Source organism: Pseudophryne corroboree, chromosome 4 (assembly GCF_028390025.1).
Source record: "Pseudophryne corroboree isolate aPseCor3 chromosome 4, aPseCor3.hap2, whole genome shotgun sequence".
Taxonomy (NCBI): Eukaryota; Metazoa; Chordata; class Amphibia; order Anura; family Myobatrachidae; genus Pseudophryne; species Pseudophryne corroboree.
In genome coordinates, this window is record NC_086447.1 from 820601934 (window position 1) to 820674022 (window position 72089).

The following is a 72089-nucleotide window of genomic DNA, read 5'->3' on the forward strand; positions in this document are numbered from 1 at the left end:
GCCGTGTGCCGCCTGTCAGACAGTACAGGAGCACACAGCCGATCAGGAGGGTGCCACAACGTGGCGCTCCCTGATTGGCTGAAGAAACCCACTTAGACATCAGTCAGAGTGGGTTTCTGGCATTCGGGGAAAGGGGTCCCATGTGAAAACATGGGTCCCCTTTCAGTTCGTAGTCGGGTGTCCGTGTTTTTTTTTTTTTTCAAGTACGTGGATTACAAAAGGATTACAAGCAGAGGAGCCTTCAACCATGGATTATGTGAGTATAATTTTTTCTACAGGTACACCATGGATACTACTGGAGAAGAGGACCGACCTGCGTGGGAACATAAGGTAAGTATGTGTATATGGAGGTGTGGATGGATGTATTAAAGTTATACTTTCAAGGTGTGTGTGTGTTGTCTTTATTGGGGTATTTTTTTAGTAGTAGTACTACAGGTACCAGCGGGCCCATTTTTCCGCCGCATGCTGGTACTTGTGGTTCTCCAAGTACCAGCTTGCGGGGGAGGCTTGCTGGGCCTTGTAGTACTGCTACTAAAAACAATATCAATCACTTTGAACAAAGGCTATCAGCCCCCCATCCGCTGCCCATTGGATGGGGGGGACAGCCTCGGGCTTCACCCCTGGCCCTTGGGAGGCTGGGGGGGGGACCCCTTGATTGAAGGGGTCCCCACTCCCCCAGGGTACCCCGGCCAGGGGTGACTAGTTGGATATTTGATGCCACGGCCGCAAGGCACTGTATAAAAGTGACCCCCGGCTGTGGCATTATCTGTCCAGCTAGTGGAGCCCGGTGCTGGTTTCAAAAATACGGGGGACCCCTACTCTTTTTGTTCCCCATATTTTTGGAACCAGGACCAGGCGCAGAGCCCGGTGCTGGTTGCTTAAATATGGGGGAACCCCTGTCAATTTTTTCCCCATATTTTTGCAACCAGGGCCGGCTCAAAGAGCCCGAGGCTGGTTTGGTTTAGGAGGGGGGACCCCACGCATTTTTTTTTTTGAAAATTTATAACATTCCCCCCCCCTTCCCACTGAAAAACATGCACGGATCTCATGGATCTGTGCATGCCTATACAAACACGGGATAAAAAAGCAGGTCTGTTTTTTTTTAGCACTTTTTCATGATTTGTATTTTAGCACGGCAGTGTTTGGCTATTGTCGGCAGTGTTTGTGTTTTGCACTCTTTAGTAAATTCCCGATTTCTACCAAATTGCAGGCGTATTTGACCGATGGTGTATTGATTCGTGATTTTTTCCTAGGACTTCCAAAATATTACGAATGCCCTCATCACTGCCGTGATTTTTGCTTAGTAAATTACCGAGATGACACTTTGAAGAAAAAACGGCATCTCGGTCAAAATCGGGACCTTAGTAAATATACCCCCAGGTGTCAGAGTTGCAGAAAACCTTGGCAAAGGCTAAACCCAGATCTGAAAACTTTGTAGTACATAGCCAAGGACTATTAGAGGAAATCTCCTGTGACCAGACACGGTATGGGAGTCTGGTGCTGGCCAATAAGGCTCGGTCGCAAGACTTGGTGGAGCTTCAGGAGGAGGTTTCTAAGCTAAAACAGTTGGCTATGCCTAGCTTCAATTCAGAGACAGGTGTAGCTACACCAATTGCTGAAGACGTTTTGCCGAATGTTGGGTCAGAGATGTTATCAGCCGAAATGGAAATACCATCTTCGGGGGAAATGCTGCCAATGGTGGTGCAGGCTGCGGAAGAATGGTACCATACTGTAGTGGATCCCGGCTATACTGGATTCCCTGTTCCAGCCAGAAGGAACAGGAAAGTTGAGCCAGAGCTGCCAGTGCCTAAGGTCCGGAAGGCTCCCTGCTATGCCACTAGTAAGGCCATCTGCCTGGAAAGTGGAAATAAGGGCCCTTCCTCAGAGGTAGAGCATTTACAGGCACTAATGTCCATTCAGTTGGTATTGCCATTCCAGAGCATGGAGGAAGCTGCAGCCATTATTGCGCGGCGCACAGAAAATCCACGGGAATTTTTAAAGCAGCAAGAGAGAGCCACATCAGATGGCAGTGTTTTGTTGTTAACCCCTAGGACGGCTGTGAGAAGTTCCTCCGAAGCAGGACCACCTCATTCTCTGGAAAAAGAACATTGTAGTAGCTTGGGTAAAGAGTGGAACAAAGCCCTGAGTTCAGTGGAACCTGTTCTAGATGGAGCATGGCAGCCACAGGGGCTCACAGAAGATGTGTTTATGGAGACCCGAGATGAGGATGTGGAATTCCGGCTGCTCCTCAGTTGACAGAGAGTGAGGAGGAGGCTGTAATTGAGCTTGGAGAGGTTGACTTGATGTCAAGTGATCATCCACCTCCAAAACAAGAATCCTCTAATCAGCTGGATCTGTGGCAGATTAATGAACCCCAGGATTCTACCTGGACAGATGGCAATTTGATGACTACTCAAGAGCCCGTCCTAGAACAGGAAGTCTTATCTGAGCTGGAGATTGCTTCTGTTGAGGTCTTGGAAACCCAGGATCCTTCTCCTGTTGACGCGATGTACGTTCAGAAGCAAATCCCTGATGGGAGATCACAGGTTCAGAAGCCCCCGGTTCTGGACATCCAGTGCACATGTGAGACTTTCTCTGATGAATCGCAGACAAAGACCGTACCTTTGATGGTGTTTCACCTACGTGAGCTAAGCATGGCTAAGCTAGTTGCAATACAAGAGTCCACTTCCAAAGTCATCCAGGAACCTGCTTCTGAAGGGGTTCCACTTGTGTATGTGGAGGATAAGGTGCAAGATTTCGGTCTTGAGGTTGTTGCACCCCGGCATGATTCACCACGAGAGGCTCAAGATCCAATTGCTGAACTGGGACAGTTCATAAAGGACACTCTAAGTAAGGAGCAAGAGCCCGTCTCAGAGGAATCGGTGCAGAGTCCCATTTCTGAGGTTGCTCTACCCAGGGAGAGTTCTCTATATGAGACACGAGAGCTGGAAAATTTGAGGGGAGAGTTCCAAAAGCTGGCCCTAAGTAACAGCCAGCTAAAAGAAACAGTGAAGGAGATTCCTAAACTACGAAGCCGCATAAGAGACCTGAACAAGACACTCAAAAATAGGTTATGTGCCAGTCATAGAACAGCAGGAGACAGTGACTAGGGTCAAAGATGGGAGATCGGAGGATGAAGCAGTCACGGTAATAAAGAAAATGTTACCAAAGCTGGAAAGACTGAAGGAAGCACTAAAAGTTCAACAAATGAAAGGACTTTCTGAGACTCAGGACCAATGCCTCACTCTGAGCGAAAGGGTGGGGGCAAAGTTGGACCATGTCCTCAGAACAATTAAAGTCAGGGCAGAGACTAGGTGTTACCGGTGCCAAGAGCTTGGCCATAAAAGTTGGAATTGTCCATATAGGCCAAGACAAGTGAGGGCCGGGGTGACTACTAAGCCCAGAGTGAACTTAAAAACCTTTCCCAGTCCAGAGTTGGTTAAGGTCAGGTGTCACAAACACTCAGACAAGAATGAAGCGACTTCCTCAGTAGCCAGTAACTCTGAGCCAGATAAGGGAAACATCCCTAAAGCTGGAAATGTAAAGAGAACGGGAAGTTGTCCATTAAAACGACCACTTTGGCCACTATTCCAAAGTGGAGGGAAAGGGAAGGTGACACAGTGGAGTCGGTGCAATCCAACCTTTAATGGAAATAGATTCCAAGGCCAGTTAAAAGGGCCTCGGACATGTACTTGGGAGAGAAACTTGGGACCCAGGTGTATGGGCCCAAGTTATGTCCCAAAGATTTGTCAGCCCAAAATAATTGGCGAAGGTGAAACCTTGCCAATGTCACAAGCCGCTTTTCTGAGCCACGAAAAGCTGAAGGAAAGAGTATGTGGCAGGAGAGGTACTTTGACACCTGGAAGCTACTCACAGGGTCCTGGGGGTAGGTGGGAAGTGTGGATGGACCGGGTTCCTATCCATTTGGCCCAGACCAGGTCTTATAGGCTTCTTAGCCCAAGAAGCTGCTTCATCAGGCAGCACCTGGCTGCTGGGTATTAAACAGTGTCTCTCCCATTAGTCAGGGCTCCTGAAGGCAGTTAGTGTCCAGGTGATAGGCCTGCTAGGGACAGTAGGGTACGGAAGAATGGGGCACTAGTGTCAGGATGCCGGGACCTGAAGGGTTCCTTATTTAGTAAGAGGGAGTGAGGCAGGGCCTAACCTCCCTGGTTGTTTATACTAAAGACAGTGATCTTTGTTTTATGTGTTTCTCTGTATTTGAGCAACCTGAATAAAAGGTATTTGTTGTTTTTGCACAAGCCTGGAGTCGGTCGCTGGTGGAATTTTTGTAGCAGAGCACATTCTAGCAAGACTCCTGTTACATATATATATATATATATATATATATATATATATATATATATACAGTATATATATATATATGCTTTTTATAGAAGTAGATTTTACATGTTTACTATATATCTTTTTGCATCTATACAAATGATATTGTAGTTATTTGATTTTTGTATAATATTTTTTGCATAATAGTTTATTATTCCATTTTAGGAGCTTTTGTTTTTAAGTGGTACCTATTTAATCTCAGCTACAAACTGAGCTGCTGTGAGATACCTTTAAGATGAATCGATAAGAGCATAATTGTGATTGTTTTTTTCCTGTACAAATTGTACACATTTGCAAATATTAATTGAATTTACAATATTTTAATACAAATTGATTAATAAAGGTTTGTCTGATAAATTTAAATATGACTTGAATGCAATAAATAGAATGTCAAACTTGTGTAGAGCACTAGGTAATCATATTCTCTGCAATGATGCTTAATGTGTTTCAAGAGAAAATATTCGTTATGGTAAGAACTTACCGTTGATGACAGTATTTTTCCTAAGTCCACAGGATAACATTGGGATATGATGACACGACAGCGGATTTGCGCCAATCGGTCATAGCTTTTGGCCTCCCAGCATGCAACGGGCCCGTCCATATATCCCCGCCTCCTGGCTCAGGAAAAGCAGTTGTCTTTCCCAAAGCTCAAGGTAGGGGCATCATAGAGAGCCCTAATCAGGCGAGAAGAACACACATGCACACCCTTCCGTACAAGAAGGAAGAGGTTAGTGAGTGAAAGGGTCCTCAAATCAGGTGCATCAGGGTGGGATCCCTGTGGATCCTGTGGATTTAGGAGAAATACCTTTATCAACAGTAAGTTCTTACCATAACAGATATTTCTCCAGCAGGGTCCACAGGTTATCCACAGCTTAACATTGGGATGACCCAAAGCAATTTAGTGGTGGGGATGCTCCTGATTGGACAGGAGATCCTTTGTCCGAATTCAGCATCCTGAGAGGCAAAAGTATCAAAGGCAAAATGTCTAATGAATGTGGTACTGGAGATCATATGGCTACCTAACATATCTATTCTGCTGAAGCACCACATTTTGCTGCCCATAATGAACCTACCTTACAAGTAGAATGAGCAGAGACATTAGCTGGAACAGGGAGATCAGCTTGAGCGTCTGCTTCTGAAATTTTCATGCAAAGCCACTTTGCGAGTATTTGCTTATGAGCAGGTCATCCTCTCTTGTGAAATCCGTAGAGAATGAAGAGAGTGTCTGTTTTTCTGATGGCACTGGTACGTCCAACGATGCATCTTCCGCAGAAAGGTCCAGCCCCTGGTTGACTGAGACCACAATTTCTTTGTTAAGGTGGAATTTAGACACCACCTTAGGAAGATACCTAGATTTGGTTCTAAGAACCGCTCTATCTGGATTAAAAAATAAGATTTTACTCACCGGTAAATCTATTTCTCGTAGTCCGTAGTGGATGCTGGGGACTCCGTAAGGACTATGGGGAATAGACGGGCTCCGCAGCAGACTGGGCACTCTAAGAAAGATTTAGTACTACTGGTGTGCACTGGCTCCTCCCTCTATGCCCCTCCTCCAGACCTCAGTTACTGTGCCCGGAAGAGCTGACATTACAAGGAAAGGATTTTGGAATCCAGGGTAAGACTCATACCAGCCACACCAATCATACCGTATAACTTGTGATAACTTACCCAGTCAACAGTATGAACAACAATAGAGCATCAACAATGGATGCCAACATAACGCAACCCTTTATTAAGCAATAACTATATACACGTATTGCAGAAAGTCCGCACTTGGGACGGGCGCCCAGCATCCACTACGGACTACGAGAAATAGATTTACCGGTGAGTAAAATCTTATTTTCTCTAACGTCCTAGTGGATACTGGGGACTCCGTAAGGACCATGGGGATTATACCAAAGCTCCCAAACGGGCTGGAGAGTGCGGATGACTCTGCAGCACCGAATGGGCAAACACAAGGTCCTCCTCAGCCAGGGTATCAAACTTGTAGAACTTAGCAAATGTGTTTGAACCCGACCAAGTAGCTGCTCGGCAAAGCTGTAATGCCGAGACCCCTCGGGCAGCCGCCCAAGAAGAGCCCACTTTCCTTGTGGAATGGGCTTTCACTGATTTTGGATGCTGCAATCCAGCCGCAGAATGAGCCTGCTGAATCGTGCTACAGATCCAGCGAGCAATAGTTTGCTTTGAAGCAGGAGCACCCAGCTTGTTGGATGCATACAGGACAAACAGCGAGTCAGTCTTCCTGACTCCAGCCGTCCTGGCTACATAGATCTTCAAAGCCCTGACTACATCAAGCAACTTGGAATCCTCCAAGTCACGAGTAGCCGCAGGCACCACAATAGGTTGGTTCAAATGAAAAGATGACACCACTTTCGGCAGAAATTGCGGACGAGTCCGTAATTCTGCCCTGTCCATATGGAAAACCAGATAGGGGCTTTTACATGACAAAGACGCCAATTCTGACACACGCCTAGTCGAAGCTAAGGCCAATAACATGACCACCTTCCACGTGAGATACTTTAGCTCCACGGTCTTAAGTGGCTCAAGCCAGTGGGATTTCAGGAAACCCTACACCACTTTGAGATCCCAAAGTGCCACTGGTGGCACAAAAGGGGGCTGAATATGCAGCACTACCTTAACAAACGTCTGAACTTCAGGAAGAGAAGCCAGTTCCTTTTGAAAGAAAATGGATAGGGCCGAAATCTGGACCTTTATGGACCCCAACTTCAGGCCCATAGTCACTCCAGACTGTAGGAAGTGCAGGAACCGGCCCAGCTGGAATTCCTCTGTAGGGGCCTTCCTGGCCTCACACCAGGCAACATATTTTCGCCATATACGGTGATAGTGTTTTGCTGTCACGTCCTTCCTAGCCTTTATCAGCGTAGGAATAACATCATCCGGAATGCCTTTTTCCGCTAGGATCCTGCGTTCAACCGCCATGCCGTCAAACGCAGCCGCGGTAAGTCTTGGAACAGACAGGGCCCCTGTTGCAACAGGTCCTGTCTGAGAGGCAGAGGCCATGGGTCCTCTGTGAGCATTTCTTGCAGTTCCGGGTACCAAGTCCTTCTTGGCCAATCTGGAACAATGAGTATTGTTCTCACTCCTCTTTTTCTTACGATTCTCAGCACCTTGGGTATGAGAGGAAGAGGAGGAAACACATTGACCGACTGGAACACCTACGGTGTTACCAGGGCGTCCACAGCTATCGCCTGAGGGTCTCTTGACCTGGCGCAATACCTTTGTAGCTTTTTGTTGAGACGGGACGCCATCATGCCCACCTGTGGCAGTTCCCATCGATTTGTAATCTGAGTGAAGACTTCTTGATGAAGTCCCCACTCTCCCAGGTGGAGGTCGTGCCTGCTGAGGAAGTCTGCTTCCCAGTTGTCCACTCCCGGAATGAACACTGCTGACAGTGCTTGCACGTGACTCTCCGCCCAACAAAGAATCCTGGTGGCTTCTGCCATCGCCACTCTGCTTCTTGTGCCGCCCTGGCGGTTTACATGAGCCACTGCGGTGATGTTGTCTGACTGAATCAGCACCGATTGGTTGCGAAGCAGAGGCTCCGCTTGACTCAGGGCGTTGTATATGGCCCTTAGTTCCAGGATATTTATGTGCAGACAAGCCTCCTGACTTGTCCACAACCCTTGGAAGTTTCTTCCCTGAGTGACTGCCCCCCATCCTCGGAGGCTCGCATCCGTGGTCACCAGGACCCAGTCCTGTATGCCGAACCTGCGGCCCTCGAGAAGGTGAGCACTCTGCAGCCACCACAGAAGAGACACCCTGGCCCTCGGGGACAGGGTAATCAGCCGATGCATCTGAAGATGCGATCCGGACCACTTGTCCAACAGATCCCACTGAAAGATCCTCGCATGGAACCTGCCGAAGGGAATGGCTTCATATGATGCCACCATCTTTCCCAGGACTCGCGTGCAGCGATGCACCGACACCTGTTTCGGTTTTAAGAGGTCTCTGACTAGAGTCACGAGCTCTTGAGCCTTCTCCGCCGGGAGAAACACCTTCTTCTGGTCCGTGTCCAGAATCATGCCCAGAAAAGGCAGACGCATAGTAGGAATCAGCTGCGACTTTGAAATATTCAGAATACAGCCGTGCTGTTGCAACACTTCCTGAGAGTGTGCTACACTGATTAGCAACTGCTCTCTGGACTTCGCCTTTATGAGGAGATCGTCCAAGTATGGGATAATTGTGACTCCTTGCTTTCGAAGGAGCACCATCATTTCTGCCATTACCTTGGTAAATATTCTCGGTGCCGTGGAAAGCCCAAACTGCAACGTCTGGAATTGGTAATGACAGTCCTGTACCACAAATCTGAGGTACTCCTGATGAGGTGGATAAATGGGGACATGCAAGTAAGCATCCTTGATGTCCAGAGACACCATAAAATTCCCTCTCTTCCAGGCTTGCAATGACCGCTCTGAGCGATTCCATTTTGAACTTGAATCTTTTCAGATAAATGTTCAGGAATTTTAAATTCAATATGGGTCTGACCGAACCGTCCGGTTTCGGTACCACAAACATTGTGGAACAGTATCCTCTTCCTTGTTGAAGGAGGGGAAACTTCACCACCACCTGCTGGAGATATAACTTGTGAATTGCCGCTAACACTACTTCCCTTTCTATGGGGGAAGCTGGCATGGCCGATTTGAGGTAACGGCGAGGGGGCATCACTTCGAATTCCAGCTTGTATCCCTGAGACACAATCTGTATAGCCCAGGGATCCACCTGTGAGCGAACCCACTGGTGGCTGAAATTTCGGAGACGCGCCCCCACCGCTCCAGGCTCCTGTGGAGCCCCAGCGTCATGCGGTGGATTTAGTGGAAGCCGGGGAGGACTTCTGTTCCTGGGAACTAGCTGTATGGTGCAGCTTCTTTCCTCTACCCCTGCCTCTGGCAAGAAAGGACGCACCTCTGACCTTCTTGCTTCTCTGTGATCGAAAGGACTGCATTTGGTAATACGGTGCTTTCTTAGGCTGTGAGGGAATATATGGCAAAAAGTTTGACTTCCCAGCCGTAGCTGTGGAAACTAGGTCCGAGAGACCGTCCCCAAACAATTCCTCACCCTTGTAAGGTAACACCTCCATGTGCTTTTTGGAGTCGGCATCACCTGTCCATTGCCGAGTCCACAGGACCCTTCTGGCAGAAATTGACATTGCATTTATTCTAGAGCCCAGTAGGCAAATGTCCCTCTGGGCATCCCTCATATATAGGACAGCGTCTTTTATATGCCCCAGGGTCAGTAAAATGGTATCCTTGTCTAAGGTATCCATTTCCTCAGACAGATTATCTGTCCATGCTGCTACAGCACTACACATCCAGGCCGACGCAATTGCCGGCCTCAGTATAGTACCTGAGTGTGTATAAACAGACTTCAGGATACTTTCCTGCTTCCTATCTGCAGGATCCTTTAGGGCGGCCGTATCCTGTGACGGCAGGGCCACCTTTTTAGATAAGCGTGTCAGAGCTTTATCTACCCTAGGGGAGGATTCCCAGCGCATCCTGTCCGTTGGCGGGAAAGGGTACGCCATAAGTAACCTTTTGGAAATCAGCACTTTCTTATCGGGGAATCCCACGCTTTTTCACATAATTCATTTAATTCATGTGAAGGGGGAAAAGTCACCTCTTGCTTTTTCTCCCCATACATATACACCCTTTTGTCAGGGACAGGGTTTACCTCTGATATGTGCAATACATCCTTCATTGCTATAATCATGTAGCGGATGGCTTTAGCCATTTTAGGCTGCAATTTTGCATCATCGTCATCGACACTGGAGTCAGAATCCGTGTCGATATCTGTGTCAACCATTTTGGATAGTGGGCGCTTCTGAGACCCTAACGGCCTCTGCACTGTAGGATCAGGCATGGGCTGAGACCCCGACTGTCCCAAGGCATCAGCTTTATCCAACCTTTTATGTAAGGAGTTTACATTATCATTTAACACCTTCCACATATCCATCCAATCAGGTGTCGGCGCCGTCGGCGGAGACACGTCATTCATCTGTACTTGCTCTGCCTCCACATAGCCCTCTTCGTCAAACATGTCGACACATTTGGAGAGACAGAGAGAGAGTATGCCAGCACACACCCCAGCGCTATATGACCCAGAAATCACACAGTAACTTAGTGTTTACCCAGTAGCTGCTGTATTTATATTAAATGCGCTAAATTTATGTGCCCCCCCTCTCTTTTTACCCTTTCTACCGTGAGTCTGCAGGGGAGAGCCTGGGGAGCTTCCTCTCAGCGGAGCTGTGGAGAGAAAATGGCGCTGGTGAGTGCTGAGGAAGAAGGCCCCGCCCCCTCAGCGGCGTGCTTCTGTCCCGCGATTTTGTGTAAAATGAATGGCGGGGGCTCATGCATATAACAGTGTCCAACTGAATATATGCTGCTTTCGCCAGGAGGTATCTAATTGCTGCCCAGGGCGCCCCCCCTGCGCCCTGCACCCTACAGTGACCGGAGTGTGTGGGTTAGTGTGAGCGCAATGGCGCACAGCTGCAGTGCTGTGCGCTACCTCATATGAAGACAGGAGTCTTCTGACGCCGATTTCGACGTCTTCTTTCTTCAACCCGCCGGCTTCTGACTTCTGGCTCTGCGAGGGGGATGGCGGCGCGGCTCCGGGAACGGACGACAAGGTCAGGTACTGTGTTCGATCCCTCTGGAGCTAATGGTGTCCAGTAGCCTAGGAAGCGCAACCTAGCCGCAGTTAGTAGGTTTGCTTCTCTCCCCTCAGTCCCACGTAGCAGAGTCTGTTGCCAGCAGAAGCTCTCTGAAAATAAAAAACCTAACTAAAATACTTTCTTATTAGCAAGCTCAGGAGAGCTCACTAAAAGCATCCAGCTCTGGCCGGGCACAGATTCTAACTGAGGTCTGGAGGAGGGGCATAGAGGGAGGAGCCAGTGCACACCAGTAGTACTAAATCTTTCTTAGAGTGCCCAGTCTCCTGCGGAGCCCGTCTATTCCCCATGGTCCTTACGGAGTCCCCAGCATCCACTAGGACGTTAGAGAAATCAGAAATGGAGGGTGACATAACAATTCCCCTAAATTTGAAACTCTTCTAACTGAAACAATAGCCAGTAGAAAGAGAACTTTAGCTGTCAACCATTTAAGATCCACTCTTTTTAGTGGATCAAATTAGTGATGAGCGGGTTCGGTTCCTTGGAATCCGAACCCCCCCCGAACTTCACCCATTTTACACGTGCCCGAGGCTTACTTGGATACTCCAGTATTGCTCGGTTAACCCGATCGCGCCCGAACGTCATCATCCCTCTGTCGGATTCTCGCAAGATTCGGATTCTATATAAGGAGCCGCGCGTCGCCGCCATTTTTCACTCGTGCATTGGAAATGATAGTGAGAGGACGTGGCTGGCGTCCTCTCACTTTGTTTCAGAACTTTCAGGGGGCTGCAAAAATCTTTATTCTGGGGAGCAGCAGTATTATAGGAGGAGTACAGTGTAGAGTTTTGCTGACCAGTGACCACCAGTATTATACGTTCTCTGCCTGAAAAACGCTCCATATCTGTGCTCAGTGTGCTGCATATATCAGTGCTCACACTGCTTTATTGTGGGGACTGGGGAGCAGCAGTATTATATAGGAGGAGTACAGTGCAGAGTTTTGCTGACCAGTGACCACCAGTATTATACGTTCTCTGCCTGAAAAACGCTCCATATCTATGCTCAGTGTGCTGCATATATCTGTGCTCACACTGCTTTATTGTGGGGACTGGGGACCAGCAGTATTATATAGGAGGAGTACAGTGCAGAGTTTTGCTGACCAGTGACCACCAGTATTATACGTTCTCTGCCTGAAAAACGCTCCATATCTGCGCTCAGTGTGCTGCATATATCTGTGCTCACACTGCTTTATTGTGGGTACTGGGGACCAGCAGTATTATATAGGAGGAGTACAGTGCAGAGTTTTGCTGACCAGTGACCACCAGTATTATACGTTCTCTGCCTGAAAAACGCTCCATATCTGTGCTCAGTGTGCTGCATATATCTGTGCTCACACTGCTTTATTGTGGGGACTGGGGACCAGCAGTATTATATGGGAGGAGTATGGTGCAGAGTTTTGCTGACCAGTGACCACCAGTATTATACGTTCTCTGCCTGAAAAACGCTCCATATCTGTGCTGCATTGTAGTATATAGTAGGAGTTCAGTGCAGAGTTTTGCTGACCACCAGTATATAATATATAGGAGTACGGTACAGAAGGCCACTGATCTACCTACCTCTGTGTCGTCAAGTATACTATCCATCCATACCTGTGGTGCATTTCAGTTTTTCACAGTTTGCTGACCACCAGTATATAATATATAGCAGTACGGTACAGTAGGCCACTGCTCTACCTACCTCTGTGTCGTCAAGTATACTATCCATCCATACCTGTGGTGCATTTCAGTTTTGCACAGTTTGCTGACCACCAGTATATAATATATAGCAGTACGGTACAGTAGGCCACTGCTCTACCTACCTCTGTGTCGTCAAGTATACTATCCATCCATACCTGTGGTGCATTTCAGTTGTGCGCAGTATATATAGTAGTAGGCCTTTGCTATTGATACTGGCATATAATTCCACACATTAAAAAATGGAGAACAAAAATGTGGAGGGTAAAATAGGGAAAGATCAAGATCCACTTCCACCTCGTGCTGAAGCTGCTGCCACTAGTCATGGCCGAGACGATGAAATGCCATCAACGTCGTCTGCCAAGGCCGATGCCCAATGTCATAGTAGAGAGCATGTAAAATCCAAAACACAAAAGTTCAGTAAAATGACCCAAAAATCAAAAATAAAAGCGTCTGAGGAGAAGCATAAACTTGCCAATATGCCATTTACGACACGGAGTGGCAAGGAACGGCTGAGGCCCTGGCCTATGTTCATGGCTAGTGGTTCAGCTTCACATGAGGATGGAAGCACTCATCCTCTCGCTAGAAAAATGAAAAGACTTAAGCTGGCAAAAGCACAGCAAAGAACTGTGCGTTCTTCTAAATCACAAATCCCCAAGGAGAGTCCAATTGTGTCGGCTGTGGTGCCTGACCTTCCCAACATTGGACGGGAAGAGGTGGCGCCTTCCACCATTTGCACGCCCCCTGCAAGTGCTGGGAGGAGCACCCGCAGTCCAGTTCCTGATAGTCAAATTGAAGATGTCACTGTTGAAGTACACCAGGATGAGGATATGGGTGTTGCTGGCGCTGAGGAGGAAATTGACAAGGAGGATTCTGATGGTGAGGTGGTTTGTTTAAGTCAGGCACCCGGGGAGACACCTGTTGTCCGTGGGATGAATATGGCCATTGACATGCCTGGTCAAATTACAAAAAAAATCACCTCTTCGGTGTGGAATTATTTTAACACAAATGCGGACAACAGGTGTCAAGCCGTGTGTTGCCTTTGTCAACAGGGCCGTCTTAACAGCAGTGTAGGCCCCTGGGCACAGCAATGCACAGGGCCCCCAAACCATCCTCCAGTGGTAGGGCTGGGGGGGGGGGCGGGGGGCGGGGGGCGGGGGCTATCAGTTGCAGCATTGATGTCCCATGGGCGGTAGGGGGTGTTCTATCTTCCGCTCAGCATGTAGGAGCTGGAGCAGTCATTTCTGCTAATTACTCCTTTACTGCACAGATGGTGTAAGATGGGGTGGGAGGGAGAACACTAAACTGTAGAAGAGGCATTGGGCTGAATCAAGGGGCCCTGGTACATGACTTCCATGACTTCCAGGGTGGTAGGGGGTGTGTAATACGCAGTGGAGGAGTGGATAGTGGAGTGGACTTAATATTAATCATTTTCCGTTGGGAGGGAAGCTTGGTTGACTGCAGATATCTCCAGTTCCTGGAAATAGATTTCTTAGCTTTGAATGCGATAAAAACTAGAGAGTCCCACCTTTCAGGAGGTTCTGGGGACTTGGGGATCAGATTTCAGGAGCCAGAGCAATCCACTTGCAAAAATATAAAACTGCAAACCAGATGTGTGGAGATGGAGCAGGGACTAGCTGCTTGAAGGCTGATATCTCCAGTTCTGGGCATAGTAGAGACAAGCTGCCAGTATCCACTGAAAGGGGAGAGTCCCATCTTTTTGAGAATACCCTCAAATAAACTCTAAGTCAGACACAACCTGAGATTTCTGGCTGGGAAGAGCAATGAACAGTCTTGGATGGGGACCACTGCTTCGAAGTCAGATATCTCCGGTTCCCCAGGGCCAATTTTTTTAAAATCTGGTATCCCTGGAAAGAGGGGACCCTCAGCTATCAGCCTATGGCCCTTAGACTCCTGGGGCCCTTGGGCAAGAGCCCATTGAGCCCATACGAAAAGACGGCCCTGTTTGTCAAGCTGTAATAAGTAGGGGTAAGGACGTTAACCACCTCGGAACATCCTCCCTTATACGTCACCTGCAGAGCATTCATCATAAGTCAGTGACAAGTTCAAAAACTTTGGATGACAGCGGAAGCAGTCCACTGACCACTAAATCCCTTCCTCTTGTAACCAAGCTCCTGCAAACCACACCACCAACTCCCTCAGTGTCAATTTCCTCCTTACACAGGAAAGCCAATAGTCCTGCAGGCCATGTCACTGTCAAGTCTGACGAGTCCTCTCCTGCCTGGGATTCCTCCAATGCATCCTTGAGTGTAACACCTACTGCTGCTGGCGCTGCTGTTGTTGCTGCTGGGAATCGATCGTCATCCCAGAGGGGAAGTCGGAAGACCACTTGTACTACTTCCAGTAAGCAATTGACTGTCCAACAGTCCTTTGCGAAGAAGATGAAATATCACAGCAGTCATCCTGCTGCAAAGCGGATAACTCAGGCCTTGGCAGCCTGGGCGGTGAGAAACGTGTTTCCGTTATCCACCGTTAATTCACAGGCAACTACAGACTTGATTGAGGTACTGTGTCCCCGGTATCAAATAAAAATCTAGGTTCCATTTCTCTAGGCAGGCGATACCGAAAATGTACACAGACCTCAGAAAAAGAGTCACCAGTGTCCTAAAAAATGCAGTTGTACCCAATGTCCACTTAACCACGGAAATGTGGACAAGTGGAGCAGGGCAGACTCAGGACTATATGACTGTGACAGCCCACTGGGTAGATGTATTGCCTCCCGCAGCAAGAACAGCAGCGGCGGCACCAGTAGCAGCATCTCGCAAACGCCAACTCATTCCTAGGCAGGCTACGCTTTGTATCACCGCTTTCCAGAAGAGGCACACAGCTGACAACCTCTTATGGAAACTGAGGAACATCATCGCAGAATGGCTTACCCCAAATAGACTCTTCTGGGGATTTGTGACATCGGACAACGCCAGCAATATTGTGCGTGCATTACACCTTGGCAAATTTCAGCACGTCCCATGTTTTGCACATACATTGAATTTGGTGGTGCAGAATTATTTAAAAAATGACAGGGGCGTGCAAGAGATGCTGTCGGTGGCCCGAAGAATTGTGGGCCACTTTCGGCATTCAGCCACCGCGTGCCGAAGACTGGAGCACCAGCAAACAGTCCTGAACCTGCCCTGCCATCATCTGAACCAAGAGGTGGTAACGAGGTGGAATTCAACCCTCTATATGCTTCAGAGGATGGAGGAGCAGCAAAAGGCCACTCAAGCCTATACATCTGCCTACGATATAGGCAAAGGAGGGGGAATGTACCTGACTCAAGCGCAGTGGAGAATGATTTCAACGTTGTGCAAGGTTCTGCAATCCTTTGAACTTGCCACACGTGAAGTCAGTTCAGACACTGCCAGCCTGAGTCAGGTCATTCCCCTCATCAGGCTTTTGCAGAAGAAGCTGGAGACATTGAAGGAGGAGCTAAAACAGAGCGATTCCGCTAGGCATGTGGGACTTGTGGATGGAGCCCTTAATTCGCTTAACCAGGATTCACGGGTGGTCAATCTGTTGAAATCAGAGCACTACATTTTGGCCACCGTGCTCGATCCTAGATTTAAAACCTACGTTAGATCTCTCTTTCCGGCAGACACAAGTCTGCAGAGGTTCAAAGACCTGCTGGTGAGAAAATTGTCAAGTCAAGAGGAACGTGACCCGTCAACAGCTCCTCTTTCACATTCTCCCGCAACTGGGGGTGCGAAGAAAAGGCTAAGAATTCCGAGCCCACCCGCTGGCGGTGATGCAGGGCAGTCTGGAGCGAGTGCTGACATCTGGTCCGGACTGAAGGACCTGCCAACGATTACTGACATGTCGTCTACTGTCACTGCATATGATTCACTCACCATTGAAAGAATGGTGGAGGATTATATAAGTGACCGCATCCAAGTAGGCACGTCAGACAGTCCGTACGTATACTGGCAGAAAAAGAGGCAATTTGGAGGCCCTTGCAGAAACTGGCTTTATTTTACCTAAGTTGCCCACCCTCCAGTGTGTACTCCGAAAGAGTGTTTAGTGCAGCCGCTCACCTTGTCAGCAATCGGCGTACGAGGTTACTTCCAGAAAATGTGGAGAAGATGAAGTTCATCAAAATGAATTATAATCAATTCCTCCGTGGAGACATTCACCAGCAATTGCCTCCAGAAAGTACACAGGGACCTAAGATGGTGGATTCCAGTGGGGATGAATTAATAATCTGTGAGGAGGGGGATGTACACAGTGAAAGGGGTGAGGACGATGAGGAGGAGGTGGACATCTTGCCTCTGTAGAGCCAGTTTGTGCAAGGAGAGATTGATTGCTTCTTTTTTGGTGGGGGCACAAACCAACCAGTCATTTCAGTCAAAGTTGTGTGGCAGACCCTGTCGCTGAAATGATGGGTTTGTTAAAGTGTGCATGTCCTGTTTATACAACATAAGGGTGGGTGGGAGGTCCCAAGGACAATTCCATCTTGCACCTCTTTTTTTCTTTCATTTTTCTTTGCATCATGTGCTGTTTGGGAACTATTTTTTTGAAGTGCCATCCTGTCTGACACTGCAGTGCCACTCCTAGATGGGCCAGGTGTTTGTGTCGGCCACTTGTGTCGCTTAGCTTAGCCATCCAGCGACCTTGGTGCACCTCTTTTTTTCTTTGCATCATGTGCTGTTTGGGGACTATTTTTTTGAAGTGCCATCCTGTCTGACACTGCAGTGCCACTCCTAGATGAGCCTGGTGTTTGTGTCGGCCACTTGGGTCGTTTAGCTTAGTCATCCAGCGACCTCGGTGCAAATTTTAGGACTAAAAATAATATTGTGAGGTGTGAGGTGTTCATAATAGACTGAAAATTAATGTAAATTATGGTTATTGAGGGGCGTGGCTTGGACAGGCATGGAGTAGCAGTGGGAAGATCTAGCTCTCCATAGAAATCCTGTTTAAACACCCGTTTTTCCCTAACCCGTGGCTCCTGTGACCTGCCAGCTGGCATAAGAAGGTGTACTGCCCCTGTACATACCCGCACTGGTCCGGTGTGCAGCGCGGCTCCCTGTATCCGACACCTCCGGCGTGACGCCCCGGCTCCCTGCCTCTCTATCCGGGAAGACACGTGACGGCGCTTGTAGCGGCGGACTTGCCGTGATCCTCCGGCCGGGGGACCGAGACTGGAAGGGCTCTGACTAACTGGCATATCGCGGCAGCACTTGCCTGGAACCCCGCGGAGGTGCTGGGGACGGGTGAGTGCGGGCAGGAAAGCCCGCGAAAAACCGCCATCTTGCAGCCTCGCACATTTCTCCCTGCACCTGACATCCTCTCCGTCCTGCGGTGCTGTACGGCCGAGTGAGCTGCGGCTGGGGCTGCCCCTCCCTCTCCTTCCTGGGCTTGATAGACAATTACAGAGGGGTTCCCTGTACGCGGTTCCCCACATATATTAAGAAATATATATATAGCTGCTGAGAGGGGAGGGGTGAAGAAGGAGAAAAGAAAGGGAGAATACACCCTGTGAACGATTCCTGCATCTCTGCAATAGCCACACATGTGCCCGTAAATCAGCTTCCGTGCAGAAATACTCCCTGTACACAGAATATTCTGCAGGGTGCCTATAAGCCTGCTCTGCTCTGCTATATTATTGTTTATCATATCTGCCTGACCCAGGTGGCCCCCTGTGCTGATCCCATACTGATTGGAGACTTTTTTGCTGTAATATCCTCGGGGCCCTGACTACGCGCCCAGTGCTGCAATGGTTAAAGGAGGCCAGAATGCGGCTAACGCCGCTGCGAAACTGGAGAAATATGCTAGGTCGCAGCAGCCGTCTCATTCGGCAAAGCAGGGTGACACTGACCCATCCTCGTCTGCGACAGAGGTTGCTACCTCTGATCCCGCTGAGCAAATTCACTCTACCCAGCAAATACTACAGGCCATTTCAGCGTCTGAACAGAGGGTCACAGACAAGATTGGGCAGGTACAGGCGGACGTCTCTCTGCTTAGACAAGATCTACAGAAAATCCGGGAAAGAGTGGGTGAAACTGAACATCGGATATCGACTCTGGAAGATAATACGTCACCCCTACAGACGAAAGTGGCCGACTTGTCTGCCCAGATGGTGTCTATGCAGGCTAAAATTTCCGATATAGAGGGGAGACTTCGGCGCAACAACATTCGTTTTGTTGGACTCCCTGAAAGAGCGGAGGGCACCACCCCGGAATTATTTCTGGAAACCTGGCTTATTAGTTTATTGGGCAGAGAAGCATTTACCTCTCAATTTGCAGTGGAAAGAGCACACAGACTCCCGCCTAGAATGCCGCCACCCGGGGCTCCGTCTAGAACATTTATTGCCCGTTTCCTACATTTTAAGGACCGCGACGCTATACTCCGTCTGGCCCGGACACAGGGCCCTTTCCAACTGGATGGACATAATATATCTGTTTTCCCTGATTTTGCCCTGGAGGTGCAAAAGAGTAGATCGCAGTTTCTGCATATTAAACGTCAACTCCGTGACCGTAATATACAATACTCTATGCTGTTTCCGGCCAGGCTGCGAGTGGTGTTCGATAACACCACTCACTTTTTTTCAACTCCTCAAGATGCTGCTACATGGCTGGAACGACAGCCTCACCCTCCTCGATGACGTGTTACTGCACAATTGTTGGTTTATTGCTCTCTTAATGTTAAGCCTCACTGTCTCATATTCTTATTATGCTAGTCACACTGTGGGTACATATGCAATGCTTTGATGGGGCAATGTCGGGCAGCCTAATATCGATGTTGGTATTACTGTTGAGGTACGCTGCTAGATATGTTTTTTCAGGGTTAGGGCACTACTTCTATAGGTATACTATGGAGAGCCTGTGCCGAAGATAGTGTAGGGGCTTTTCTTTGGGTTCTTGGTTAGGCCCCTATCCCTTAGTTTAGTTAATTTGGTGGGAGTTATGGGATCCAGGTATACCTTAAGTTCCCAAGGTGATACAGGGTGGGAGTGGGGGGGTTAGTTTGTTTTTTTTCATGCCATCAATTTTTGCTTATGTGTGTGCTCTGTTGTGTAGCGATGTTTGCGAACGATATTGCTTTGATTTCCTCGGCTTCCAGGGACATGGGGGGACTGGGTGTCCCTGTTCACAGCCTACACTGCTCTGCGACTCGGAACGGCCGGGCTCTGATAATTGTCTCTCTTATATATCCTGCCACCCTTTTCTCGCCTACTTTCTATGTCTGCTGTTTCTAGGGGGCTTCGCCTGCTCAGCTGGAACGTCGGGGGTTTGAACGAAAAGATTAAGAGATCGTTGATCTTGACTCAGGTTAAAAAATACCAGGCAGACATGATTTGTCTTTCTGAAACCCATTTGTTTGGAAGTAAGGTGCTGGCACTCAAGAAACCCTGGATTAGTCATGTTTACCACTCCACTTTCTCAGGTAGCGCTAGGGGTGTCTCTGTACTAATTAGAAAATCTATACAATTTCACCTAGACTCCTGTGAAACAGATCAATATGGCAGATATGTCTTTCTGCGCGCACATATTAATCGTAGACTATTCCACATATTAGCTGTCTATGTCCCCCCGCCATATAACAATGAGGTTCTGCGTCATGCAGCCCGATTTCTAGCCCAATCCCCTGCTGCCCCAGTGATATGCTTGGGGGATTTTAACAATGTGATGGATCATGCCCTGGACAGATGGAGAGAGTCGGTTGCTTCTCCCTCCCCTTCTGTATCCCCTACTCCATTTGCACGACTGGTGGGGGAACTGGGGTTAGTGGATGTATGGAGGAGTCGCAATCCCACGGCTAATCAGTTCTCCTGCCACTCCGCTACCTATCATGCCTTCTCTCGCATTGATTTGATCTTGATTTCTCCTGACTTGTCCCCTGATGTGTTGGAGGTGGACTATCTTCCTAGGGGTATATCGGATCACTCTCCTGTATCACTTACAGTTAATGTTGGTTGGGAGCGCGGTGCAAAAACGTGGAAACTTAATCCCTTCTGGTTAACCTTATTAGGGGAGGGTGCGGATTTGGTTAATGCCTGGGAGGGGTTCCAGGTTTGTAATCTGTCTTGCACCGAACTGGCGGTCAAACATGATGCTTTCAAAGCGTTCCAGCGGGGCTCCTTCATAAAACGAATATCTGAGGTTAAATTATCTAGTAAAAGAAGGAAATAAGACTGGAGGCCCTATGTCAGCAATTAGAATCCCAATATATAGCTACCCATTTACGTTCTGACGAACTGTTGTGGCGAGACGCGCAGGAAGAGTGGTCCGATTGCTTATTTGAGAAGTCCAGGCGTAGACTCCTTTTTACGGGACATGCACACTATTTTCAGGCGGAGATGAATGGCAGTTATTTAGCTTTTTTGGCTCGGTCTGAATCTACTAGAACAATGATTCAATGTGTGAGGAACTCTGACGACCAAATGTGTTACTCTGGCTCGGCGGTGTCTGAGACATTTCGTAGTTACTATTCCTCGCTATATACATCCCGAGCCACTTACTCCACTGATCAATTGAGGGAATATTTGGCTCGGCTGGATTTGCCCTGTCTGTCCCAGGAAGACTCTGGGGCTCTAGATGCACCAATTACTCTGGAGGAGGTGAACGCTGCGATCCTGTCCCTTCCAGCGTCTAAGGCACCGGGTTGTGATGGACTTCCGGGTGAAGTTTATAAGAAATTTAGCAGCTTTTTTGCCCCCTATCTTCTACAATTATTTGACCTATTGTTGGAGGGCGGGACTCTCCCTCGCTCTATGGCCGAGGCAAATATAATTGTCTTGCTGAAACCGGGAAAAGACCCCCTACGCCCCGAATCTTACAGACCTATTTCCCTCCTCAATACAGATGTCAAGATACTGGCAAAGATCTTGGCATCTAGATTGAACTTAGTTATCACAACAATCATTCACCCGGATCAGACGGGATTTATGCCAGGTAAGTCAACTGCCCAAAATTTACGTAGACTGTTTTGTCACCTACAGAGGCGTGATCTGGGGGAGTTGGATGCGGTGGTGGTGTCCCTAGATGCAGCCAAAGCATTCGACTCAGTGGAGTGGACATATTTGTGGGGGGTACTGGAGAAGTTTGCTTTTGGCCCTCGTTTTATTAAATTTCTCCAGTTATTGTATTTTTTGCCTATGGCCCGTGTGACGGCCAATGGTTTCACGTCGGAGATGTTTGCGTTGGAGAGGGGCACTCGACAGGGTTGCCCCCTATCCCCTGCGCTGTTCGCAATTGCCGTGGAGCCGTTGGCCGCCTTGCTACGATCTAATGACGAGATTAGGGGTATTAAGGTTGGGGGTCATGTGGATGTTGTGGCCCTGTATGCAGACGATATGCTCCTTTTCTTACAGGACTCCGAGGGCTCCTTGCAGGCTATGCTGCGGGTAGTGGAGGAATTTGGAGTTTTTTCTGGTTTACTAATTAACTGGGATAAATCGCATATTTTTCCCTTGTCTGGTCTTCTCCCTGAAAATACCCGGGGAGTGTACCCCTTGCAGTGGACGCTGCGGTTTAAATACTTGGGTATCTGGATCACCCCTATGGCACGTAGTTATGTGGCCCAAAATATTGACCCCATTACGATGTCATTTAAAGAGAGGGCTCATAGCTGGAAAAAACTACCACTGTCTATCCTAGGTCGGGTTAATTTATTCAAAATGATAATGCAACCAAAGTTCCTATATGCCCTACATAACTCTCCGGTCTACCTCCCGAAAAAAGTCTTCACTATAATTGAGGGCGTTATGTCCTCATTTATATGGGGTAATAAACCAGCAAGAGTCTCTATTAAAACGCTGAGCAGGTCACAACTCTCGGGGGGTGCGAGTCTTCCCAATCTGAGACTATATTACGTAGCAGCGCAAATGTCCCATCTTGGTGAGTGGACTGGAGATTCCTTGGATCCAACAATGGGGGGTCTTCTGGCTGAGCGGGCGAGGTGCTCTCCTGCTTTCTCCTTTTCTCCTCTCCAACTCCTTCTTTCTGGCCGTGCGGCTTCTGGTTTGCCTCCCTTGTTACGCCAAGCCTTGCTAATCTGGCGCTATGCACATACTATATATGATTGGGAAGGGCAGGATACCAGTACTCCGCTATGGTTTAATAGTACGTATTCAGAGTTGTACAAGATATCTCCAGATAATATTTGGATAACTAAGGGTGTAATCTCTCTAAAACAACTCTACCAAGATGGAGTGCTCAAGTCTTTTCAGCAATTGAAACTCGAATTTGATATACCTAACACTGCCTTGTTTCGGTACTTCCAACTTAGACATGCTGTGCAGACCCAGTTTCCTCATGGCCCACCTCCAATTGCAGATTCACCCGTTAAGGCGTTGCTCACTTCTCTTAATCGAAGGGGAAAAATATCTGTCATATATACTGCTTTGAATAATAAATATGGTCACGACCATTTGAATACACTTCGCATCAAATGGGAGACTGATTTGGGACCTTTATCCCAGGAGCAGTGGATCCAGATCCTGGGCTCCACTAAATATACTACGCCATGTATATGATATAAACAAGTCTTTTTTTACATTCTGCACAGGGTGTATCGAACTCCTGTCACTATGCAGAGGGCTGGTATTAGAGATAACTCTTGCTGCCCCAGATGCCGGGAGACCGATGCCGGATTCTGGCATTTGTTATAATAATAATAATAATAATACTTTTATTGTCATCAATAGTTCAATGAACAATCAACGAAACTAAAAAGCAAGCATATACAGAGACCATAAGAACAGAACGAAGAGAGCACTCCTAAACCCAAGACATTCCCAATTGTCAATTTATCTCGGTCCTATCTGGTTTAACATGTTTATTGCTTTTGGGAAAAAACTACCCCTTAACCGGTTTGTCCGACAAAGAATAGAACGGTAACGCCTATTAGATGGCAACACAGAAAACATCCCCCCATTTGGATGAGATAAATCTCCCAGAATACTTTTCACCTTAGTGAGGAGCCTTTTTTCATATATATCCTGAATACAGGGCAGGCTGACTCCAATTACTCTACTTGCAGTTTTAACCACTCTCTGAAGGGACTTACGTTCTATAGCAGTACAGTTTCCAAACCATACTATAATTCCGTATGTGAGGACACTCTCTAAAATTGCTGAATAAAAGTTTACTAAAATCTCCTTACGTATCCCTGCCATGCGCATTTTCCTCAATAAAAACAGGCGTTGTTGAGATTTTTTATGGGACTGCCCTGCAATTTCCCTTTTCTGGCGTAAGGTATGGGGTGATATAACCATGACTGCCCCATCCCTCCCCGTACTAGACCCCGGCCTATGCCTGTTTGGATTAGATCTTGAGGAAACACACTCTGTGGTACTGTACAAATATGTCCTGTGTCTCACTACGCTGGCGAGGGTTGTCATTGCCAGGGTTTGGTTCTCAGCTGACATGCCTAGGGTGGAGCAGTGGAGGGCGTTGGTAAATTCAGTAATACGACACGAGAGATATATGTATAAGATAAGGGGTTCCTCCTCTCAATTTACAGAGAAGTGGGACCGTTGGTGCAGCACAAGGTTGGGCAGACCGATACTGGACACCTAGTCCTTCTTTACACAGATATCGTTTGATAAGAAACTTTAAGTGAATATAATTGACGCACACACAGAATGTTGAATTTTAACATATATAATTTTATTGATGGCAATTGTTACAGTTAATAGAATGCTAATGTTTGTTTTGAGTTATGTATAAATGTCAAAAAAACAAATAAAAAAAGTACTTGATTTAAAATTATGGTTATTGAGGTTAATAATACTATGGGATCAAAATGACCCCCAAATTCTATGATTTAAGTTGTTTTTGAGGGGTTTTTGTAAAAAAACACCCGAATCCAAAACACACCCGAATCTGACAAAAAAATTTCAGGGAGGTTTTGCCAAAACGCGTCCGAATCCAAAACACGGCCGCGGAACCGAATCCAAAACCAAAACACAAAACCCGAAAAATATCCGGTGCACATCTCTAGTTCAAATGAGAAAACTTCAAGGGCCTTTAGGACTAAACTTAAGTCCTAAGGCACTGAAGGAGGAAAAAAAAAGGAGGTTGAATGTGCAACATTTCTTGGAAAAAAGTTTGCACATCCTGTAGGTTTAGTAATTTTCTTTTGGAACCATAAAGTCAATGCTGACATTTGTACTCTCAAGGAAGGAATTCTAAGACTTTGGAAACTCTGAAAATCCATGGGTCACATTTTTGATTACTGCACCATTGAATATAGGTTTGCTATATTTGGTGATAAATGTGAGCTGACGAAAGTTTCCTTGCTCTGAGCATAGGGGGTAATTCCAAGTTGATCGCAGCAGTATTTTTGATAGCAATTGGGCAAAACCATGTGCACTGCAGGGGAGGCAGATATAACATGTGCAGAGAGAGTTAGATTTGGGTGGGTTATTTTATTTCTGTGCAGGGCAAATACTGGCTGCTTTATTTTTACTCTGCAAATTAGATTGCAGATTGAACACACCCCACCCAAATCTAACTCTCTCTGCACATGTTATATATGCCTCCCCTGCAGTGCACATGGTTTTGCCCAATTGCTAACAAAAATCCTGATGCGATCAACTTGGAATTTACCCCCTAGTTTGAATTACCTGTTGTGAGAATAATCTTGCCTTCAGGATGGAAGTCTCAAGAGCCATGCCGTCAAATACAGTCGATCCAGCTTTTTGTTATACCCAGGACCCTGAGACAGTAGATCTGGATGTTTAAGGAGTAGGAATGGAGCATCAATTGACATCCTCTGCAGATCTGTATACCAATGTCTTCTGGACCAAGCCGGAGCGATTAGTATCACGGCACCCTTACCTTGTTTTACCTTTCGCATCACCCTGGATCACAAGGCGATTGGTGGAAACACATGAGCCAGACGAAAGTTAACAAGTCATCCACAAAGGTCACTCTGGGATCCTTTGTTCTTGACCCATATGTAGAAACTTTGTTGTTCTGATGGGACATCATGAGATCTATCTCCAGCAGGGACGTGCGGTGAGCTAAATGGCTTAGAAGTCACTGGCTAGCACCAGAGCTAGATTTACATGCAATATATGAGCCAAAGGGTACATCTGGGCATTATACACAGGTGCAGCAGTATAAACTCCTGGAAATTTGGTTAGTGTTAATCAGAGATGTGCGGAGAAGATAAGCAGGTGGGGCACTGCCTCGCCTGCCATATACTTTTCACTCCAGAGTTTTGGCTATAAAAATTATTAGAATAATGCAAAGAAGATATTTCAAACAAATTCTTTGTATTTTCCATATACTTTATACAGTCAAAACATTGGCACAAACGTTAGTAAGGCAGGAAAGGCTCTGCCTCACCTCACCGCATGTCACTGATCTCCAGTAACCCCCATTATCTACCAGAGTTTGTAAGACCTTGGGGTGTAAAGCTCATTATTTTGCATGAATGGTGTGTCAACTGAGAAAATTTGCTTCCCAGTTTAGGACTCCTGGAATGAATACTGCGGACAATGAAGGTCTGCCCACCTTAAGGTGTGACATACCTTCTTTGTGTTTTGGCTGCAAGTTCTTCCCTGATGGTTGAGGTTGCTACTGCCATTGCAATGTCCGAGTGGATTCGAACTGTTTTCATCAGAAAGATATTCTTTGCCTTAATAAATGCCATATATATGGCCCGAAGTTCCAATATATTTATTGTCAGGCAACTTTCTTCCTTGGTCCACTGCCCCTGGAAACAACTCCTTCCTGATACTCCTCCCCAGCCCTGCAGGCTGGCATCCATTGTCAGAGTTTCCAACTGTGAAATCCAAAGGAACCTCCTTTGTCCAGATAGGATATCTGTAGCCACCAGGCTATTGACCTCCTAACTTCCAGAGGAAAGACCATAATCTGTGCTTTTATTGTCTGATGAAAAAACCTTTCCACTTGGAAAGGATCAGACATTGCAGATATATCGAGTGGAACTGAGTATACTCCATCATGTTGAATGTCTACGCTATCAAACCCCTCACACGCATTACCGCGTAAATGGATACTGTTTGACTGTGTAGCAACTCCTGAATCTTTAAGTGAATTTTGGATATTTTGTTCAGAAGTAAAATTACTCTCTGAATACACAATTCCATCACATCCCCCAAGTGAGTCATCCATTGTGACGGAACCAGAGACTACATTGCCCAATTTATGAGCCACCCGTATCTCTGTAACAAGCTGTCGTCTGTTGTAGATGACAGTGAACATTTACTGAGACTGTGTCAGGATTAATAACTCGTCGAGGTATGGATTTTTTATGGATTTTTGGCAAACGGAGATAAGATGCCATCACCACCATGGTCAGTCCAAATGGTAAGGCCTGAAACTGAAAATTATGCTGGAGGATAGCAAACCCGACATAGCGCTGATGGAACAGTGCCATAGCAACATGTAGATAAGCATCCTGGATATACAGGGATACCATAAAATCCTGCTCCATGGCCAAATAATGGAACATAAAGTCTCCATATGAAACCGGAGGCACCCACGTGTACTTGTTCAACGCTTTGAGATTAAGTGTGGACCGTAACGACCCATTTGGCCTCTGGACTAAAAATCGGTTGGGATAAAAACCTTGTCCTCGTTGTGCAGGAGGAACTGGAATTATCATTCCTGACTGAAGCAACTCCTGAACTGCCTCTTGCAAAGCCCTGGTCTTCGTTTCCACTGAAGACGGGCTAGTACAAATTTTTAATTAGGGTGTTTCTTGAAAACACCTAGAGCACATGGTATTCCCAGGTGGTTTACCATCCAAGTACTAACCAGGACCAACACTGCTTAGCTTCCAAGAGCAGATAAGATTGGGCATGTCCAGTGTGAAGATTGGGCATGTCCAGTGTGGTGTGGCTGTAGATCATAACCGTGAGATACCGCTTCTTGTACCCAAACATCTGTAGTAGACTGCTGCCAGATCTTTGCAAACTGAAGAAGTCAGCCTCCCCCCCTGGGTTTCCCCAGGTGGAGGCCAGCACCTTCAGGCTAATAGCTTGTATTCAGATTTGAAACCCGGTTATCTGGTAGCCCCAATACCTTTTAGTCTTACCAAACTTGTTGGATTGGGACTGTTTGCCATTACCCTTTCCTTTTGCTTTTCCTTGATTCTGAAAGGAACAAAAAGCTGGAAACTAGGCTAGAATTTATGTGTGAAATCATACCTCACTTTCTTGGAGTCTGCTTCTGACTCCAAAATACTGTTTAATTCTTTACCAAAGATAATATCTCTAGCAAACAAGGATAAGACTCCAGAACCTTCCTGGATTCTGAGTCAGCTTACCATGTACATAGCCAACCCACTCTGCAAGCTACTACTGCTGAAGCTGATGCCTAAGAGGCAATTGTACCCATATCCGGGGCCGCTTATCGCTGCCTGTTTGATATGTGCAATATGTAATTTTTGCTCTCTAGATGCCATTGAAAGATCCTCCTTCTATGCATCAGCACAGGCTGCCACTGCTTACGCCATCCAGGCTGAAGCCATGGCTGGTCTAATGATTGCCCAAGACAAGGAAAAAAAGTTTTTTTAGAAAACCATCGACTCTCCTATCCGTGACATCATTTATTTATGTTGAAAGCAGAAATAATGTAGATTTTTGCACCAATCTATCTACTTTGAGAGCTACCTCCCTTTTTTAAACAGTCCCCAGCTGGACGAGGATAATTGGAATTCTTACTGGCCGTAACCCAAACCTCTTGCATAATTTCCATCAGCTGTTTTGGGATGTTTTAACACAGTTGCTGTAGTTTTTAACACAGGCTCTGCTGCCTCCTCTAATGATAGAATGGCTTACATAGCACTAATTAGCTCAGGTATGTCCACTGAGCTGAGACCTTCCTCCGAAGTGCAATGAGTCCTCATCCTCCAACAAATCCTCATCTAAAACATGTGTAGACTGTGAAGATGTCTATGTGATTTACTTACCACCAGCCTTTCAGCCTGCTTTTGTTGAGAGGCTGCCAATTCCAGAGGTGGATAAACCTGAGAATGAATGTTGCATGCAAGGGTAAATAGGGTAACCCTGGTATAGGAGCTGGCATAATCTGCTCAGCTATACTGGAAAATGTCTGTGCAAAGTAGCCCATTAAGGTTCAACTAGAACCTGTCCTTGCCCCAGTTAGGCTTCGGTGACAACTAAAACATTTTGCACATAATCCCTTTAATCCCTTTGAACTAGATCCTGATAGGTAAATCCAGCTTCGCAAAACAAACATGAAATGAGTGTTGCTGCTGCTATGGAAAGTGTATTTTCTCATACGTCCTAGAGGATGCTGGGGTCGACATCAAGACCATGGGGTATAGACGGGATCCGCAGGAGACATGGGCACTCTAAAGACTTTTCATTGGGTGTGAACTGGCTCCTCCCTCTATGCCCCTCCTCCAGACCTCAGTTTTAGAAATGTGCCCAGGTCGACTGGATGCACTCTGAGGAGCTCTACTGAGTTTCTCTGAAAAGACTTATGTTAGGTTTTTTATTTTACTGAGATCTGCTGGCATCAGACTCCCTGCTTCGTGGCACTGACGGGGCAGATGCAGAACCAACTTCTTCTATCAAGTAAGTGACGGCTGAGGTGCGGTGCGGCTGGCGGGAGCACAGCATGCCATTGCTGCTCACACACACAGGCACTACAGGGTGCAGGGCGCGGGTGCCCTGGGCAGCAAGAAAAATACCTCAAAACTGGCTAAAAGGGGGCATAAGTTGCCGCTGGCACAGCCCTACCCCCGCCAGTATAAATATTACAGTGTTTGTATGAGTGTAAGGACGCGCCACTGCGGGGGCGGAGCTTCTTCCTCAGGCAGCCAGCACACTACTCAGCGCCATTTTCTCTCTCTCCTCAGGCTGCAGAGAACACGCTGGTCCTCTCCTCCACTTCTGACAAGTACAGGGTGCTATTAAGGGGGGGCACAAAGCGATTGTGGTGCATTTGATAGTGCATATTACTATAAAAAAAGCGCTGTTAGGCTGTGGACATACTGTGTTCACAGGAAATACTGGCGCTGGGATTGTGAACTGGCTGCTCCTATCCTGTGTCCCTCTGACAGATTTTACTGTGGGTCTGTCCCCAAAATAAGTCCCAGTGTGTCGGTTGGTGTGATGTACACGTGTGAGGCATGTCTGAGGCAGGGAGTTCCTCCCCAGAGGAAGCCATTTTAGGGACACGGAGTTGTAATGTGGTGGCGCTACCGGCACACCAAGAGCCTGCATGGGTGAAAGAGATACGTGACAGTATGCATCTGATTAACCGTAGATTAGATAAGTCTGAATCTAAGGCTGCATGCTGGAGAAAATCTGTGGAAGATGTGATTTTTCAGGATGCTGTTATTCCTTATGCGGGCGGCCCCTCTGGGTCACATAAGAGACTATTTGCAAATGTTGTAAACACTGATACCGACACGGATTCTGACTCTTGTGTCGACGATTGTGAATCCAGAGAGATAGATCATAAATTGGCAAAACATATACAATATATGATTGTGGCTATAAGGGACGTGTTGGAGGTTACAGAAACCACTCCTGTACCTCAGGAGAAGGCGTATTTATGTAAGGAAAAGAAGTCCAAAGTCACATTCCCCCCTTCACACGAACTAAATGCTCTGTTTGAAGGGATGTGGGTGAATCCTGATAAAAGATTTCGTATTCCCAAAAGGATTCACATAGCATACCCTTTCCCGGCTGAGGACAGGAAAAAGTGGGAGTCACCCCCTGTGTTAGACAGTGCACTTTCCAGGTTGACAAAGAAGGTAATTCTCCCTGCTCCTGGCACAGCTTCTCTTAAAGAGCCGGCAGACCGCAAAATGGAAACGACATTGAAATCCATTTATGTTACCAATGGTACACTGATTAGGCCCACTATTGCCTGCGCATGGCTGAGTCGCGCTATTGAAAAATGATCAGAAAGCGTGTCATCAGAAATTGACACGATTGATAAAGATGAGATATTCCTTAAGTTAGGGAATATCAAGGACGCTGCCGCCTACATGCTGGAAGCAATGAAGGATATTGGACTCTTGAATTCACAGGCCGCTACCATGGCAGTATCGGCTAGGCGGGCGTTGTGGATTCGCCAGTAGAACGCAGATGCAGATTCCAAAAGAAACATGGAGGCTCTCCCATATAAAGGTGAGGCCTTATTTGGCGATGGCCTGGATGCGTTAGTCTCGGCGGCTACCGCAGGTAAGTCAACATTTTTGCCCTCTTCACCTGCACCGGCAAAAGAGACCTATCACCCGCAAATGCAGTCCTTTTGGCCCAATAAATACAAAAAGACGAGAGGTTCCCCCTTCTTTGCAGGTAGGGGAAGGGGAAAGAAGCCCACAGCGGCTCCAGGTTCCCAAGAGAAGAAGTCTACCCCTACTTCTGCCAAATCCCCAGCATGACGCTGGAGCTCCCTCGCGGGAGGCCGCTCGGGTGGGGGCACGTCTCAGACTCATCAGCCAGGTTTGGATTCTGTCTGGCCTGGATCCCTGGGTGTTGCAAATAGTATCCCAGGGGTACAAGCTGGAGTTTCAAGACGTTCCCCCATGCCGATTTTTCAAATCTACCTTGCCAGTTTCTCCGTCAGAAAGAGAAGCAGTAACAGCGGCAATCCAAAAATTATGTCAAGACCAGGTCATAGTCCTGGTACTGTTGTCACAACAAGGGAGGGGTTTTTATTCAAGCCTCTTTGTGGTTCCGAAGCCGGACTGCTCGATCAGACAGATCCTAAATCTAAAGGATCTGAATGTTTACCTAAAAAGGTTCAAGTTCAAGATGGAATCACTTCGGGGAGTGATTGCCAGTCTGGAGGAGAGGGACTACTTGGTGTCGGTAGACATAAAGGATGCTTACCTGCATGTTCCCATTTATCCTCCTCACCAGGTTTATCTGAGATTCGCGGTTCAGGATTGCCATTACCAATTCCAGACGTTACCTTTCGGGATCTCCACGGCGCTGAGGGTATTCACCAAGGTGATGGCGGAGCTGATGGTTCTCCTTAGAAAGAAAGGAGTCAATATAATTCCTTATCTGGACGAACTCCTGATAAAGGCGAGATCCAGGGAGCAGTTGTTACAAAACATATCACTCTCTCTGTCAATACTCCAACAACACTGGTGGATCATAAATTATCCAAAGTCACAGTTGGAACCGACGACAAGGTTGTCTTTCCTCGGGATGATTCTGGACACAGAAGTTCGGAGAGTATTTTTTCTGCTGGAAAAAGCTCTGGAAATCCAGAAAATGGTAAAACAGATATTGAAACCATCAAGTGTCGATCCATCAGTGCATTCGGTTGTTGGGGAAGATGGTGGCGGCCTACGAGGCCATACAGTTTTGCAAGTTCCATGCCCGAGTATTCCAGTGGGACCTGTTGGACAAGTGGTCGGGGTCACACCTACACATGCACAGAAAGATAATCCTGTCGTCAAAAACCAGGATTTCGCTCCTGTGGTGGTTACACAGCTCTCACCTACTAGAGGAACGCAGGTTCGGGATTCAGGACTTGGTCCTGGTAACCATGGATGCAAGTCTCCGAGTCTGGGGAGCAGTCTCTCAGGGAGAAAACTTCCAGGGACTTTGGTCACAACAGGAAGCCTGCCTTCACATAAACGTTCTGGAGCTAAGAGCCATTTACAACGGCCTTCAACAAGCGGTACATCTTCTTCAAGACCGTCCCGTGCAAATCCAGGCGGACAGTGTAACAGCAGTCGCATACATAAACAGGCAGAGCGAAATGAAAAGCAGAGCGGCAATGGCAGAGGCGACAAAAATCCTCCGCTGGGCAGAAAAATATCTACAAGCTCTGTCGGCAATATTCATTCTGGGAGTAGACAACTGGGAAGCAGACTTCCTCAGCAGACACGATCTCCATACTGGAGAGTGGGGCCTCCACAAAGAAGTCTTCGCAGAGGTGACAAGTCTTTGGGGAGTTCCTCAAATAGACATGATGGCGTCTCGTCTCAACAAGAAGCTTCGGAAATACTGTTCCATGTCGAGAGACTCTCAAGCAGTAGCAGTGGATGCACTGGTGACCCAGTGGGTGTTTCCGTCAGTGTATGTTTTTCCTCCACTTCCGCTGATCCCAAAAGTACTCAGGATCATAAGATAAACAAGGGTTCGAGCAATCTTCATTGCCCCAGACTGGCCAAGGAGGGCTTGGTACCCAGATCTTCAGCAGTTACTCATAGGAGATCCTCTGCCTCTTCCTCCTCAAGAGGATCTGCTACAGCAGGCACCGTGTGTGTACCAAGACTTACCGCGACTACGTTTGACGGCATGGCTGTTGAGCGCCAGATCCTAGCCAGGAAGGGTATTCCCAAGGAGGTCATCCCCACCCTTATTCAGGCCAGAAACGGAGTAATGTCGAAACATTACCACCGTATTTGGAGAAAATATGTATCTTGGTGTGAATCCAAGAAAGCTCCTACGGAAGAGTTTCACTTAGGACGTTTTCTCCATTTTTTGCAGGATGGTGTGGAGGCGGGCCTCCGATTGGCATTAATCAAGGTCCAAATTTCGGCCTTGTCAGTGTTCTTCCAGAAACAATTGGCCTCTCTTCCAGAGGTTCAGACCTTTGTGAAAGGGGTTCTGCACATCCAGCCTCCATTCGTGCCTCCAGTGGCACCATGGTACCTTAACATGGTATTGCAGTTCCTTCAATCGGATTGGTTTGAGCCTCTACAAGAGATAGAGTTGAAATTTCTCACTTGGAAAGTGGTGATGCTCTTGGCTTTGGCATCCGCAAGGCGGGTGTCTGAATTGGGGGCGTTGTCTCACAGGAGCCCTTACCTGATCTTCCATGAAGATAGTTGAGGTAGAGGACTGAGGTAGAAGTAGAGTTGAGGACTCGTCAACATTTTCTTCCGAAGGTGGTTTCATCTTTCCACATAAACCAACCTATTGTAGTGTCAGTACTTACTGACACATTCACTGATACAAAATCTCTAGATGTGGTTAGAGCTTTGAAAATCTATGTTGCTAGAATGGCTCGTATACGGAAAACAGAGACTCTGTTTGTCCTGTATGATCACAACAAGATTGGCTGTCCTGCTTCCAAGCATACTATTGCACATTGGATTAGAAATACGATTCAGCAAGCTCATACTACGGTTGGATTGCCGTTACTGACGTCGGTAAAGGCCCACTCCACTAGGAAGGTGGGCTCATCCTGGGTGGCTGCCCGGGGAGTCTCGGCATTACAACTTTGCCAAGCAGCTACTTGGTCAGGGTCAAACACATTTGCTAAGTTCTACAAGTTTGACACCTTGGCCGATGAGGACCTCAAGTTTGGTCAATCGGTGCTGCAGGGTCATCCGCACTCTCCCGCCTGTACTGGAGCTTTGGTATAGACCCCATGGTGTTGATGTCATCCCCAGAATCCTCTAGGACGTATGAGAAAATAGGATTTTGATAACCTACCGGTAAATCCTTTTCTCCTAGTCCGTAGAGGATGCTGGGCGCCCGTCCCAGTGCGTACTTTACCTGCAGTTTAGTTATTAGAGTTACACAAGTTGTGTTATCTTGGTTTCAGCATGTTGCTGCAATTGGTTGATGCCTTTTGGCGTGTGTTATGTTGAATGCCATGTGTGCGGCATGGTTGAGGGTGTGAGTTGGTAGATATTTCACCACTAGTTAAGTAATTCCTTTCCTCGAAATGTCAGTCTCCCTGGGCACAGTTCCTACAACTGAGGTCTGGAGGAGGGGCATAGAGGGAGGAGCCAGTTCACACCCAATGAAAAGTCTTTAGAGTGCCCATGTCTCCTGCAGATCCCGTCTATACCCCATGGTCTTGATGTCGTCCCCAGCATCCTCTACGGACTAGGAGAAAAGGATTTACCGGTAGGTTATCAAAATCCCATTTTTCCTCACCCTTGCCGCTCTTAGATATGATAAATAAATCATACACCTGTACAGTGTTACTACACAATTTGTGACTGTAATTACTTTAAAATTTGTTAAAGTGACACACATTCCGACTCTACCCTGCATTGCACCAGCATTGAGGATTGGATACACAGAAAAACTGACAGAATTATAGTAAAGTCAGCAATTAAACTAGCAATCAGTCACAGGTTATAAATTAGTATAATAAGCAACATGAGCACATAATCAACTACAAATACATTTCAAGTATGTAGGAGAAACATATTACTGCATTACCTTATATAGGATTTAGCCGTATTCAGTTGCACAGTGAAAGAAAACAACAGCAATAGTTATCAGACTCATATGCATCAGGCACTTATCTAACTATTTGTACTGAAAGGTAGATAGAGACTTAGGGGGTAATTGAGACTTGATCACTAGGCTGCGTTTTCACACAGCGGGCGATCAGGTCTAAACTGTGCATGCATATGCACCGCAATGCGCAGGCATGTCGCACGGGTACAATGCGGATCGCCGCTCAGCAATGGAATTAATTCTTCGCACAGGAAATTGCAAGGAGATTGACAGGAAGAGGGCATTTGTAGGTGTCAACTGACCGTTTTCTGTGAGTGTTTGGAAAAACGCAGGCGTGTCCAAGCATTTGCAGGGCGGGTGTCTGACGTCAAATCCAGCCCCGAACAGGCTGAAGTGATCGAAGCAGCTGAGTAAGTCCTGGGCTGCGCAGAGACTGCACAAAATCAGTTTGTACTGCTCTGCTACACATGCATTTTCACACTTGCACAGCTAAAATGCACTCCCCCTGTAGGAGGCGACTATCTGATCGCAGCAGTGCAAAAATTGCCTGCTAGCAATCAGGTCTGAATTACCCCCTTAGTGCTGTATTACTGACTCAGTAGAGTGGGATACAGGGAGACTCACCCCGCTTCCAGAATCGATCAATACGTTGGTGAACGCTGAGTGGATCCAGACGCTAATAGTGTACACACTCGCCCCGTGAACCTACAGTGAACACAGACACCCAAGTGAACACTGACGCACCGGTCACACAGCCGCCTATGCTGCGACTGGGTCCCCTTAGATACACAGCGTCTCAAATGGAAGCGGGAAATCAGTTCATGGCAGGGGACTCGGAGGAAGCTGGTCATGAAGCGGGGGTAGGGACAACCAAGGGAGCGTCTGACTCCCCACTGCTGATATCAACCCTAGGGATCGCGGCCTCATACTACCCCTGGAGCCTATGAATTATTTATTGGATATGTTTGTAAAGCTAATTAAAAATAATGTAAAAAAAATATGTATAGAAGTATATAGATGGAGCCACGCTCATCTTGGCTACTCTGCTGTGCCTAGGTGCACCATGGTTTAATAGCATAAGCCTTTCACCTATTGTTCTCAGCTGCAATACAGTACAGAGAACAACACATCAGGGGATTAAGGCGGTCATTCCGACCTGATTGTAGCTGTACTAAATTTAGCACAGCTACGATCACTTACACTGACATGCGGGGGGACGCCCAGCACAGGGCTAGTCCGCCCCGCATGTCAGGCCGGCCCGCCCCCCCGCCCAAGTACAAAAGCATCACACAGCGGCGATGCTTTTGTACTTGAAGAGTAACGCCCAGCCAGCACTGCTCCTGCGGCTGGCCGGGAGTTACTTATCGCTGCCCAGGTCACAGCGGCTGCGTGTGACGTCATGCAGCCGCTGCGGCCCACCCCCGCACGGTCTGCCCACAACTACAAAATGGCAGCCAAATGCCGCTGTGCCGCCCAGCGACCGCCTCTGCCTGTCAATCAACGACAGACGTTGGCTGTCTCGCTTGCGCACTTCTGACCTGATCGCTGCGCAGCAATGAACGGACTGAGCGATCAGGTCAGAATGACCCCCTAAATAATTACAGCAGGGGATTAAATCCAACTGCCCTGGCTGAATTAATCCTATTAAAGGCAAAGATAATGAGGGCTCCATCTGTATGTGAAAAATTGAGATTATAAAACTAACCGTCATGTTGAAGTTGGCTCAAAATCTATATTCAGACCTCATGAGGACAATGTTTGCCTTTAAAAATCAATTTAGCTTCCTCCTGCAAGATCTTTTTATCAAAGACCTGCGTCTCTCTGATAATATTCCTCTTTCCTAATTACCATAAAGTTCCAGAGTCTGTGGTCCTGATTATGTACTTTTATAGAAATGTTAAGGCACGCTATGGGTTTGTGAGACCATTTTTATTATTTCACACACTGTTTATTCATAGATTCTGTTACTGTGGACCGCATGTGTGTGAGGCCCTGCGTCTGACAGCTAATGTTCTCATTAATTTGCAGTTTACATTTATAAAAGTGTACTGGGAAGTCAAGTCACAACATGCTTTTGTATTTGTGACTTTGATAGTTTCACATTATAGAAAATATGAAACCTCCTCTAGTTTTTCTCATCTTTACGCTTATACTTTATGTCTACGATTTTGATATTTTCAGGCATAGGAAGGGAATCTTTTTGAGGTTTTTATCTCCTAGCAATAAATTCTAAATGTCTACAGTATTTAAAAAAATGTTTAAATTCTCAGCTGAAAATTCATGCCGTGTATAAATATACTTCTAGTTAATTTTCCTCTGCCGATTTCTCTCCCTATAGGAAAGAAGGAACTTTCTTTCAGGTTTTGCAGCTTTAATGCTTTATCTCTGTACCCATGTTATTTCTTTCTCCTTTCTCTCTTTCAGCTATGACTTTACTTTGTTCCATCAAAGATGTGCCTTCTAATTTTTCTGAATGCTGGAGATAATAAGGATTATTTGTTGCAAAGTTTTATGTATATGTACAAGATGCATAGTAATGCTTTATGCTTGTCTACATATACCAAGCTTTCATTATTATTATTATTATTATTATTATTATATATTTTTATTATCCTTTATATGGGTCCCCTAATGTTCTACAGTGCCCAACAAAGTCCATAAACAAATGAGCACACAAAAAACAGTGACTTACAAGATAAAATAATTCAGGACAAATTTATAAAAATTGCTGCAACAGTGGTCATGGCACTCAAATAAGCATCAGGGTGGCAGAAACCAAGGGTTAGGTGCCAATGAAAGGAATAATTGAGTAGATGATAGTATAACTAAGGGATGTCAAAGCACATGAGGGAAGAGGGCCCTGCTTGTGAGAGCTTACATTGTAAAGGGGAGGGGCAGACAGTCTGTGTGACACATATGGGTTAGATAGTGAGCATGGAACAGGTTAGGTTGAAAGATGGCTGGGTTTGATGAAGAAGTACAGATGTAGCCACCCTCATCAAAAGTGACTACATCGCAAACGTGCACTGCTGGTGTGGCTAGGCAATCCAGCACCTAGCCGCGCACAAAGACACTCCCATCCATGGACAGGTGCAGATGTAGCCATGATGTACGTGGCTACATCTGTAGGTCTTGAGAGCACATTTGAAGCTTTATTGAGAGAGGGAGAGAATTCCAGAGGTAGGGAGCAGCATTTGCAAAATCTTGGAGGCGGGAATAGGTAGAAGTAATCAGGTGGAGAGGCGGCATTTATTTGTGGAGCGAAGAGGGCAGATGGGAGTGTGACGGGAGATGAGGTCAGAGGTGTAAATGGAACAGGAATGGGTGAGGGCTTTGTGAGTGAGTGTGAGAAGCTTGAGTTGGGTTCTGAAGGGGAAGGGGAGGCAGACGTAGTACGTTTGGAGAGCAAGATGAGCCAGGCAGCAGCAATGACGATAGATTGTAGCAGAGAGAGGAAGTAGTCAGGGAGGCCAGATAGGAGGATATTGCAGTAGTCCAATCTGGAGATGACCAGTGAGTGAATGAGGGTATTAGTAGTATCCAGTGTGAGAAAGGGTCTGATCCTGGAAATAGTTTTGAGATGGAAACAGCTTCATTAAACTAAATGTGCCAGCAAAAGAAAACCCACTGTACAAAGCCAGTATGGCATACTCATGGTGGTATATTTCCGAAGCCACAACTTCTCGGTGGGTTTGACCTTAAAATGTAAAGCAGTATTAGCAATAAGGGTAAAACACATTGGGCTTTGACTTTGTGCTAAATATTAGTGCTGCTACAACTGAGGTCAAACCAAGAAGCGTCGGCTTTTGCAGATCGATGAAAAGGAGCACAGCACTTTAACAAGGCTTTCTGCAATATCACCCTTTATGACACATCCAAGGGTCACCACAAAATGCCTGGCTTATTTTAAGGTCACAGCTTAAATCAGATTTATTTTACATGTAGCACTTTTGTGTGTGTAACACTTTTTATTACATTGCTAAGTATAGACTGAGACTGAGGATCTAGTTTACATTTCATGCTGCGCTGTCAGATGCCAGAAGAAAGCAGCTCTCCCGGTGTTTATTCAGGTGATAAGATTGAATTGTAGGAAGACCCATATCTCACCCCATTGGATTTTTATTTCCCGCATGCTGTAACGCCAGCGAAGATCTTGTCACGATCTAGGTAATTCCTTATCAGTATTTACCTTCCAAATGCCTCCTGAGACTGTCCCAGTGTTCCAAGCCTGGATTCCATCTGCACTGTCTGTGTGCAGCACGCTGCATCTCATTGTCTCAAATCTCTTTACTGTGATTCTGGCAGCTTCGTGGCTAAAGCTCACATTCAAGTTACAAACAATCTTTCCCTCCAAACGCTACCATGGGCGCAGCCATGTTTTCCTAATCACATGTTACCTTTCAGCCTATCAGCTGCACTCTGCTCTCAGCCTGATTACACAGCAGCTGCACTCTGGTCTCTGGTTAATCAGCCAGCCAATCCCTGCTTCCCAGCAGGTATAAATATCCTGTTCCTGGGGTAGAAAGATGTCAGTGCTTCAATTGTCTTCAGTGATTCCAGTGTGCAGTTCTCCCATGGACTTTCTCTGCAGTACAGCCTGACTCCCTGGTGATTATACTCTGCAGTGTAACCCGACACTCCAGTGATTAACTCTCTACAGTCTACCCTGATTCACCTGTGTCTGAACTCCGGCTTCCCAGCAGCCATTCTCCAGCTTCTTCTCCAGCAATCCCCAGCATCACTTCATGCTTCACCTGTGCTTCTAAGTACAATAGTGCATTTCTATCTGTCAACCCCAGCTTCACTCAAAGCTTACCAATGATCCCAAAGTAACCATCGGTGTTCCGTCATCGATTCCAAGTCACCATCGGTGTTCCGTCATCGATCCCAAGTATTTCTCTGAACTGTGTTTCCTATTACCAGTACCAAGTCATCAGTATTCCTCTGAACTGTGTTTAACAAAACCTTTTAACTTTCCCTTGTTGTCGTGGTCACGCTTTCGGGCATTTGTTCTAAAGGTTCCCTGCATGTCCAAGAACCCTGTACTGCCTCCCAGGTACACATATACCTCAGCCCCTACAACTGAGGCTTCCCCCTGGTCAGCACCAGCCCTCAGTTGTGACAGTAAGCACTGACCAGATGGATCCGGCCGGAGAGCAGGTCCAAGCGACCAGGCCGATGCAAGAACTTGCAGCCTGCCTTGAACGTCAGGAGACTGCACAGGGCCATGTGATCCGCTGTCTCCAGGACCTCTCCTCTCGGCTGGATGAAATACAAGTAACCCTCCGTGGTTCAGGGGCATCCAGTGTGCCGACTGCAGTACCTTTGGTGGTATCCCCACCCACCATTCCCGTTTCTGCTCCTTGTCTCCATTTACCGACACCTGCCAAGTTTGATGGTTCCCTAAAAGCCTGTCGGGGTTTCCTAAATCAGTGTGAGATATATTTTGAGTTACAGCCTGCCAGTTTCCCAACTGACCGCACCAAGGTTGCTTACATCATCTCCCTCCTCAGTGGCTCCGCCCTCGATTGGGTATCACCTCTATGGGAGAAGTCTGATGCCCTGCTCTCTTCATATGCAGATTTCGTGGCAACCTTCAGGCGCATCTTTGATGAACCAGGTCGTGTGACCTCTGCCTCCTCTGATATCCTCCGGCTAGGTCAGGGGACACGAACAGTCGGTAAATATCTGGTACAGTACCAGATCCTAGCGTCCGAACTTTCCTGGAACGATGATGCTCTTTACTCAGCCCAAGGAGGGGCGTCTGTGTCTACAGCCCAAGGAGGGGCGTCTGTGTCTACAGCCCAAGGAGGGGCATCTGTGTCTACAGCCCTAGGAGGGGTATCCAATGTTCAAGCTCTAGTAGGGGCATATGAGTCTTCTCAAAAAGGAGTTTCTGATCTGTCAACCCCAGGAGGGGTGCTGGAGAAAACAACCCTGAGAGAGGTGTCTGATTCATCAACCCCAGGAGGGGTCACCAAAGTTTCAGTCCCAAGGGAAGTATCCAGAGCCAAGTTCCCAGATGGAAATTTTTGTGCTACAGATGCAGTCTTCAGAGAGCACCACCCTGTTGGCATCCAGCATGGACCAGGTCCAGGATGGTCTAACTGAACACTCGGATACCACTCATTCCCGTTCTAACCGGATTCTGAATCCTTCAGTTCCAGCTGATTCAACTGTCTTTAGACTCAATCCGGTTCCATCCGTAGGTCCAAAGACTCCTTCAGTTCCAGCTGATTCAACCGTCAATCCGAAGACTCCTCCGGTCCCAGCCGGTTCAAGCTTTTCTGGACCCAATCCGGTCCCATCCGTCTGTCCGGATCAGCCTCCTTCGGTTCCAGCCGATTCCAATACCTTCGGATCTAATCCGGTCCTATCCGTCGGTCTAAAGTCTCCGCCGGTCTCAACCGGTTCAAGGTTGTCTGGACTTAATTTGGTCTCGTCCATAGATCCGGTACAGTCTCGTCTGGTCCCAGCCAGTTCAAGTTCATCAGGATTCAATCTAGATCCTTCCATTTGTTCAGGTAAAGAACTTATAAGAAGTGTACTGGGGCCACTCCTAAAGGAGGGGGTGCTGTCACGATCTAGGTAATTCCTTATCAGTATTTACCTTCCAAATGCCTCCTGAGACTGTCCCAGTGTTCCAAGCCTGGATTCCATCTGCACTGTCTGTGTGCAGCACGCTGCATCTCATTGTCTCAAATCTCTTTACTGCGATTCTGGCAGCTTCATGGTCAAAGCTCACATTCAAGTTACAAACAATCTTTCCCTCCAAAAGCTACCATGGGCGCAGCCATGTTTTCCTAATCACATGTTACCTTTCAGCCTATCAGCTGCACTCTGCTCTCAGCTTAATTACACAGCAGCTGCACTCTGGTCTCTGGTTAATCAGCCAGCCAATCCCTGCTTCCCAGCAGGTATAAATATCCTGTTCCTGGGGTGGAAAGATGTCAGTGCTTCAATTGTCTTCAGTGATTCCAGTGTGCAGTTCTCCCATGGACTTTCTCTGCAGTACAGCCTGACTCCCTGGTGATTATACTCTGCAGTGTAACCCGACACTCCAGTGATTAACTCTCTACAGTCTACCCTGATTCACCTGTGTCTGAACTCCGGCTTCCCAGCAGCCATTCTCCAGCTTCTTCTCCAGCAATCCCCAGCATCACTTCATGCTTCACCTGTGCTTCTAAGTACAATAGTGCATTTCTATCTGTCAACCCCAGCTTCACTCAAAGCTTACCAATGATCCCAAAGTAACCATCGGTGTTCCGTCATCGATTCCAAGTCACCATCGGTGTTCCGTCATCGATCCCAAGTATTTCTTTGAACTGTGTTTCCTATTACCAGTGCCAAGTCATCAGTATTCCTCTGATCTGTGTTTAATAAAACCTTTGAACTTTCCCTTGTTGTCGTGGTCACGCTTTCGGGCATTTGTTCTAAAGGTTCCCTGCATGTCCAAGAACCCTGTACTGCCTCCCAGGTACACATATACCTCAGCCCCTACAACTGAGGCTTCCCCCTGGTCAGCACCAGCCCTCAGTTGTGACAGATCTATTGTTACCAATGCACTAGAAGTTAATTACTGTTGATACCTATATCCTTCATAAATATGATTGTTACATTTTACCACAAATCACCTTTGTGAAAAACTCTACATTCTCATTCTCTTATTGCACATTCATCTATTTAATAAACACAACCGTGATACAGACACCTCGACGTGCTTTATGACGGAATTATAGGCTCGGAAACAGTGCCTATGCCTAATCTATTATATTCTTGTTTTGGCCTCCAGCAATTGCATTTGATACTTCATCACATAATGCGCATTATCAGAAACCAAATACTCACTGCCTGGATCATTTCTGTATCTTTATCTATCTGTAATTTCTATGATTTACAGTTATTGGATAATAGACTTAATACACCAGCATTGTGTTAGAGTCATTTACACCTGGTATGTTCAACATGTGGCCCGCCAGCTGCTGTGGAACTACACATCCCAGCATGCCTGCACAGTTTTCTATTAGGGCAGAGTTTCCCAACCTCAGTACTCAAGGCAGGTTTTCGTGCTATCCATGCTTGAGCACAATGGTTAATTCAAGCTAACGGAGGTACTAATTAAGTCCCTTGTGCTTGAGTATGTCTATCCTCAAAACCTGGACTGTTATTGTGCCTTGGGGACTGAGGTTGGGAACCCCTGTAAAACTGTAACATGACATGCTCGGATGTGTAGTTCCACAGTTTCCAAATGTTAGTCCTCAAGGCATACTAGCAGTCCAGGTTTAAGGATTACCATACTTGGGCATAGGTCCGGTATGGGTGGTATTCATGTGACTGGCGGTCGGGAGACCGACAGTCACATGACCTCCTCCAGCATCCCGACCCCTCACTATCCCGATGGTCGGCATGCCGACCAACAGGGACTATTTCCACTCGTGGCGAACGTAGCGAGCCCACAAGGGGCTTGCTGCACTCGACCCTCCCCGCCAGGATCTCGGCGTCGGTATGCTGCTGGGATCCCGGCGTTAGTATGCTGACCGGTTAGCCATACTACAACCCCGGTATGATTTACCGGCAGACGGGATGCTGGCTGTCAGTATACAGACAGCGTCGTCCTGTCTGCCGAAATCCCGACAGCGAATCACCTTGCAGGCTTGCTGCGCTTGCCACACTTCAGGCCCGGTGGCTTGCTTTGCTTGCCACAGATTCTATTCCCACTCGATTGGTGGCGTGGTCCCACCAATCGAGTGGGTATTCCGGGCGGCTAGTAGGATTTCATCATTCAGCATTTCACCGGCTGTTGGGATTCCAGCCTTGGTCTCCTGAACGCTGGGATCCCGACAGCCGGCATTTTAATTGCATCCCCTTGGGAACAGGTACTGCATTAGGGATTTAACCATCTCTGATCAAGCATGGGTATCCTTAAAACCTGGATTGTTAGGGTGCATTATGTGCTGAGGTTGAGAAACACTGGTGTAGAATCTTAAATTATTATAGATGTTTGAATTAGACTAACTACAGGACATATACATGTAAAACCTATTTTCTCGTCTCTGATTTCATGTTTTCTTGTCCAAGATGGACATTGTTTACCGTTCTGTCTTTGCTCAGTTGGTTCTTTTTATAAAAATAATTTGTGTTTAAATGTTTGTGTAATTGAGAACCAGCTGCTTCTGATACATCACTTCCCCTATAAAAAGGGGCACAGTCTCATTGTCAAACCACCTTTGATAAAGCAGCTATGAGCAGCAAAATGCGTCAGTCCTTGGACCCTGCCAGTATACAAAGTGGATCCATGTTGGATTTATTCTCTTTAACAACACCTAAGGGACAGCTTCACCTTCCTACACCCTGATTGACCATCTGTGAACCAGGACTCCAGTAACCACTGGTTGCCGTTACCATACGAACCAGCATCCTTCTGGACTTTTAAATATTGGAATTCGAAACTGGTAACTATAGGCTCTTTGCTGGATAAAATGCTCAATTGAAGTGTGTCTATTGACTGTCCAGGTGTCATCTTTATCCAAGACGCAAGGTACCTTGGGATTCCACTTTCTGGTTAATATAAGAGACTGAGACTTCATCTGAGACTGCTGCCATATTCAATTATGAATTTTTAAAGTTATGTTTTTTTTTATTGTATTAATTGCTAGTGATATTAAATTTAGTATTTACATTGTAATTGTTGAATGTGTTTAAGCACTGTATAAACCTCCTTTTTCACATGTTGCACTTATGTCCAGCCATGACTGCTTCACCTATACATAGGTGAGTGGGTGGAGCCAGTGTTCTTTAATCTGGTACATTTACTTTATACTGAAGAGTATCGGATTGTGCAGTAAGACGTCTATATAGTTGCATAATTCAAAGAGACTGTAGAGCGGCTGTATTCTATATGACGGGTCATACAAAAATGTACATTTTTAGAACAAATTTCCTAGGCAAAAAAAAAAAAAGATACTGTACTTTCAAAAATATATATTTTTGTTTTAAACCACTAAAATACTTAATATGGGATTGGGTATTTTATTCCACATATGGCTCCCCCAGCATAATATTGGCACCTAAGCCGGTCTAGTAGTGCCAGCAGGATTAACGTCAGGGTGAATGGGACTTTCGCCAAGGGGCCCCCACAGGGCTGTTACTGAGTTACATAGTTACATACTGTAGTTACATAGTCAGTGAGGTTGAAAAGAGGCAAAATGCCCATCGGGTTCAACCTGTATTCTGCGTTAATCTGTTCATATTATAATGTGCATGCTGAAGTAATGGTTTAGTACCGATTTACAGCAATGATTCCTACCACTCCCAGATAATTTTAATGTCAATATGCTAAATGCTAAAGCCCTGGATACGTTTTCCTGTTAGAAATTTGTCCAATCCGTTTTTAAATGCATTTACAGAGTCTGCCATTATTACCTTCTCCGGCAGTGAGTTCCAAATCTTTATTCTCTTTACGGAGAAGAACCATTTCCTACGTTGTGTACAGACTTTTCTCTCTTCTAGCCTCAGTGAGTTCCCACGCGTCCTATACAGAGTTCTTTTAATAAACAAATCCACTGCTAAGTCCTTGTTATGACCCTTTACATATTTGAAGATATTAATAATGTCTCCTTTTAGTCTCCTCTTTTCTAGTGTATACATATTTAATCTAGTAAGCCTCTCCTCATATTCCAGTGACTCTAACCCTTTAATCAATTTAGTAGCTCGTCTTTGAACTCTTTCTAGTTCCCCAATATCTTTTTTGTAATATGGGGCCCAGAACTGAACACAATATTCCAGGTGCGGATGTACCAATGATTTATACAGCTGCAGGATTACATCCTCGTCCTTTTTCTCAATGCCCCCTTTAATGCACGCCAGCACTTTACTTGCCTTCTTTGCTGCAGTTTGGCATTGTGTACTTTTACTAAGCCTATTATCTATGAGCACACCAAATCTTTTTCCACCATAGTTACCCCTAGATTTTCTCCATCTAGAGTGTAGGATGCAAGTGTAGTTGATGGAGTGCAGTAGTTCTTTCAGGCGCTTTAATAGGTGCCCTAATCATGAGTACTGGAAAGAAATGCAGAGTACTGGAGGTGTGGCATAAGGTAAGTTTGTGGGTGGGGGAAGGTTGCTGTCTCAGCACATAATGGAGTGACCCTAATTTATCTTCTTAATGTATTTGCTTTCTTATACAGTAAGTAGCTCTATTCTCAGTCTGCTACTATCTGTGTGAGACTCTCAGTTCCAATATCTGTGTTAGACCATTACTATATCTCAGCTCATAGTTTATGGGTAGGTCAACACAGCAAGGGGCATGGCGCGGCATGAGGAGGTGTGGCATATGTCAATGACCCTATAAAGGGGTAGAACAGAGGCATGACCACGCGATTGCGTCATTGTAGCCCATTCCCCTCCGTGCAATGCCGAGTATTACCGACATTGTGGGGTAGGGAGCTGGGCCACGCAGTGTCGGGGGGGTTGCAGGGGAAATGTGAGGGGACTGTGGGCAGGTGGCCCTGGTTGGGTAACTTGCCCATTCTTCCAGAGTTGCCAGGAGAGTAGGCAAGTATGCCTCAGCTCTAATATCTGTGTGAGACCCTTAGCTTCATTATCTATTGAGAGCAAGTTAATAGACATAGAGAAAGTGAGGAAGGGTTGATAAAAAGTACGGGAGAGGGGACAGCACAGTACAGGGCACTACATATGGGCATGTGGAGGCGCCTGACTGCACAAAAGGCACATGTTGTGTGGATGATGCCACAAAAGGGGCATATGGGGGGTCTGATGGCACACTAAGGGTATGTTGAGAAGTCTGATGGCACAAAATGGGCATGTTGAAGCGTTTGATGGCACATAAGGGGCATGTGGTGGGTCTCAAGGGTCTTATTGTGCATTTTGGACAAAATTCGACCTGGGTAGCCTATTTTTCCATGACATAATGAAAACCAAAGCACTGCTTCACGAGGTCTTTTCCTACAGCAAGTTGCCTCTCGGACACAATAGTATTTGCGCAAGGTACTTAGATGCCATTAGATTTGAGTAGTACAAGCTTATATTTGGGTTTTCTATGAGTAGGCATGATGTTCAGAACAAAGTATGAAGCAAACATAGTAAGGTTGCCCAGAGGATACTGACAATGCTAAATTCCTTTGTCGTATAAACAACCCTTTATGAAGCTAAGAACACTGTACGCTGTTTGCTTAAGAAGTACCGTAATGGTACGCTATCTGCGTAACGATCGCTCAGCCGTAGGCGAGACGCTCAAGCGTCACGTTCGCTCACGGCCCAGTGATCACAGGACACGTTATTGGTTAAGTCTAGGGGAATGATTCGCTGTAGCGTAGCCTACGCTCGAGACCACAAGGAGGTCACCAGCGATGCAGACGCTCACAACACTATACCTTTATGTTAAAACCTTATACCAATGAAATACACTGAATACCTTAATGTGAGTACAGGGTGTAAGTGCAACCTTGTGTAACCTGACTAACTACAAAGCTGCTTGAGCGTCACCGACGCTCAAGTGAACACTTAACACTATAGAAAATACACAGATACTGGTTTAGGTTCCAAAGCCTATTAACTGTATTATATCTAATATACTTGTAAAAGGGGATAACAGTACAAATGATACACTACAATATAACAGAGACTTCCTAACCACAGAACTAAACAATAAATACAAAAAGACAATACTACTCTGACCTAAATGCAATACAATACAATACTATCTAATACAATACAATACTAGCCTAGTCTAGGGGAGATATGAGAGAAAAGAAGAGAGAGAGAGAGAGAGAGAGAGAGAGAGAGAGAGAGAGACTTGAGAGAGATTGGCTCACAATAACATTAAAAGACAATATGGTTGCAGCGAAGCTTACACATGTGAGGAACAATCGCTGCGCAGTTAATCAATGCTGAGAATCTTTGTTTAGAAAGTACTTGAGCTTACCCATGCTGCCTGTCCCTATATACACAACACCCAGCTACACAATCGTCCCTACAATGCCGCATGGGGCAGAAGCTAGACTCCATTTTATTCCAAAATGTCCAAGCCTCAAAACAATGCATATGTTCTGATTTTACAATTCCAAACAATCTAAATCACCTTTCACAATTTCAAGCAAACACAGTATCTCTATAACCAGAGCATATGAGTTATCACAAGACCAGACCACCAGGTACTCACAAGTATCAGCCTGCCATTGCTACCAGCACATATTCAAAAGTACTGCATGGTGGTATTTATGATTAACAAGATCCCAGCTACCATCACAGATTCCACAGGGCACCAACACTAACACCCAACAATCATCACAGCCAAGTTACAATATCCTATTTAAACCAGAAAGCAATATGTCTATATTTCCTTCTATAGCCATGTGATTATATACTTAGCCTTTGGGAAGGAATTCTGTCCTGGGGATGTAGCCGCCATGCTGCTTGATGCTAGCTTAGTTCTGAGTGTCAGTCAGCCCTATGATCTCCAGTGGGTATATCATACCTGCATTCCAGCTGTGGGGGTGTGTCAACCACAGGAAGTGTGTGTCCCTCCCAGCATGTGAGCCAGCTGCATCAGTGGCCTTGGTTATGTAACACAATGGGTGATGACCAACACATTCCTGTCTAGTGAGAAGCTATTGTTTGGCGAATACAAAACAGAATCCTGTCTGGGTTTTGTTCTATATTCATGATGTCCACTTTCAGTTGAGACAATGACATCTCAGCCCTCATTCTCCTGTATACAAATCCAGCCCCATTTGTAAACACAGGTGTTGGCCCTCCTTATTGAGTCTCAAAAGCTCAGTGTAATTAAAGGCTATTGTACTCCGTCTGCGGGAAAGATACTGATTTGGAGTACAATTGATCTTCAATTACTATTCCTGTGTTTACCTTATGCATGTGTAGATATGAGGCCCTCTTAACATGCAAACTATTGTTTGGGGGATCTCTGAGGTCAAAGAGACATTTGAGACCTACTGATGCCTGTCTCCAACTGTTCAGATGCATGACTAAGTAAGAACAAATGATAATAAATGGACATAACTTCTTATGTCCATAACTATTCGCACGAGCGATTAATCCGCTCCAAACCAACACCGGAATATTGCTATTTAAATACTCTTCCGATGGGTACCAAACACTGCTGTATGATTCCTGTTAGACCCTTCGTACGATGCAAAGAGGGATTCCTCAGCTCAGGGATATTCTATTTTAACCAAACTTTCAGAATCTATCAAAGGGACCATGATCTATAAACTACATTAATTGTGAACAGTTGTAACGAATGGGTTGCACGCTACGACTACGTAAACTCTACCGTAAATACGCATACCGCGCCTGCGAGTGCACGCTATTGCGGGTATGCGCCTCCACGGGAGAGCGCACGTATGCGCAGCACGGACCAGTGTGCGGTGCAAATATGGCAACGTGCATAGAGACATTTTTCTGACTTCGACAGTCCACCCTTTGGCAGTCAATAATAACTGCCACAAAACGTTTAAGGAGAAAAATGTAAGTCAGGGGTTAATTGATTTCCATGGTGGGGTAAGGAAGAAGAGAGGAGTAGGTGTGAAAAGGGTATGACCTAGTGAGAGAGTAGAAGCATGTGTGTATGAGTCCATGTTTGGAGGGTCATGTATCATCGTGCCGTACATGTGGTAAATCAAGCTTCGAGGTATTGCGAAGTATACATTTGAATTCCTTCTTGTCCTGTGGTACAGGTCTGTGGATGGGCTGTCAAACTCTACCGAGCTCATTTCGGCTGTGGTTGTAACAAAATGGGGATGCACATTTTAGTTGATGATACATGAATGGGGGAGGTATGTGGTTGCTGCTATCTGTGCCTGTATTCCCTATCGTCTATGTGTGTCGTTACCTGGGGGTTGTAGAGATGAAGATAAAGAACACTTACGAAAAATGCAATGATATTCTATGTCAGGGAAATGTACATCTGTCGTCGAAGTTGTTTTCGGTATCTGTTGAGAGTCGTCTTCTTTGCGCTGTATTGCTCCTTAGGCATGAGCAAATAGCTTTGTCTGAGCCATCAGATTTGCAAAAAAATGTTGGGCTAGCGTGAGTTTAAAAATACTAGGGAAACTGGGGATCCATGGCAAAGTTCATCAAGTGTCCATATCATAGGTTGTCAAAACTTCATCTTTGGTGCTTGTCTGTTGTCTGTATAGCGTCTCGTCAACTTCCACGTCCAAGGGGGTCTTTGCATCTTGGAGAAAAGCAGAAAAACAGGTGAAAGAAACGGACCGTATAATCGCATTTTCATCACATTCTGGTTTCTATCATTGGGTCATAAATCAAATCCAGGTTAATTACAGTTTCCTCACTCCTCAAACTCATCACTTTTGTACTTTGTTTGCACCTCATTAAAGCCTGCCCGCATCTAAATATCAATCCAAATGATATAACGACACCCAAGATACAAAGTAGAAACTTTCCAACATCCATTATGACTCCTTGAGCCCATCCTCCCAAACCGGAGAACCAATTTCGCGGGTTCAACCATGACACCCAACCAGTCAGCTCATTACCTACAGCAGCAAGGGTGAGATTGTGTTTTCGACGGAATTCCCACTTTAATTGCAGAATATCGTCCATCTTTTGGTCTATGACCTCTACCGGATCCTCGGTGCTATTTGTGATATACGTGCAACACTTTATGCCGTACTGTGTTGCCAATGTAACACAATATCCGCCTGTTACTGCTGTAAGATAATTAAGAACCATCCTATGCTGAACTAGTTCTGTTTTGTAAGCTTGAAGTTCTCTTCCAGTGTATCTAAACGTGTCATCATACATTTCAGTGATATTATCTAACAAATTGGCGAGTGCGGAAATGTATCTATAATTCATCACACCTCGAGCGGTGCGAGTGAAATCTAACGCTACCAGAACCTGAATCCCGGTGGATTCATGGATAAGATCAGAGGCCGGATGCTCTAACCTTTCTGACAGTTGTCTTTTAACTCGGTGCTCGTAATGAGTGTGAGTATAAGGAGCTTGGGCACCACGGTGTATGTCCTTCATTTTGTCATGTGTAACAGTCATCACTTCAGGCAATACTTTTCCAATATAGCACAATCCTTCAGAGTTTGGGGCAAGCCATTTGTACGCCTTTCTCCCGCATATGAAATATGCATCATCGGGGAGAACATATGGGACGGAGAAGGACATGACCATGTTACAAACCTTCCAGGTGAAATCTCCTGACCCTAATTCTTCCATCTGCCTAATGCACGTATCGGTTTGTACGATATGTGCACAGTATCCTGGTGATACCTCTCCAACTCTAGTAATCCTATTTCCTAGGGTATATCGATATCGGAAAGATTTTCCTCTACTGGCTATGTGGCGTACGAGCTCTGTATCTGTAGGCATTCTATCTGCTCTGTGTGAAAAGGTCATGGTAAGGTTGCTCCATGACACTTCCCAATTTCCCGGCTTACGGGGATTGGAGATATTAAAACATAATAGGGACCTATCCACATGGTATTGGTGGAGCTTCAAACTAGGAGGGCTGGAGATGTTAAACCTCCGGTCCACCGGTCTCCCACCACTTAGCTCAAGTACCTCCCCTAACGTTAAAGGAAATGGTACTAGCCCTGATTTACTGTGACCCTGAGGTACTTGAGAGCATACCCAACAATCTGTTTTATTTAACACACTACCCACTAAGGAGTGATAGTCACTCAATGGATGCCGGTCCATATGGATATTAAAACTGGATTGGCATTTCTTTGTTACAGAGCCTACAGATACAACTTTCTTTTTGAACTAACATTCCTTCACAGTTGTTTACAAATAACATGGTTGTTAGATCGTGCCCGGTACTCGCCTTTGCTTGGTGATTGGGTTGCTATTGGAAATTTACACCTCCGTCTCAGTCATCAGGACCTTTCTGGATCCTTTCTCGACCTCACTGGTACTCTCACCGAAACAGACTGCTCTGGTCAACATCATGGTTAACGGGAAAAATCCATATCACAGTCTCTTGGGGCAAGTCCATCTTACAGGAGGAGAAAAGAAGAAATTTGTAAATGGGGTATAAGAAAATCAGTTTGAGGGGGAGAGAACTCGTTACGATAATAAGTTCTCTCGTCTTGTTGTTCTTCTTGTTCTGCTGTCCTCTCAAAGGTGTTGTCTCTCAGTCTTCAAAAACGATCATTCTGGTGATGCAATATTCCTTCCTAACCGACGATCTTTCTGTAAGGAGCAAAAATCTGGCATTACCATTGGTCCAACTGAGGGGTGACATAGCATCTTTAAACCATGGAAACATGAGTGAGAAGAGAGAGAAAATAAAAAAACAAAAGAGATAGAGAACAATTCATGTGCATATATACATTACATAACTCGACAATAACCATCAATAAGAAAAGAGAAACAAAGCATTTTTAAACATTGTAAGAAAACATTGTTAGCATTAGAAAAACATTGTCAGACTTATTAGGCTGTCATATCTATGTGTCTAATGGTCTCCCTGAGCAGTCCCTTCCCACCAGCACCTGCATTACTCCACTGTCTGTATCTGGCCAGAAATACATTGTGGCGGAGGTCATGCTGGGGTTTGGTAGACTTCTGCAAGGACCAAGTGGATATGCAATGTGTGAATTCTTACCACTACTAGTCAGAGATGGGGATAGAGAGAGGGAGAGAAAAACATTTTTCACAAATACATTTACAACTTTTCACCTGGTCATTCCTGTGTCTTTAGTGAATGACCTCCCACTTCATTAACCGTTACTTCAGGCTTGCCTCCATTCCTAATAATCACCTTTCCTATGTGATCCTTGATTATAATGGTGTGTATTGTAATTTTGCTCATTTCTTGGTCTAGGGGGTCTAACTTTATGTGGGTTATTACAGTTGCTAGCACAATGCCCTTCTCTCCTACACTGATAACAAATCCTGGGCTTCCTCCATGTGCCAATGGCCTGGGGTTTTGGTTGATTTGATGCCTCCTCAAACGCTTGGATGCTCATCACCATCAACCGCTTTCCCTGTACCTACCTGATTCCTTGGATACCATGATTATGCCGTTGTCTAGGGAGTTGATATACCTTCTGTGAATCTTTGATCATACAGTTAGATCTTTCCTAGGATCTGGGTAATCAGACATGATTGATCTCAATTCTGTCCGGGACCAGGGATGGCGCATTGCACTGTCCTTGACGGGAATGGTTCCCTGATCGTCAGTCTTCCCATTGGGGACTGTGATCACCCTGACAGGACTAAACTCAATTACATCACCTTGTTTTGGTCTTATAATATGGGGTACATTTGTTTGTGCGTGATATAAAACATTGTACGTACCTGTGGACACGACCTCACCTGACCCTCCGTTAGGGGGTTTGATTATTGCCTTTACCAATTTGGTCGTGTCCACCTGGATGTCTTGTAGGATGGCTTCTGGAAGAGGTGCCGACATCGTTCTGGGCTCACTTTCTTGTTTGTATTCCTGAGGGAGGTTTGACATGGGGTGCAGCTTGCACAGGTTAATAGTTGTACATTCAACAGTATTACAATAATCATTGTTACATTTATTACACTTATTCTTATAATCTATATTACAGTTGCTAAGAGCGTTTTTATTGTTCACCCTTGTGTCTTTCTCTCCGCAATCAACCCCTCTCCTGATGCCACTGTCTCTCCTCTCAAGATAAGAGTCAGAAAAGTCAATAGACTCTTTTTGTAATTCACTTTCCTGTTGCCATAACTGTAAATATTCATAATGTTTATTTTGTCTCTTCGTTGGTTCAATGAGACTTATCCTCCTCCTTAAATTTTGTAACACTACTGGACTGAAGCTACCTATTCTTGGGAATTTGTCCCTGTCTTGTACAGTCATTCTCTCCCATTCATCACATAAAATTTCTGTGTGACTTCCGTATTTTTCACACATGATGTACCTTGCCGACCCAATTGATCGGTTCTCTGAATCAACCCGAACCGAGGTTGATCGCCCCCTACCTGAACAACTGGCCCCCATAATCTGCAGGCGTTGCTTATTCCTCCTTGAATATCAAGGCTTTCAGCGAACCCTTACAAACAAACCAAGATGTCCTTGGGCAGGCCGGCGGTGGTGGTTTATCAAGTACCCCACTTACTTCTCGCCCACGTTGGCCTGTGCTGCAATCACTGTAACCAGAGCTGCTGTACCCAACCCAGGGCCCCTGTGAACCTTTATTTACTGGGGCGCGTTCCCCAGCAAGTATCGGTTGTTGGATAGTTCCTGAGTGACCAGCGAACTTCCCTTCCAAAAATAAAAAATTACACAAATCACGTCAGAATGTACAAATAGCGTTTGTGACCACTTTACTCTAATGGTATTAGGTCAGATTACTAACTACTGCACACAATTACGTGCGGTCCAATCGTTCAGTACATAAGCACTACTTGTCATGTACTGAAAGATCAATGGAATCGATGTTTCCGGCCGCGATTCCTTCAGCAAGAGCTTATGGCCTATATGGGTTCTGCACCAACACCCCAGGCGTTGTGCCACTGGACTTTTATAGCGGACCTCTTTGTCTATTTTACCTGTTAACCTTATGACCTCCTGGTCTTGTTACCTTTATGACCTCCTGGTCTTGTTACCTTATGATCCGCTATACTCTAATGCTCAAATATTATTTAACCAGGGATGCCTCCCTAGCCACCGTATATGTCACTTACACGTATGTCCCTTGACGAGTACCCGGCTTTCCTTTTGGTTCCACCTTAAAGTTATATAAACTTTTGTATACAAAACACACTCACTCAACACATGTACACTTTGTTTCTATATCTATTTCTGCGCAGAAATTGTCTTTAGGCCAAAAGTGTTACCAATTAGGAGCAGGATCTGTTAAACTAAATTTCAGATTTTTTTTTCCAAAAATAGATTTGCGTTATTTACCGCGTCGCGTTATCTACCGCTGTGCGTTAATTATCGCCTTTGCGTTACTTCACTTTATCACAACTTGAGCTACGTGGGCGTAACCGGACGCTACGTTGCGTAATGACCGCTGCGTGCGTCTGCCTTTGGATTGCGTACGCTAGTCTTTGTTAGCGACACGTGTACGCAATGCAAAGGATCCACCGTAACACAATATATACTTTTATCAATGTAAATGATCCCTGATCATCTACCGCAATCCACACTGACTGCCTTATCTCCTAGACAAACCGTGTGTTTGTTCTATACTTTAACTATTACCTCTACTATGAAATAACAGCAAATCTCTTTTTGCACTTTCTATCGACTATAAAATTGGCAAACAGGAATAGTGATATACGAAAATGAAACAGAAATGCAGATATATGCGTGCGTACGCAAGACAAAAGAAAAATAAACAGTTTTAAAAGGACACAAGCGTTTTGTTCTTACTTCCGGTTACCGGGTTCCTTCAGCACTCTTTATCTAAGCGAAGCAGACGCTTATCCCGCCAGCACTATGAGACAATCTCCCACCCTTTGCTGGGGGATAATGTCTGCTGATCTACCTAGTGCAGATGTGAGAAGTATAGGACGAGTTCCCAATTGACAATGCTAAATTCCTTTGTCGTATAAACAACCCTTTATGAAGCTAAGAACACTGTACGCTGTTTGCTTAAGAAGTACCGTAATGGTACGCTATCTGCGTAACGATCGCTCAGCCGTAGGCGAGACGCTCAAGCGTCACGTTCGCTCACGGCCCAGTGATCACAGGACACGTTATTGGTTAAGTCTAGGGGAATGATTCGCTGTAGCGTAGCCTACGCTCGAGACCACAAGGAGGTCACCAGCGATGCAGACGCTCACAACACTATACCTTTATGTTAAAACCTTATACCAATGAAATACACTGAATACCTTAATGTGAGTACAGGGTGTAAGTGCAACCTTGTGTAACCTGACTAACTACAAAGCTGCTTGAGCGTCACCGACGCTCAAGTGAACACTTAACACTATAGAAAATACACAGATACTGGTTTAGGTTCCAAAGCCTATTAACTGTATTATATCTAATATACTTGTAAAAGGGGATAACAGTACAAATGATACACTACAATATAACAGAGACTTCCTAACCACAGAACTAAACAATAAATACAAAAAGACAATACTACTCTGACCTAAATGCAATACAATACAATACTATCTAATACAATACAATACTAGCCTAGTCTAGGGGAGATATGAGAGAAAAGAAGAGAGAGAGAGAGAGACTTGAGAGAGATTGGCTCACAATAACATTAAAAGACAATATGGTTGCAGCGAAGCTTACACATGTGAGGAACAATCGCTGCGCAGTTAATCAATGCTGAGAATCTTTGTTTAGAAAGTACTTGAGCTTACCCATGCTGCCTGTCCCTATATACACAACACCCAGCTACACAATCGTCCCTACAATGCCGCATGGGGCAGAAGCTAGACTCCATTTTATTCCAAAATGTCCAAGCCTCAAAACAATGCATATGTTCTGATTTTACAATTCCAAACAATCTAAATCACCTTTCACAATTTCAAGCAAACACAGTATCTCTATAACCAGAGCATATGAGTTATCACAAGACCAGACCACCAGGTACTCACAAGTATCAGCCTGCCATTGCTACCAGCACATATTCAAAAGTACTGCATGGTGGTATTTATGATTAACAAGATCCCAGCTACCATCACAGATTCCACAGGGCACCAACACTAACACCCAACAATCATCACAGCCAAGTTACAATATCCTATTTAAACCAGAAAGCAATATGTCTATATTTCCTTCTATAGCCATGTGATTATATACTTAGCCTTTGGGAAGGAATTCTGTCCTGGGGATGTAGCCGCCATGCTGCTTGATGCTAGCTTAGTTCTGAGTGTCAGTCAGCCCTATGATCTCCAGTGGGTATATCATACCTGCATTCCAGCTGTGGGGGTGTGTCAACCACAGGAAGTGTGTGTCCCTCCCAGCATGTGAGCCAGCTGCATCAGTGGCCTTGGTTATGTAACACAATGGGTGATGACCAACACATTCCTGTCTAGTGAGAAGCTATTGTTTGGCGAATACAAAACAGAATCCTGTCTGGGTTTTGTTCTATATTCATGATGTCCACTTTCAGTTGAGACAATGACATCTCAGCCCTCATTCTCCTGTATACAAATCCAGCCCCATTTGTAAACACAGGTGTTGGCCCTCCTTATTGAGTCTCAAAAGCTCAGTGTAATTAAAGGCTATTGTACTCCGTCTGCGGGAAAGATACTGATTTGGAGTACAATTGATCTTCAATTACTATTCCTGTGTTTACCTTATGCATGTGTAGATATGAGGCCCTCTTAACATGCAAACTATTGTTTGGGGGATCTCTGAGGTCAAAGAGACATTTGAGACCTACTGATGCCTGTCTCCAACTGTTCAGATGCATGACTAAGTAAGAACAAATGATAATAAATGGACATAACTTCTTATGTCCATAACTATTCGCACGAGCGATTAATCCGCTCCAAACCAACACCGGAATATTGCTATTTAAATACTCTTCCGATGGGTACCAAACACTGCTGTATGATTCCTGTTAGACCCTTCGTACGATGCAAAGAGGGATTCCTCAGCTCAGGGACATTCTATTTTAACCAAACTTTCAGAATCTATCAAAGGGACCATGATCTATAAACTACATTAATTGTGAACAGTTGTAACGAATGGGTCGCACGCTACGACTACGTAAACTCTACCGTAAATACGCATACCGCGCCTGCGAGTGCACGCTATTGCGGGTATGCGCATCCACGGGAGAGCGCACGTATGCGCAGCACGGACCAGTGTGCGGTGCAAATATGGCAACGTGCATAGAGACATTTTTCTGACTTCGACAATACCAATGAAGATACTAAAGGCACTGGAGTCAGAAAATCATGGTAGGAGCATGGTATGGTATAGGAGCGAAGTCTAGTAACAGGTGTGAAGATACAGGATATTGGAACCATAGTGTGCCTGTTCAACAATGACACAGGTAAGGAGGAGAGAAATGTACAAACAGCACCAGTGGCAGTTACTGCAAATCTGTCCAGTCTCTCCCAGGGGTATTGTCCTGATGGTGCTGTATACAGCTGCTTTAGATCATTTTGCTAGCTGGCTCCTTCTCTTATTCACTAGAACTCACTCTTTGGGTACAGCAGCTTTACCCACCCCTTTGACTGCTCTTCTCCCAGACAGGTTCTCCTCGGATTTCTCTAGAATTGTGAGAAACCAATCCAGTTTAATACAGAGATGAAGGACTCACTCTATGTTTCCCCCACCACTCTCTACACTCCTCCTCCCTCCCTCTGCTGCCCGGGGTATATGGAGCATGGCCATCGGTTAGGAGGGAAATAATTGATGATGTCATATGGGATGGTTAGCCTTTTACACTGTGGCTGGGGCACAATTTAAGAATCTGCACATTTTAGGAATTTGCAGATTTTAATCCAAACATAAAAATCACTCTATGGATAAAATAACATGAGAACTGTATGAACTAGGAAACAGAGACTGGTGTGTCTCGTAGGCTGCAGTCCACATTCACGTGCTGGATTGTTACAGCAGGCAGCAGTTAAGATCAGAATCCAGTAGCAGGTCAGGGGCAGGCAACAGTCAAGAATCAAGAGCAAAATCTAGTAACTGACCAAGCTCAAGGGCAAACAGTGGTCAGGAGCAGAATTTAGTAACAGGTTGTAGTGAAACTGGGTCACAAAAAGCTATAAACAGCACAAGTGTAACACTGCAGTCTCTTAGCAACCGCCACTGAAGAAGGAAGCACAATGGTGCCTAAGTAAAAGATGTCGGAATCATTGCCAGTGATCTTAATACATGGTCATCCACTGTGTCATCCTAAATACACCTTTCAACGATTTGCTGAGTATTAGAATGCCAGGTACAACAAGTCAAAAAACAGGTCACTTTGAATTAGAATTTAGTATATTTAGTATATTTTAGGCATGACGCATCAAATAACAAAAACAAAAACCCTTATCTAGAAAATCCTAAGTACAGATGGAAGCAAGCAAGCATTCTGGATACAAGAGCCCATACCTGTTCATCATTTCTTGTTAGACAATCAAATCTTGACTTTAAATTGACAAAAGCAAAATATGTTTCTTCCAGCAATTCCTTTGTAATCACTACTATTTATTAGAGATGAGCGGGTTCGGTTCCTCGGAATCCGAACCCGCCCGAACTTCATTTTTTTTTACACGGGGCCGAGCGACTCGGATCTTCCCGCCTTGCTCGGTTAACCCGAGCGCGCCCGAACGTCATCATCCCGCTGTCGGATTCTCGCGAGGCTCGGATTCTATCGCGAGACTCGGATTCTATATAAGGAGCCGCGCGTCGCCGCCATTTTCACACGTGCATTGAGATTCATAGGGAGAGGACGTGGCTGGCGTCCTCTCCGTTTATAGAGAAGAGAGTGAGACTAGAGTAGAGAGAGACACAGTAGTAATTTTGGGGAGCATTAGGAGGAGTACTACTACTTGCTGAAGTGATAGATAGATAGTGTGACTGTATAATGTATATCTGACTTGTGGGGGAGACACTGACAGTGGGGAGCAGTTAGAGTCTGAGAGCAGTACTCAGGAGTACATATAACGTACAGTGCACACTTTTGCTGCCAGAGTGCCACACTGCCATTGTGACCACACTGACCACCAGTATAATATATATTGTGATTGTCTGCTTAGGAGTACTACTTGCAAGATGCTGATAGTGTGACCAGTGACCTGACCACCAGTTTAATAATCACCACCAGTTTAATATATATATATATATATATATATATATATATATAATTGTATATAATATATATATAATATTGTATACCACCTACCCGTTTTTTTTTTTCTTTCTTCTTCTTTATACATACTACTATAGTAGCTTACTGTAGCAGTCTGCGGTGCTGCTGAGCTGACAGTGTCCAGCAGGTCCGTCATCAGTCATTACATAATAAATATATATACCTGTCCGGCAGCAGTACTAGTGATATTATATATATATATATATTGATTTCATCTCATTATCATCCAGTCTATATTAGCAGCAGACACAGTACGGTAGTCCACGGCTGTAGCTACCTCTGTGTCGGCAGTCGCTCGTCCATCCATAATTGTATACCACCTACCCGTGGTTTTTTTTTTTTCTTTCTTCTTTATACATACTACTATAGTAGCTTACTGTAGCAGTCTGCGGTGCTGCTGAGCTGACAGTGTCCACCAGGTCCGTCATCAGTCATTACATAATAAATATATCTACCTGTCCGGCTGCAGTACTAGTGTGATATTATATATATATATATATTGATTTCATCTCATTATCATCCAGTCTATATTAGCAGCAGACACAGTACGGTAGTCCACGGCTGTAGCTACCTCTGTGTCGGCAGTCGCTCGTCCATCCATAAGTATACTAGTATCCATCCATCTCCTTTGTTTACCTGAGGTGCCTTTTAGTTGTGCCTATTAAAATATGGAGAACAAAAATGTTGAGGTTCCAAAATTAGGGAAAGATCAAGATCCACTTCCACCTCGTGCTGAAGCTGCTGCCACTAGTCATGGCCGAGACGATGAAATGCCAGCAACGTCGTCTGCCAAGGCCGATGCCCAATGTCATAGTACAGAGCATGTAAAATCCAAAACACCAAATATCAGTAAAAAAAGGACTCCAAAATCTAAAATAAAATTGTCGGAGGAGAAGCGTAAACTTGCCAATATGCCATTTACCACACGGAGTGGCAAGGAACGGCTGAGGCCCTGGCCTATGTTCATGGCTAGTGGTTCAGCTTCACATGAGGATGGAAGCACTCGGCCTCTCGCTAGAAAGATGAAAAGACTCAAGCTGGCAAAAGCACCGCAAAGAACTGTGCGTTCTTCAAAATCCCAAATCCACAAGGAGAGTCCAATTGTGTCGGTTGCGATGCCTGACCTTCCCAACACTGGACGTGAAGAACATGCGCCTTCCACCATTTGCACGCCCCCTGCAAGTGCTGGAAGGAGCACCCGCAGTCCAGTTCCTGATAGTCAGATTGAAGATGTCAGTGTTGAAGTACACCAGGATGAGGAGGATATGGGTGTTGCTGGCGCTGGGGAAGAAATTGACAAGGAGGATTCTGATGGTGAGGTGGTTTGTTTAAGTCAGGCACCCGGGGAGACACCTGTTGTCCGTGGGAGGAATATGGCCGTTGACATGCCTGGTGAAAATACCAAAAAAATCAGCTCTTCGGTGTGGAAGTATTTCAACAGAAATGCGGACAACATTTGTCAAGCCGTGTGTTGCCTTTGTCAAGCTGTAATAAGTAGGGGTAAGGACGTTAACCACCTCGGAACATCCTCCCTTATACGTCACCTGCAGCGCATTCATAATAAATCAGTGACAAGTTCAAAAACTTTGGGCGACAGCGGAAGCAGTCCACTGACCAGTTAATCCCTTCCTCTTGTAACCAAGCTCACGCAAACCACCCCACCAACTCCCTCAGTGTCAATTTCCTCCTTCCCCAGGAATGCCAATAGTCCTGCAGGCCATGTCACTGGCAATTCTGACGATTCCTCTCCTGCCTGGGATTCCTCCGATGCATCCTTGCGTGTAACGCCTACTGCTGCTGGCGTTGCTGTTGTTGCTGCTGGGAGTCGATGGTCATCCCAGAGGGGAAATCGTAAGACCACTTTTACTACTTCCACCAAGCAATTGACTGTCCAACAGTCCTTTGCGAGGAAGATGAAATATCACAGCAGTCATCCTGCTGCAAAGCGGATAACTGAGGCCTTGGCATCCTGGGTGGTGAGAAACGTGGTTCCGGTATCCATCATTACTGCAGAGCCAACTAGAGACTTGTTGGAGGTACTGTGTCCCCGGTACCAAATACCATCTAGGTTCCATTTCTCTAGGCAGGCGATACCGAAAATGTACACAGACCTCAGAAAAAGAGTCACCAGTGTCCTAAAAAATGCAGCTGTACCCAATGTCCACTTAACCACGGACATGTGGACAAGTGGAGCAGGGCAGGGTCAGGACTATATGACTGTGACAGCCCACTGGGTAGATGTATGGACTCCCGCCGCAAGAACAGCAGCGGCGGCACCAGTAGCAGCATCTCACAAACGCCAACTCTTTCCTAGGCAGGCTACGCTTTGTATCACCGGTTTCCAGAATACGCACACAGCTGAAAACCTCTTACGGCAACTGAGGAGGATCATCGCGGAATGGCTTACCCCAATTGGACTCTCCTGTGGATTTGTGGCATCGGACAACGCCAGCAATATTGTGTGTGCATTAAATCTGGGCAAATTCCAGCACGTCCCATGTTTTGCACATACCTTGAATTTGGTGGTGCAGAATTTTTTAAAAAACGACAGGGGCGTGCAAGAGATGCTGTCAGTGCCCAGAAGAATTGCGGGACACTTTCGGCGTACAGGCACCACGTACAGAAGACTGGAGCAACACCAAAAACGCCTGAACCTGCCCTGCCATCATCTGAAGCAAGAAGTGGTAACGAGGTGGAATTCAACCCTATATATGCTTCAGAGGTTGGAGGAGCAGCAAAAGGCCATTCAAGCCTATACAATTCAGCACGATATAGGAGGTGGAATGCACCTGTCTCAAGCGCAGTGGAGAATGATTTCAACGTTGTGCAAGGTTCTGCTGCCCTTTGAACTTGCCACACGTGAAGTCAGTTCAGACACTGCCAGCCTGAGTCAGGTCATTCCCCTCATCAGGCTTTTGCAGAAGAAGCTGGAGACATTGAAGGAGGAGCTAACACGGAGCGATTCCGCTAGGCATGTGGGACTTGTGGATGGAGCCCTTAATTCGCTTAACAAGGATTCACGGGTGGTCAATCTGTTGAAATCAGAGCACTACATTTTGGCCACCGTGCTCGATCCTAGATTTAAAACCTACCTTGGATCTCTCTTTCCGGCAGACACAAGTCTGCTGGGGTTCAAAGACCTGCTGGTGAGAAAATTGTCAAGTCAAGCGGAAGGCGACCTGTCAACATCTCCTCCTTCACATTCTCCCGCAACTGGGGGTGCGAGGAAAAGGCTCAGAATTCCGAGCCCACCCGCTGGCGGTGATGCAGGGCAGTCTGGAGCGACTGCTGATGCTGACATCTTGTCCGGACTGAAGGACCTGTCAACGATTACGGACATGTCGTCTACTGTCACTGCATATGATTCTCTCCCCATTGAAAGAATGGTGGAGGATTATATGAGTGATCGCATCCAAGTAGGCACGTCACACAGTCCGTACTTATACTGGCAGGAAAAAGAGGCAATTTGGAGGCCCTTGCACAAACTGGCTTTATTCTACCTAAGTTGCCCTCCCACAAGTGTGTACTCCGAAAGAGTGTTTAGTGCCGCCGCTCACCTTGTCAGCAATCGGCGTACGAGGTTACTTCCAGAAAATGTGGAGAAGATGATGTTCATTAAAATGAATTATAATCAATTCCTCCGTGGAGACATTGACCAGCAGCAATTGCCTCCACAAAGTACACAGGGAGCTGAGATGGTGGATTCCAGTGGGGACGAATTGATAATCTGTGAGGAGGGGGATGTACACGGTGATATATCGGAGGATGATGATGAGGTGGACATCTTGCCTCTGTAGAGCCAGTTTGTGCAAGGAGAGATTAATTGCTTCTTTTTTGGTGGGGGTCCAAACCAACCCGTCATTTCAGTCACAGTCGTGTGGCAGACCCTGTCACTGAAATGATGGGTTGGTTAAAGTGTGCATGTCCTGTTTATACAACATAAGGGTGGGTGGGAGGGCCCAAGGACAATTCCATCTTGCACCTCTTTTTTCTTTCATTTTTCTTTGCGTCATGTGCTGTTTGGGGAGTGTTTTTTGGAAGTGCCATCCTGCGTGACACTGCAGTGCCACTCCTAGATGGGCCAGGTGTTTGTGTCGGCCACTAGGGTCGCTTATCTTACTCACACAGCTACCTCATTGCGCCTCTTTTTTTCTTTGCGTCATGTGCTGTTTGGGGAGTGTTTTTTGGAAGGGCCATCCTGCGTGACACTGCAGTGCCACTCCTAGATGGGCCAGGTGTTTGTGTCGGCCACTAGGGTCGCTTATCTTACTCACACAGCTACCTCATTGCGCCTCTTTTTTTCTTTGCGTCATGTGCTGTTTGGGGAGTGTTTTTTGGAAGGGCCATCCTGCGTGACACTGCAGTGCCACTCCTAGATGGGCCCGGTGTTTGTGTCGGCCACTAGGGTCGCTTAGCTTAGTCATCCAGCGACCTCGGTGCACATTTTAGGACTAAAAATAATATTGTGAGGTGTGAGGTATTCAGAATAGACTGAAAATGAGTGGAAATTATGGTTTTTGAGGTTAATAAAACTTTGGGATCAAAATGACCCCCAAATTCTATGATTTAAGCTGTTTTTTAGTGTTTTTTGAAAAAAACACCCGAATCCAAAACACACCCGAATCCGACAAAAAAAATTCGGTGAGGTTTTGCCAAAACGCGGTCGAACCCAAAACACGGCCGCGGAACCGAACCCAAAACCAAAACACAAAACCCGAAAAATTTCAAGTGCACATCTCTACTATTTATGCAAAGCTGAAAATCTTGCTCTACATCCCATGAAATAATAGATACTCCTCTAAGGAGACAATCCAATCTGTTTTCAATTTATTTCCAGAATCTGTCAACACAACTTCACATGTAATCAAATTTCCATAGGATTGCTTTTTGATGAAAATATAATTTTGTTACTCAGCTGTGACGTATTGATCAAAGTGAAATTGTGTTCTGCATTGCACTTGCCCTACTGTCCTGAATAAGTGAAATAAAATGCACTCTTTAGAAAATATCATCATTGCCAAGCCATTCCCCAGGTATTCTCTTGTAATGATCTTTTCAAACACAACATTGGGGGTCATTCCGAGTTGTTCGCTCATTGCCGATTTTCACAACGGAGCGATTAAGGCAAAAAGGCGCATGAGCATGGTACGCAGCGCGCATGCGCTAAGTATTTTAGCACAAAACTTAGTAGATTTACTCACGTCCGAACGAAGAATTGTCATCGTTGAAGTGATCGGAGTGTGATTGACAGGAAGTGGGTGTTTCTTGGCGGAAACTGAACGTTTTCTGGGAGTGTGCGGAAAAACGCAGGCGTGCCAGGATAAAACACGGGAGTGTCTGGAGAAATGGGGGAGTGGCTGGCCGAACGCAGGGCGTGTTTGTGACGTCAAACCAGGAACGAACGGGCTGAGCTGATCGCAGTGTAGGAGTAAGTCTCGAGCTACTCAGAAACTGCTAAGAATTATTTATTCGCAATTCTGCTACTCTTTCGTTCGCAATTCTGCTAAGCTAAGATACACTCCCAGAGGGCGGCGGCCTAGCGTGTGCAATGCTGCTAAAAGCAGCTAGCGAGCGAACAACTCGGAATGACCCCCATAGACTTTACCTTTATATTATATAGGGGGTCATTCCGAGTTGTTCGCTATTTTTTACGTTCGCACACGGCAAACGCAAAATTGCGATCTCGTTGCACATTAGCGAACATACGCCCCCAACGGTATTTTGCAACCTCGTACGCAGCAATACACAAAGTAGGCGTATGCCAAATGCCATTGCAAGAATGCGCTCCTATCGCATTACTACACACACCATTGTTAAAATACGAACTTGTCATATATGTGCACAATCTTCGCAAAATTGCATGCGCTATGTACTTTTGCTAAGAAACGCACAGCAATATATATTTTTTTATTTAAACACCTTTGAGTTCAAACTCTTCAAGCCTTCCTCAATTAAGATTCCAATTAGTGTAATGATTTATAATGGTCATGACCAATTAAGTCTACAAAGAATACCTGCAGAACACTTTGTAGGCATAATTGGCCATTAATATTTTGTTTTTAAAATAAGTGTTCTAGATGTTGAAACTGTGCCTGGCCTAATGTTAAATTCCTGCTTTTTGTGTAGAGGTGTAGTGTGTGAATAAATGTGTTTACATGTTTTTCTAAACAATAAGCTCCTAACTGTCATAAATCTGTTATGCACACCAGTGCCTGCAGGAATGTACTGGTGTCAGAACTGTTATGCACTCCAGTGCCTGCAGGAATGTACTGGTGTTTGAACTGTTATGCACACCAGTGCCTGCAGGAATGTACTGGTGTCTGAACGGATAGGTATGCAAAACAAATGAACTCACAGACAGACTGGGGAATATGACATTACGTACACAGAAGGTGATAGGGTAACAAAATACACACAAAGTGAACAGAGAAGCCCAGAGGCTAAGGAACTGGGGGTCTCCCTAGTATTAGTAATGCTCAGATGGGAAAAGCAAGATGTTGTGTTTTAATACGTAGAGAACCCGAAATGCTGTTGCTAAGGGCAACAGCAAAACCCTAAAGGGTTACCAACGGGTGTGGCAGTAAACTCCTTGGTCAGAGATGGAATGATAGACACAAGGAGAGTCTCCACAATCCTAATTCTCACTTGCAGTGCACAGGTTCAGCTTACTGCCACTAAACTGACACCTGACACCTTGCACAGTGAGACAGGATTTAGGCAGGCAAGTCTTAGAATACAGCCGCAAACTTGCTAAGTTCACAGAGTAGTAAAAGAACCCCAGCAAGCTAAACGACTGACTCCAGTCTTACTGCTAGGTCTGGATTGGCAGAGTGTAGTACCAAATCCCCAGGCCTATTTGCAGTAAGCAACAATAAATACAAAGCTACACAGTACTGGCTAACTTTCAGGAACTGACTAACCAACAAAGATTCAGCAGCATCTGCTTAACCTGAGAAGAGGCCTTATAAAGCAGGTGCTGTCCACGCCCCATTCAGACCTCACAGACTGTGAACACAAAAACCAGCACCGGATCCCCTGCCGTGCACAGAGCCTGTAACCACTGCACAGCAAAAGACCCGAACCGGAGTATCAGCTGCGCTCAGGTTACTCCGCTAGCACTGGTCTCCCGGTTGCCATGACGACGTGGCAGCACAGGGCAGGAGACCCTAACAGTACCCCCCCTCTGACGAGGGGTCAAAGAACCCCTACCACCGGGTTTATCGGGGAACTGCGAGAAGAAAGAGCGTATCAGTCTGGGGGCATGAAGATCACAACTGCGCACCCACGACCGCTCCTCCGGGCCATACCCCTTCCAGTGCACCAAAAATGACAGCCGACCCCAAACCATCTTGGAGTCAAGAATCCTTTCAACAACAAACTCCCTCTGGCCACGTATCAGAAGAGGGGAAGGTCTTCCACTGGAAGAAGGATTACTAATCGCCCGTTTTAAAAGGGAACAATGAAATGTTTTATTGATACCCAAAGAACGGGGCAGATCTAACTGAAATGCCACCGGATTGATAACCCTGGTGATCTTATAAGGGCCGATGAACCAGGGGCCTAACTTATGAGATGGCTGTCTCAACTTCAAATTCTTGGTAGACAACCAGACGAAGTCTCCTAATTTGAAGCTGCAGGGTCTTTTCCGCTTATCAAAAACCCTTTTGGTCACTAATGACATAGACACAAGGGCTTTCTTCACTTTCCGCCAAATACCTCTAAGGACCGAAACCACAGAGGAACCACCAGGCGTGGAGTCCAGGGGGTCAAAAGAATTGGCCTTAGGATGATGCCCATACACACAAAGGAAGGGAGAGATCCCTGTAGCAGAGTGAGCCGCGTTGTTATAGGCAAACTCCGCCATGGACAGATGAGCAACCCAGTCAGTCTGATACTTGGAAACATAACACCTGAGGAACTGCTCCAAGGACTGGTTCACCCTTTCAGTCTGCCCATTAGACTGCGGATGGTAGCCTGACGACAAGCTGACAGAAATCTGGAGATCGGAACAAAATGCCCTCCAGAATTTGGCCACAAACTGGGATCCGCGGTCAGAGACCACATCAAGTGGCAACCCGTGGAGACGCACAACATGCAGCATAAATAATTCAGACAGGCGTCTGGCCGATGGCAGCCCAACCAGTGGAACGAAGTGCGCCATCTTCGAAAACCTGTCAACGACAACCCAGATGGCTGTCATCCCCGAGGATTTGGGCAAGTCCACCACAAAATCCATTGAAATGTGGGTCCATGGCTTAGATGGGATAGAGAGTGGATGTAATGGGCCAACAGGAACCCCTCTAGGAGTCTTATTTCGGGCACAGATGTCACATGCCCGAACCCACTGATCCACATCCTTAGCCACCGAGGGCCACCACACCGCCCTAGATAGCAACTCCCGAGTTCTGGCAATACCCGGGTGACCTGCCGACTTCTTGGCATGGAATTCCAGGAACACTCGCTGTCTTAACCTAGGAGGCACAAACAAAAGACCTACCGGAAGGTCTGGAGGAGCCTGCTCCTGTGCTCTAAGGACTAATGATAAGAGGTCCTGGGTAATGCCCACTTTAATACATGATGGGGACACAATGGGCAACGGCTCCTCGGTGGTCTCCTGGATTGGAGCAAAACTCTGCGAGAGCGCATCAGCCTTGATGTTTTTTGACCCAGGGCGATATGTTATCAAAAAATTAAAGCGAGCAAAAAACAAAGCCCATCGTGCCTGCCTGGCATTGAGACGCTTCGCTGACTCTAAATATGCCAGATTCTTATGGTCAGTGAGAATTGAGACCACAAACTTAGCCCCCTCAAGCCAGTGTCTCCACTCCTCGAGTGCATCCTTAATAGCCAACAATTCCCGGTTACCCACGTCATAATTCATCTCGGCAGGCGAAAATTTACGGGAAAAGTAAGCACAGGGATGAAGGCGATTATCAGACACTCCCATCTGAGAAAGCACTGCCCCAATACCCATCTCAGAGGCATCCACCTCCACCACAAAAGGACGCTCTGGATCTGGGTGTTGCAGCACCTTGGCCGAGACAAATGCCCTTTTGAGACGGGCAAAAGCCGCTTTAGCCTCACAAGACCAGTGAGCAACATCCGCCCCTTTCTTAGTGAGTGCCACCAAGGGCGCCACTATAGACGAAAATCCAGCGATAAATCGTCTATAAAAATTCGCAAAGCCCAGGAAACGCTGAAGCGCCTTCAAACTAGTGGGCTGCACCCAATCCAGGACTGCCTGTACCTTGGAACCCTCCATTTGGAAACCTTCTGGGGAGATAATATATCCTAGAAATGCGATTTGCTGAACTGCAAATTCGCACTTCTCCAGCTTCGCCCCAAGCCGGTGGTCTCTGAGTTTCTGGAGGACTAAGCGTACATGCTTCCGATGTTCCTCCAGGGAATGGGAGAAGATTAGGATGTCATCTAAGTATACAACTAAGAATCTATCCAAATATTCCCTGAGCACATCATTCATGAAATCCTGGAAGACTGCCGGGGCATTACAGAGCCCAAAAGGCATCACCAAATATTCATAATGCCCTGAGTGGGTATTAAAGGCAGTCTTCCATTCATCCCCCTCTCTTATTCGGATTAGATTGTACGCACCGCGTAGGTCAATCTTAGAAAAAATGGTGGCAGTACGAAGCTGGTCAAACAAGACCGAAATGAGAGGCAGTGGGTATGAGTTTTTAATCGTGATACGGTTCAATTCCCTGAAGTCGATGCAGGGTCGCAACGAACCGTCCTTTTTACCCACGAAGAAGAACCCCGACCCAACTGGAGACTGTGAAGGTCTGATAAATCCCTTAGCCAAGTTCTCCTGAATATACTCTGCCATAGCCTGAGTCTCAGGACGTGACAGGGAGTACAACCTACTCTTGGGAAGCTTAGCATTTGGCAACAAATCAATGGCACAGTCATAGGGGCGATGGGGAGGTAGTACCTCTGCAACTTTTTTGGAGAACACGTCCGCAAAATCTGCATAACACCCTGGCAATCCTGGCAAACTTAGCTGCGAGAGCCTGACTGGAAGGCTCAAGCAACTCCTGAAACAATCAGTACCCCAACTAAGAATCTCCCCAGAGACCCAGTCAAATTGAGGATTGTGGGCGCTTAACCAGGGTAACCCCAACACCAATGGGGCAAAAGTACAGACAGTCACATAAAAGGACAATTTTTCAGAGTGTGTGGCTCCAATAAACAAAGAAATCTGGCTAGTGCAAGAGGTAATTTTACCTTGGGATAATGGTTCCCCGTTTAACCCACAAATCTCAATTTCCGATGCCAAGGGTACTAAGGGAACAGAGTGTTTCAGGGCGAATTGGCGGTCCATAAAAACCCCGTCGGCCCCACTGTCCACAAAGGCCTCAGTCTTGACAGTTTGACCGAGGATCTTCAAGGTCACCGGAATGATAAAAGTCTTCTTGGGAAATTCTGACTTCTGGCCTGACAGGATATTTCCCATCACCCTCAGGCCCTGAAGTTTTCCGGCTTTTCTGGGCATGATACTACCACATGACCTTTATTCCCACAGTACAAACACAACCCCTGCTGTCTCCTCCGCGTCTTCTCACGCGAGGAGAGGCGGGTAGCCCCAATCTGCATAGGCTCCTCGGAAAATTCCTCAGAGTCTGAGGTTCCCTTAGGAAAGAAGGAAACCTCAGTCTCCCTTTCAAGCCTACGCTCTCTCAGCCGTCTATCCACCCGGATGGATAACTGCATGAGCTGATCCAAGCTATCAGGCAAGGGATATTGTACCAGTTGGTCCTTTATCTGGTTAGAAAGACCTCTTCGGTACTGGTGTCTCAGGGCTGGGTCATTCCACTGGGTATCATGGGCCAACCTCCGAAACTCCATACAGTAAACCTCAACTGGCCTTCGCCCTTGCTTAAGGATCGAAATCTGAGCCTCGGCTGATGCCGTCTTGTCAGGGTCATCATACAACATGCCCAGTGCCGTAAAAAAAGCATCAACACTTTTAAGCGACGGACAGTCAGGCTGCAACCCATATGCCCAGACCTGTGGGTCTCCTTGTAGCAATGAAATCACTATGCCCACCCGCTGAATGTCCGACCCAGAAGACTGAGGCCTAAGCCGGAAGTATAGCTTGCAGCTCTCCTTGAAACAAAAGAACTGCGAGCGATCTCCAGAAAAACGATCCGGGAGATTTACTTTCGGCTCCTTAACCCCTGAAGGTGCTGCTGCTGCGGGAGCTCCGCCAGCGGCCTGGGAGGTGTGCATTTTAATGGACAAATCATTAAATTGTCGAGTCAGGACCTGCACCTGATCGACCACCTGTTGCAACTTATTTTGAGGGGTATGCTCCATATTCCCACAAAATTTCAACAGGAGTATTAGGCTGCTGAATATGTTATGCACACCAGTGCCTGCAGGAATGTACTGGTGTCAGAACTGTTATGCACTCCAGTGCCTGCAGGAATGTACTGGTGTTTGAACTGTTATGCACACCAGTGCCTGCAGGAATGTACTGGTGTCTGAACGGATAGGTATGCAAAACAAATGAACTCACAGACAGACTGGGGAATATGACATTACGTACACAGAAGGTGATAGGATAACAAAATACACACAAAGTGAACAGAGAAGCCCAGAGGCTAAGGAACTGGGGGTCTCCCTAGTATTAGTAATGCTCAGATGGGAAAAGCAAGATGTTGTGTTTTAATACGTAGAGAACCCGAAATGCTGTTGCTAAGGGCAACAGCAAAACCCTAAAGGGTTACCAACGGGTGTGGCAGTAAACTCCTTGGTCAGAGATGGAATGATAGACACAAGGAGAGTCTCCACAATCCTAATTCTCACTTGCAGTGCACAGGTTCAGCTTACTGCCACTAAACTGACACCTGACACCTTGCACAGTGAGACAGGATTTAGGCAGGCAAGTCTTAGAATACAGCCGCAAACTTGCTAAGTTCACAGAGTAGTAAAAGAACCCCAGCAAGCTAAACGACTGACTCCAGTCTTACTGCTAGGTCTGGATTGGCAGAGTGTAGTACCAAATCCCCAGGCCTATTTGCAGTAAGCAACAATAAATACAAAGCTACACAGTACTGGCTAACTTTCAGGAACTGACTAACCAACAAAGATTCAGCAGCATCTGCTTAACCTGAGAAGAGGCCTTATAATGCAGGTGCTGTCCACGCCCCACTCAGACCTCACAGACTGTGAGCACAAAAACCAGCACCGGATCCCCTGCCGTGCACAGAGCCTGTAACCACTGCACAGCAAAAGACCCGAACCGGAGTATCAGCTGCGCTCAGGTTACTCCGCTAGCACTGGTCTCCCGGTTGCCATGACGACGTGGCAGCACAGGGCAGGAGACCCTAACAAAATCAATCTGTTTTTGTTAAAGAAAATAAAAATACTATTCTTAAGTAAGATGTGTGAAATGTTTAAGGTAACCAATTTCTGGTCGCCAATCTGCTGTTCCTTTATTGCATTAATAA